This window comes from Nesoenas mayeri (genome assembly GCF_963082525.1).
Source record: "Nesoenas mayeri genome assembly, chromosome: 12".
Lineage (NCBI taxonomy): Eukaryota > Metazoa > Chordata > Aves > Columbiformes > Columbidae > Nesoenas > Nesoenas mayeri.
Window position 1 is genome coordinate 6989133 of NC_137547.1, and position 72089 is coordinate 7061221.

The window sequence follows — 72089 nt, forward strand, 5'->3', positions numbered from 1 at the left end:
GCTGTGCCTCTGGAGAGTGTGCAGGAGGGGCAGACAGAGGAGCAGGTGTGTGCAGCCAGACGATGGGGTGAGGCTGAAGTCCTGGAGGAGAAACACGTCATAAAATAGGTAACAGAGTAAAAGCATGTCACACCTTTTAAAAAGAAAGACCCACAATCCATCATGAAATCTTTCATACCTTGATATATTTTTTCTACAAACACCATTAACAACTCTTCGTTTTTGTTTTTCCCCCTCCAAACTTTGTTTGAATGTAAAAATGATGAAAATGTGTTTTCATGAACTATCAGTGTCTCTCAATGTCTTCCAGGCTAAGTCTACTCAATTGACAAAGCAAGTGGTTTTCTTTTCTCCTTTTTTTTCCATGCTGCCAGCTCTACCAAATGCAACCTGGAATCAGAAGTGTGATCCTGAGGGCTCAAGTATCATCACCAATAATAAAAATCGGGTAATAGAAATTTATCCAAGAGTAGTGCTGTTAATGTGCCAGACAGAGCAGAAGACCAGCTTACTTTTCCACAACTATATTGTCTCTTAATTGCTTACAATAGTAAAAGCCCATTTCCGTTAGGTAAGCAGATACATCAGACACATGGGCAGCAGGTCTATAGGGCAAGCGCCATTGTTTTATAGTCATTTCCCTCACTGTATCAGCATTTAAGAAAAAGTTACTTGCAGCATGTAAACTGGAAGTAGGATATGCATGTGGGTATTGTGTGAGAGACAGCTGGAGTAAGAAAAGCATCTGGATTCTATACAATAGAAATCTGAAAGCAATTAAAGGTCTTTAAAGTAAGGGACCCTGTCCTGTTTCCCAGTGAAGTGCATGGCCAACCTTCTGAGGTCTGTGAGAGGAGGAGCCCACCAGAAAAACTTTCAGGAGTGGAACACCAGCTATTTCTTTTACTACACTTGAAAAACTCTTGGTCAAAACACAAAGGTTCTTGTTGTAAAGAAGTCATAATGTTAGGGTTCTTAGCTATGCAATTTTCCTTAGGATCTAGACATTTCAGTTTACTACATAAGGGAACAAAATTTTTTTAGCAGTGTATTCTACACAGAAAGAACTGTGAAAAATCCATTCTCATGACTCACAATGGGAAGAGAGGAGAGGCAGCACCTTGAGCCCACAGGGGCTGGAAGAGAGGGAAGCATTGCTGGGTTGTATGATAAAAGGTTCTGCCCATACTTCAGGGGACTACATACACATCTTCTAACTATACACCGCTGTATAGCTCTCAGAGTGAGAAGCAAGTAACAGACTTCACAACTCGTATTATATGCCAGTAAGAGGGGAATGATTTTTCCATATAGCCTTGCCTATTCACACTTTTATTATAGTAGTGTACTAACACTGCACAAGTTGACTTGGCCAGCCCAAACTTACTGTTTGGCGGAAGTTAGAAGCAGAATGAATGCAGTAAAAATGAAATTCAAAGCTTGATATCATGGGAGAGAAAAGGGAAAACTTCTTATAAAAGGAATTTGGAGAATGGCGAGTAAAAGCTGTACTGAAATCATATTTTAAAATTATTTTTATCCAGCTGAATGACAGAGCTTGTCAGTTCTGTGTAGTATAAATGACTGAATAGCTGGGATGAGCAATAATACCATGGCAGATTGAGCCAAGTCAAGATTTGATTCTTAGCTCTGCTACCAATTCATGCAGATAAATCATTCAAAGTCTTTGTGCTTTGACTTTCCCATCTGAGAAAGGAGATATTCAGCTTAGTTCACAGAGGTGTTGAAATGTTGATCATTTTTATGCACACAGCCATGTGAACTCATTGGGTAAAAGGTGATTTAGAGGTATTAAATATTCTTCTTGCTATAATGTCTGCTTTCCTCTTCGCACTGTTTATGAGCAGTGCTATTCTTTTGACTGAACTTCAGCCCATTAGAACTTGACAGTATAGAATTTACATTCTTTGCAATGATAAATGCATTTCATTTTCTTCAAGCAAATACATTCCAATTCAGCATTTAAGCATAAAACTAATCTCTTCTGTTTCACGTGACTGTTGACTAAAAACAACTGCTCAAGCATTTTGTCAAAATTAGGCTGTAAGACTTTTTGCAAGAATAAGCAGCAATTGGAAGTTGAAGCCTTTAATTTGAAATAAGTTCTCTTCCAAATCTTGAAGAAACTATCAATAATTTTGTTGCCATCTCACCAAAGTCAACATGATGCAATATTTGTATACATAGATTTAAAAAAACAACAATAAAGAGATACAAATTTCCCATCATAGTTTTGCCTCTTCCTCTGATAACAAACACTTGGTATGAATCAGTTCTCATGCTATCTGCAATAAACCAGAAAGTAATACAAACCCTGCCCACTCAGACTGGTTTTCCTGAGATATTGTATTAGGACAGAGACACTGTGGCAAGAGCTGCAGATTGTAATTTCCATTATTACAGATTATTAGGATTTATCTTACTTCAATAAAAATAGGTTTCCTTATTCAGAATTAAATGCAGAAGGCTGAGTATGATCTTTGGGGTTGGTTTGTTTGTTTGCTTCCGTATCAAAACTTGAAAATCTTGAGATGTGACCAGCCAAGCAATGACAGCTCCAGCCCCACACACAGTATTGGGGAACCTTACAGAGCCTGACGGACATTCTACAGGTAAGTCATAGTAAGATTAAATTAATGAGCAACATACACACCAATATTCCTTCAAAATGTGAATTCTGGGTGGGAAATCTGGGCCTGTTCTGCCTGGAACAGAAAACCAGGAGAACTAATGTGTAACAGTCTCCACTGGACACATGATGCAAAACCCAAGCAAGCATTTGAGTAGCTGGGACACCTAAAGAGCCCTCCTTCCCCAAACTCAGGTATTGTTAAGGTAAGCAAAAAATAAATTCTGTCATCAGGAAACATACTGGGTCAGTTCTCATAGAAATGTGAAGATTAATTTAAACACAACTGGCAGCAGCAAATGCTGCGTATCGCTATGTTCAGAAAGAGCTGGTGAAGAGAGAGGACTGGGTCTTGGACCAAGAGTGTAAAAAAGCTTCTTTTCTTAATTTATGAGATCTCTGTGGGCCATAATAAATGGTGAATCACTTATTTCATTTCCCAAAGAAGCCTGAAAGTCCTGCCTCCCTCCCGGGAACACAGAAAGTTGGATTTTTAAGGTTACAGATGTGTGATTCACGAATTACTTGAGAGAGATTTGTAGACTGCAGGCACAAGCACCAGAGGAGTGGACCAAAGCTCCCTATTGTCCAGAATGTAACCAGTGGTCTGGGTAAAATATCATGTCTTGTCTCAGGTGACATGTCAACTGCCATTCCCAAAGCTACTCAAGAGATAAAGCCAAGAAGGACAATTAACTCTGACTGTTGAGGTTTCAAAACCCCTGAATGTGAAGAGCTGAAAGCAAGAGAACTTGTTGCATTTTAAGGTATATCCCTTCCCGGAACAGGAAGATTGCTCCATCACAGATGGAAATGCTAAAAAAGGGGGCAAAAGGAAACCCAGAAATAAAACCAAACTAAATCTCCATTTAGATTTCAGAGTAAAACCTTAAGCACTTTATTCTTTGAAACAGAGAAAAAATATGTGATCAGGATTTTGTGTGCACCAGTAGTAATATTGCTTAATTTCATCTCATAATCAGGAACAAAAACCAGTATAAAAACCTGTGCAATGGCCCTAGGATCAGTCTTCCTGACAGGAAAAAGCAGACAGGCTGTATGGCCCATCAAGTTACCTCTGGAAGTAGTTTAGCCATTTATTTGCCCTGTACGAACAACGGTCAGGTATGAAAGAAATTAAAGGCTCACAAAAAGCACAGGAGGAGTAATAAAAATGTTGCAAGACAACAAGTTGGAATTTAATCTCTTTATAGAAGTGCTCTCAGTGACCATTAAAACGCTGCCTTTCTGCAGTCATCCCATTACCAAGGAGCACAGAGGGTACGGGACAGGCAGGTGGGGCCGCTGGGGCAGGTTTTCACATTAAGGGAGGTTTTGCTTTGAGCTCAATTCCCCGTCCAGCCCTGCAGGGCTGGCAGACCCTCCCTCCTTTCCCCTTTGGGCTTCCCACGGTGCCCTTAGATTTTTCTCCTTTTTGGCATCTTTGAGGTTGTGCTTCTGTTCCTGAGATCTCTGTGATGGACCAGTGACCTCGTACGTCTTGTTAAAGGAAAAGCAGCTGACCTGGACAGCTAATTATACAAGAAAGGAAGTCACTAAATGGAAGCCGTGAGATTTACCGAAGCCTGCTCAAACAGAGCTGGTAACTGTCTGAACAATCTTTGTATAGACACGGAATGTACGTCTGTACATCTGAGCTTAAAAATAATCCACAACTTTTCCAGTGTGATGCCCCAAATACTGCTCAGCCAGAGGAGAGGCTGCAATTAGGTGACATTCACTTGGATTTAATGTTCTGAAGGTGACCCCAGCCCAGCCCTAACAGTGCTAGGAAGACTCACACACAAATGTATCTGCCAACCAAACAGCCTTAAATAATCAAACAGGACGAACAGTTTACTATAGCAAATTGACAATAAAAATGAAAGAAAAAACTCCAGATAAAACTCCTCCATGACTGCACCCAGGAATAAAACTTCAACAGGTTACAAATTGTCATTTTAGCAGTTGGTCAAAATACTATGTGAAAAGTTAGTAATATAAAACCGACAAACTTTTTGTAACATTACCAAGAGCAACCACTGAAGAAATCCAGCAATGTCTCATCTCCAGGGAAGTTATTTTATATTTTTAAGACATATTTATATTTTTACATCTATAACTGTGAAATTATTTCTGCTGTAAAGGTAAAGATGGTAACTACAAATGGTTGAATGATGTTCAAGATTTATCAAACACATTTTTCAGCAACTGCTGAAAAATTGTGAATCATATTTTCCTACTGTTAAAGCATTTCTATAGCTAGTAAATAAGATATTTCTGAACTTTTGTCAGCTTGCAGTGACTTATTTATTCAAATGCAATTTTTTCCACTATTCATTTCCCTCTCAAGGCAATTTTTTTGAAAGATCTTGATGTGACTTATTGACCAATTTCCCTTAGCTATATTAAATTGTAAATTTCATTTAATTTATTAGCTTTTGTATATATAGCAGGTAGTTATTCTTGTTCATTGGTTTTTATTTGTTCGTTTGTTGTTTCTGATGGTAAAATCATAGATTGTCCTTCATATACAAGATGGGAAAACTTAGCAACCCCAAGCAACCAAATAATCCCACAGAAAGGAAGACCCATCCCTTAGTAGACCAGACCAGATGATAAACCTTAAAATTCAGCACACAACTGTAAAATCAAAGGCACTACTGTCCTCTGAAATTTTACCCTGAAAAGGCAGAGTAACCAGCAAGACTATGAAGTCCATTCAAAGAACTTCGTGGAAGCAACTGCAGTAATGGGATAGCAATACAAGTCCCCTTGATAAAAAACATGTTTGATAAGAAATTCAGGTGAATTAAGGTATTCGGCAAGACCGATTAAACTGAAACAAATTCAGCAGTCATAAGAAAACCATGTTCCCTGGCACAACAGACTTAATCTACAGCAATATATTCTGCTACATAATTGCTTAAGTCTGGTTACCATAAGACAGGCCAGAAAGAGATGTGACTGAAGGTGCACCAGGGTGAACTCTTCAAAAATCCATGGATTTCCCCTATGTTGTCTGAGTGAAACACTGCCTCAGTTTCCCTTTATGTGAAATCAGAATTTTCCTACTGCCTTGACAAGAATCCTGGAGTATCTGAGCCACACACAGCATTTTAAGATGCTGTCTCTACAAATAATAAATGAATATAAAAGCATCATACTAATCTATGTATTTTTTTTTCCCCTATTAATACAGACATTTAAAATACATGATGATTTTAGAAGGAGAAGAGAGGGAACAGAAGGGCAAATCAAATGACTGCAGGCCCCTTGGCTTTACCATTTTTCCAGAGTCTACAACAACAGGGACCTCTCTGCTTCAAAAAAGCCCATTCTGTTCTCCGAATGTGCAGTAATGAAATGGAATTTGCATTCAGCATACAGCACTAGTGGTCAGAGGGAAGCGTTGTCTCCATCAAAGATTGTGCACTTTAAATCCTTTGCTAGTTCAACTGCTATATATTTGATTTTAATTAAAGCTCTGTCATGAATTATAAAAGACCAGATCTTCAAAGTCATTAATTAAGGCCCCTCAGTGTCTGAATACTAACGTTATAATGACAAGTGAGATGTACAGTGCCTATCAACAAGCAGCTGCACGGCAGCAGCAGCAAAGCAAGCAGAACTATTATTCTGACATGTTCAGGATGGCACTTGCAGATTGTTACAGCACAGGGATCTCCCATGAATACAAACAGAATAGCGGTGGGGAACATTCAAGCTTTGGCATGGCACTAAGTAATGTGCCTCTTCCCAGAACTTGAGAAATGGGTCACTCAGTGACATGCTTCTTAGGGTCTGTCTCTGAAATTTGAAAAGCAGAAATTCTCTAGCTCTGCACTGGGCTTAGGAGCTGATCACACGATCACAATGATCACATCAACTGAGCTCTTGCTCTTACTATGTGTGTAATAGTGGCTGCCTCACCAGCTAAGGGCTGGATCCCACCAAACTTGCTCACATCTTTCACTGCTAGGTGCCTCATTACGATCAACAGGCTCACAGACAAAATACAACACAAGCCAACGCCAGTGTGGATGGCAGGGTCTGTCCCCAGTGCTGCTGCTGATCATGCTGAGTTTACCAAACCTAAGTGAATACAGAAGCACCAAGACTTCATTCTTCTGCTGAGCCAGCAGTGATCTGGAGTTCCTTTTAAAGGCAAATTAGTTCTGCACATTTTATCCACAAGGTCCAGTTCATTTTCAAATACAGAAGCCATTGGCCAGATGACAATTCACAAAATGAAATATGAATGAAGACAAAATATATAGGTGTCAACCTCATTTGTAAATCACCGTGGAACTGGATGCTTAAAAATAAGTGGAAGAGTTAACATGTAAAAAGGGAGAAAAAGGAGAAGTATAAAATCAGATACTACTAGTCATGATGTTTTCCTTTGAAACAATGCACAAACTGATGCACTTTATATCTTAAGCAGGTGTTCAGGTTTACACTGTAACCAACTCAGGTTTTCTGTGCCCTTTACAGACGTACCGCCCGCAGAGAATACTGGTAACTCAAAACCAAAAAATCCTTACCCAAAATCAGCTAGACTCATTTTCCAAAGTAAAGGTTTTCTCTTACTCTCTGCAGCTGAAAGTCTGACACTAAAACCTTTTTCTGACCTCAGTGCAGAGGAGCAGCTCGAGCTGTTCTCTCTCCCCAGTCGCAGGAGGTGTGGGCAGATCAGACAAGGTCCCGAGGAAGCCAGCACCAACTCCTCACTCGCACTTTGCTTTCCTTGGGCAGCTTGTGTGACCAACAGACCAACCCCATTTCCTTTAAATTCGACAGCCCTATAAGCTAGAATGGAGTTCTTCAGACTCATTCTGAAAAATTTTATCAATATAAACTTTCAGAATACTCCACACTAGCCGTTCGATTTATGATGTCCATTATTAATTAATTGTTCTTGTATAGGAATTATTTCTCTGAGTATTTTCTCATTTTCACCATAAGGAATTGCCTTATACTGTGCTCCATTTATGGCATTTAGGAATATTTCCCCATTCACATCCCTCGCATTATTAAACTACATCATTTTTAGTGAAAGCACTATACTTTCCACTTTACTAGCATAATTTTCATTGAAGACATATTTCAATTTGTGACCTTAACAGTTAACAGGTCAGACATACGCTACTTACCATAATAAGTTGCTAAATGGACACACCTAAGATACTTTTTTATTTTACCTATTTTCTGTCTGAAATTCAGGGGTGACAAGTAGGCAATGACCAACTTCAAACAGAATGTTTGAATTTAGTTTCTAACCAAAGTTTAGTTTCTCAAAGGTTTTATGATTTCTGAACTAACGAGCTAGCAGAATGATCACTAGCAGAGAGTAATCAGAACGCCCCAAATTCAAGCTACAAGAACTCACCAGATGTCACTTCATCCTACCAGATACTTGAAAATAAAATAGTTTAAACAGGTAAGAAGTACATTGGGAAAATCTGTAGGGACCAGAGAGAAATTCATCAAAGGAGTCTGCATTTTAAACCACCTTTAGACTATCTGGTGCTGTTAATAAGGCACAAATAAGTTTGTCCTGGTGACACATGTAAACTTGACCTGAGGTTTTGCCCACTGTAGTCCAGCATATTTCCACCAAACTAATTCACCCAACAGAAGCTTTGCAATGCCCATTAACACCAGCTGAGGACAGAAGCAGGAATATCTTGTTTAGACAAACAAATGTAATGAAAAATGCTTTGTTGGAAGTAATAGATCTACTTAAAATTAATTTCTAATTTAGTAGCAAGTTAACAAATGAAATCCATGTGTCAACAGAACTTCACATCCTTACACCCTACCTTCCAAAACAGAAGGGATGAGAGAAACACAAGCAAAAATAGAACTGTTTCCTTAAATGCTGAAAATCACATCTGGTACCAGTTGACCCTTCATACGTTGTCCTGCTCTCACCTCTGCGTGCACACACACACACACACACACGCTGATTTCCAACAGTTTAAAGACTCCCTCATGTGGTGGTCAGATATCTTGAATTAGATCACTGGAGTCTGCGCCAGTCGCTGGACCCGCACAGAGTGTATCCTGATAGTAAATGATGTGGATGTTTCAGGCTTACGTTCTGCTGGGTTCAGTCCTTCAACATATGTGTCTTAGATGAGCTCACTTGCCTGCAATATAAATGAGTTATTAATCCTTTTAAACTCAAGTGGGGACTGCTGTGACTAGTCATTGTGTCCTGGAGACAACTTCACCAAAACTGCTAATATTACAGGTCAGACATGGGGCAAAATGCACCAGAATCCCTCCTTTAGCTCAGCCAAGTTCCACGCTTTCTTCTGTAACTCTTTGGTTTCCTGGTCCTTAAAAACTCCTCTTCCTCAGGCAGGAAGAAAGGAGGCACTGGAATGATGATCCAGGAGAAATTACAGACCAGGATCCGTGCAAAGGAGAATGAGTCACGAGGAAACCCAGGAAACCGAGCAGAAGCCAAAGGGCTGGTTACCCTGGACCTGGGACAGTCCCATGGGCATCTTCCTTGCAGCCCAGGCAAACTGCTGCACCACCTGAGCTTCAGGTTCTCCAGTGCCTTAGAAGTTCTGAATGAAACACTCTGACAACACCACATTAGCTCTGACAATTTTAATTGGTTATTTATTTTTCATGAATCCTGCTAAAATCAATGCAAGTTCATCTGCATTAATCAAACTTTTGTTCTGCTTCCTAAACTGGAAGCTATAAACTGACAGCACAGATGCTGGAAGTAACAAATACAAGAGTTTACGCAGACATACTGCAATAGTTCACCTGGAGACACACATCCCACTGTGCTCAGTTGCAGCCAGATGACTCTGCAATCAGATGACCAGCACCCTTCTTGAGAATCTAATTGTCCTGATGATTATTTCTTCAGCCTAGCAACAGGTTTCATGAAACCCCACCAAGAATGAATCTGTCATTCTCCCATGGACTGTGCTTACTGACACTCTGCCTAATGTATTCCTCTGGAATCACCAGGAAATCATCAGCTTCTGATAGAATTTTGGAATTAGTGACAGTAGGCATCGCTGCAGAGCATTTCTGGAGGGATGACTACTCTGTCAGCAAATTACCCAGGACATCATCTGAAGTCTAATCCTGGAACCGCTGACTGCTCCTGAATCATTTCAAAAATAACTTTCTGAAACAGAAAAATCCTTTGATAAAACCAGCATGTTAATACATTCTTATGTGTCTCTAACCGCAGCCAAATCTACTTAGATGTGTAGCTTACAGCTCACAAGACATCATTCCCTTTTTACTGTTATTACTGAAGTATGTCCTCAAAAGAGGCATTTGCCACCTCAGACATTGTGGTTTCTGCCATACAGTTCCTATTAATACATGAAAGTAGGCATTTAAAAAGTAAATCTGGCATCTTATTTATAAAGTAGATGGTTTAAAATTTTCAATATGGAGTGGTTCTAACCTGAAACAAACACAGTAACTAGAGAAGAGCATTTTATGACTCAGGAGAGATAAATTCCCAGCCAGAAAGAGCAGCACCTGTAAAGCACACTGAGAAAAGGATGATCCCATGGAGCTTAAACAGAAGTATAAGGAGATAAACATTTCAGCCCAAATTTAGTTGTAATACAGTAGAACTTCTACTCTCACAAGAATGTGTCACCAGCATTCATTTTGCTTTGGGTATCCGAAAGAGGGCACCTCAGCTAGGATCTCATAAACTGCTCCTGATCTCAGATTCTACTGGCAGAGAATGCCTTTTGCTGAATGGTCAGAAACTCAATATATGGGTTCACCCCGCACCCATAAATCCCATTTTCCATTATGCATTATGTTTCCTAATTGAACATAACCTGCTTAACTGCTCACTAGCTGAAGCAGTGCCAGCAAAGCAGTTTACCAGCAAAACTGCAAAGGTAAGAAGCAATGCTTCACTGCAGCTCTGTATGGTTTCTGTTAATTTTGGCAATTTTTTTGAGGAAATGTATTTAGAAGGTGACTTCCACCGACTCTCACCACCAGCAGAGATAAGAAACAAAATCAAGTGAGATTTTTAAACTGCATGGACCTCACAGCCCGTTCAAAAGTTCCCTCATCCATTTCTGATTCAGCGTTCGTTAGGACACATTGAGAATTGAGCATTCATTAGATTTCAATGAGGCTTAAGAGTGCAACAGGAATGTGCCAGGACACGTTTGGCTTTAAATGGCTTCCCTGCAGTACCCTTCTAAATGAAAGCTACTAAGCCACCATAAATTACATTAAAATTCTTATGAAAATTATGTGGTTCTTATGCTTTAAGATTTACAGCAGCCCTTGACCTACTGCAGAGCACAGTGATAACTGCAGAATTTTGCAACACAACACGTCATATTTTCACTTGCTTAATTAAGGATAAGTTAAGAGTAATTTGGCATATGTAGTGAAGGCTTTCTTAGCCTTTGTTCTGTTACAGTTTCACGTGGCTGGACACAAATATGAGCTGTCATCACAAACAAAGCAGGAGAGTGCCAAGTGCAGGGCTGTGGAAAAACAGGATCATATTTTCAGAACTGCTATTTATTAAGGCAACTCTTAGAAATGATTGTGGGTCTTTTGCTGATGGGGAAAAGCTAAAAAAGAAGATGTAATTTCAAAGTCAAACCATTAGGGGAAAGTTGTTCACTGTAACTCAAGCGCCATACATGAAAGGATATAAGGGTATCAATACAAAACTACTTGCTTACAAAGAAAGCACCACTCATGTGTGAAGTTCCTGTAACTCCTCTTTCTCTCTTGAGCATTAAGTGCTGCTTCCCATGGCTGATTCACCCAGCGGCCGCGCGTACAGCTGCTGCGCTGGGTTGTCAATGGAACTGGATGGGCACAAAAGCTCCTGCTAATGCTTCTCTCTGAACCCCTCAGCCCTGTGCCTTTATAGGAGACTGTTCAGTTCATGGATGATGAGATGCAGTTAACAAAATAGCTTGATATTAGCATAAATCACAGAACTGTCAATATTGACTATTTACTATCAAATATCAAAATATTATTAATAAGTACCAAACACCAGCAAAGTATTTCCTTTTCATTAACAGCCCCATTTGGCAACAAGACTCATATCAAGAAAACTTTCATTTAACATTTAGTGGAAAGCCATGACAACCTTTATGCTCAAAGGAACCATGATGGCTGGACCCACATTTAACAGAAATTGTTCTGTGACGCTTGGCTGGCCAGAACACAGTTCACATTCATGCACAATTGCCAGCCTCCTGTCTTAAAAAGTCATGAGCCAAGCCCCTAGACTAAGAATATTCAACTTTTTTATTCTGCTTGTATTAACATCTTGAGGCTGGCAACATTATGAATGACACAATAAAGATTCAATGAACAATGGCCATACTTAAACCAGCATTTCAGACTAAGGCAGCTGCACCAGCGGACCAAGGACTCAGTGTAAGCAAACCCTGAATTTTGTACAATTCCCCTGATGTCAGTTAGTGAGGATAGTTTCTATTGCTGAATCTGCCTGATGATCTCTTACCCCACAGATTAAGGTGACACACCGTGCCTGTTCGTGGCAAAGCTTCAGACTGGTTCCAAACCCAAACAAGCCACAAGAATCTTATTCAGAGCTGTGCATGTTCTGCACAGACCCCAGCGGGAGCGACGCTTACACCAGGCATACGGGAGCCCGGTGTACACAGACCTACAGTCTGTGCAGCTGGAGAGGGATAAGAAGCCCGTGCGGGCTCTGCCGCAAAACCCGTCAACAAAATATTTACTCTAAGGCACTGTGTAGGAGTGTGACCACATGTGACCAAAGCAGAATGTGGCAAAAAAGATAGGTTAAAAAATAACAAAAATACTTAGCCAGGAAAACAATGTTTAGACTTTTTTTTTTTTTTAATCTAAAATATATGTGGGCCACTTCAAGATTAAGTTGGATTTTGCTTTTTTCTGCTCTCTGGCATAACTAAACTGTTTCATACACGTAAACAAGGAGAAAATGTAGCCTCTTTCAGCAGTAATAAGTATTTGCCTGTTGCTACCTTAAAATCACAGCAATCACATCTGGTAACTGCCCTTTTCTCATGTTTCCACTAGTTTTCAGACTTCCTCTTGTGGTAGCTTGAGACTGCGCATCTGGATGTTTTAAACATACAAAGGAATTGCTAGAGCAAGCAAAAGAGAAAACGGTGCAGAGAGTCAAGATGTGCAGATAAGCAACTGGTGCACTGTGCAGCTAAAAGAACTGACAGGCAGGCGGGGAAAACCTTTTTCCAAAGAGGAGAGCACCAGTTTAGGCAGAATGAAGACTCATATTGTCTGTGGCTTCGTTTTTAAAGTCCTATTAATCCAAGTATATCTATTGAACAAAACTTTAGCTGCACCGTCACCAATCATTAAGTTTCCTGGAGACAGCACTCCCAAAACAGACAAAGAACTAGCAGTGGTAAGTGTTGGTTTCATCTTTGCTTCAGATTTATATTGTTGTTTCATAAGCAGATGTTTCTTTCTTGTTTCGGCTGAGGAATGTCTGTAGCATTCTCTCTCTAGAGTTTCTGGAAGTGCTAGCTAGCTAACAAAGGTATCAGCTTTCAAAAGTTAAAACCAGAGCCAAGTAATGTTTCCTCTCTTTAAATTTTTAAAGCCAGCAAAGTTGGGGTTTTTGTTTTTTGCTGGGTTTTTTTTGTAAGTCTGAACATGCAAAATAGTTTCATTAAATCATTGCAACTATAATCAAAAGATCGCAATGGTAAGAGGGGAGAAGGGCAAATAAGAGACATGTAATTTTTTTACTTAAGTCAGGTAGGAGCGAGGGCTGTTTAGACTCACTCAATGCACGTCTCACAGCTTTCAGAAGTTTGTTTTCTAGATTGTTTACCGTGAGTTGCATAAACACAGCTTTAAAGGACAATTATAATCAAAAGCTGGCTTGAGTTTCAGAAGCCATTGTGACGAGTTTTGACTTTGAAAAAAAAAAAAATCTCATCAGAGGTTTAAAGAAATATTTTTTCCAAATTCAATCTGGAAAAAAAAAAGGTGGGGGGAGTTTGGATTTCTGTGACATTAGCAAATTATAGCCAAAACTCTACAGCATTTTATTCTAACCTTATTTAATGTTCTGAAGTTTCATAAAAATGACATTATGAGAAAGACCATTTAAGGGGAGATTGAGATGGATTATCCTTATTTTAGCATGTAAATTATAGACATTTCTCTTCCTCAGCAGTAAGTCCATTTTAAGGAAGAGTGAGATAAATTATTCTTATTTTAGGACACAGAGGTTTGAAAGTTGTCCACTTTTCTTTAGGAGTTGGTGTGCATCTTGGGAAAGCTTGCCAGGCTAGAGAACGTCTAGGGGAGGGTCGCGAGAGAATTTCCAGATGGCAGCTGTGGTGGAAAGTTTAGGAAAAGCAGAGAAACTGACCCAAAAAGGGCACTCCTCAGCCTTCAGCAAAACAAACTCACCCAAGGTTTTGCCTTAGCACATCAGCCAGGGGATGGGGGGTCAGTGCATGTGGGAGAGGAGAGTGGGGTCCCACATGCCTAATGGTTATTTAACCACTCTTAAATAATCTATTTTCCTGGACACAGTCAGGCTTTTATTCAATAACAGCAATCCACATCTCCCCATATCTCTGTTTATTTCAAACAATCTATTTATTACGTGTACTCAGAGGAAAATTACTAGCATTCTTCTTTGTCTTTCTTGGAGTATTCTTGGGTAATGCTAACTGGCCGCCTTTGCCTCACACTCTCCATCGGAACAGCCCCAACACTGCAGCAGAACACAAATTGCTATGTTGCAGCTGGACCCTGTTTCATTAACGGGCTGGATGAAAATTCCAGATCACCACAGCTCCCTGCTGACTCTGGGGAAACTGAATTTCACAGCCTAGGCCAAGATGTGGTTTACATAGACACTACATTTTCTTCAGGATTCTCTCTCATAGAACAGCTGGTTATGTTCATTTCTCATCTTCAGTAAAATCTCCATTTTAGGAAAAACTGAGAGGGGTTAGCTTTTTATTTAGAATCCTAGCAAGCAAAATTCTTTACCATGCCTCATTTTATATTTTTGGTTGCATATCTTACTCCCAAACCTAAAATAGCAAGAACAGCATCCTGCTTCTTCAGTAAACATCAGTTCTGCTGTACAGTCTGTATTATATCATGGTACCTCACTGGGAGATGGAAACAGGAGCATAAGAAAGTCTATAACCTCATTAAAATGAAAATTGGGATAAGAACAGATCCTCCAAGCTGGCCTGTTTGATTACGTTCTTAATGCATTTCACATAATTCCCAGCAGGCCCCATTAACTATGAGGAGACAGAAGCTTGGTGGTAGCAAAGGTGAAGCCATTGCGTGTCCAATATTTCCCAGTGCCGCAGTCTCCACTGGAGAAATACCACATCAAAGCTACAAACATGACAAAAAACAGGCACAGTCTGTGCTTAGTCAGTAGGTAGACGGAGGACCCTCTGAAAGAAATGGTGTAACATCTTGATTAAATCCTTTTTCTGAGTAAGCTGTGAACCATTTCCTATGCTGGTAGCTCAGACTTAGTGAGGGGGTGGTGAAATCCAGGCTTGACCAACTGTAGTCATCAAATATCCTCTGCTATGTTTTGCTGATGTAGTGATCTTATCCCCAGTCTCCTGGGTGAACTTCAGTCAATTAATTAGATACACAAAGTACGGTTTCCCTCAGGAATACCGCTTGGCACAAGAACTGCAATGTGCAATCACTTTGCCAAGCTTCTTGTAATCCTCAGTTAGAAATCATTCTCTCTGATACAATTTTGGTGTTTTCATACCTTGGATTTGTAGTTAATATTTTCAATAAAATACCTGAAGGATGCTTCTTCCTCTGCTACAGACAGTTTAAATGGAAAGATCAGCAACTTGCAGTTTTCCTGTCTAACAGCATCACTGGTAAGGGCTCTGGGCCATGCCAAGCACCAGTTTGGGTGGCCCATGCATCAGTTTGGGTACACCTGCCATTTGGCACAGCTGTAGCATTTTTTTTAGAGCTACGTATAAAATATTGGAAACTCAGACTTGAGTGCAGAGTTTCTGAAATCTTTGTGCAAGAGTAGGATTCACTTTACTGGATGACACCTACAACTCCAGACAGTACAGCCAAGCCATTTAGAACCCATGAATGAAAATAATGATCCATTTATCTACTGCTCAATGAGGATATGGGTTGGCCCTACTCCAAGCAGCTCACAGTTATTCTGCCAGTGAACAATGAACTTAAGGGAAAAAATAATAATATATACTAAATTGTTTGTGTGATCCCACTTGTGTATTGCACAGAAAGCAGGGACCACATATAGATAAGGAGGACCACAGCTGTTTATCTACAGGTCAGTTTAACATAAATACGCAACTTATCAACACACATCTGAAAGACATAGCTGCTTAACTGGAACAATTGCCAGGGAAGAGACTAACCTGCTGCTTCTCCAGGACTAGAGACTGCAGAAAATAACAGATAGATTTTATTTACTTTGGTTGTTTTTTAACTGCACTACACCTGCTAATTAGGTCATACTGATAAAAAAGGACAGTGGCTGAGACTTAGGTGGGTATTATTTTAGATAAGAAATGAAAATAACGAGATTCCTGCCACCTTTTTGATCCTTTATGACCACGGATTTCTAAGGAGAGAGAATTTTGTGACCTGCTGCCATGGCTGTATCAGAAAGACCAGTCTGGCGATAATCTGTGGGACCGTTCAATGGACTTTTAAACAGATATTGATTGGCTGGAGTGTCCAGGCAACTGAGATGTTACCAAAGATATTCTTCCTCAGATCTTTGCAATGTTTGACTCTAAAGCAAACACACACAACATTCAAATAGCTCTGTGCAGTTTGAATAAGCAATGGTTTGTTTTTCTCTTCAATTAATGTGGTCTCATTTGTGTGGTTGCTTTGATAACTTGACAAGTTTCTCAATAATCCATAGAGTCTTCCAAGAAAAAAACTGCACAAAATCAAAAACTGTAAGCAGATTTATACATCATAAAGAAACCAGAAAGCATAAACCCATTTTTACTCTGTAGTTCTACATTAAAGCTCTGTGCTCTACTTACTAATAAAGCAATTCATTAAGTAAAGGTGATAGCTAATAGTGGAAATGATTGCTTAATTAGCAATGTTGTGTGATCAAGGATGGTCTGTGTCAATTAAGGAGATTCTGCTGGTCTCTCAGTTACTAATAATAGCAATTTTGAAAAGAAACTTGCAAATTACAGATGGAAAGCTAACATGGAGTTATAGTATTTATTTGTAACGGTTAACTATTTCTTTTATGAGTTTCAAAGTCTTTGTTCTGTGTTTTTTTCCCAAGCAATACCTGAATAAATACTATGGGTGTCCAAAAGACAACTGCAATTTATTTGTCCTGAAAGATACTTTGAAGAAAATGCAAAAATTTTTTGGCCTGCCTGAAACAGGAGATTTGGATCAAAACACTATTGAGACAATGAAGAAACCCCGCTGTGGTAACCCAGATGTAGCCAATTACAACTTCTTTCCAAGAAAGCCAAAATGGGAAAAGAATCATATAACATACAGGTACTGGGTGGTGATGTTGGGTTTTGCTCACATGTAACCACAGTGTTTTTAAGAAGCGATCAACCAAGACACTTAGAAGTGGAGTGGCTGCTAAGAGGTCTAGACAGGAGTTCTTGAATTAGAATCTCTCCTTGGATAACTACCAGATGCTTTAGCAAACACCTCTGAAATTTCAAATTGTAACATTTCAGGAACAATCATCTAAAGCTCAATTTTGTGGTTCCAGCTGAGACTAAAGAGATGTTGTTTTTTATCATTTGTTCTGCTACAAGCATGCCAAGGGAAGTGGAGCAGGAGTATCTCACCTGCCCACCTGCTCAGCAGGGGCCATGCAGAGGACAAACTCCTCTGCATTCACAGCCATAAAAATGGAGGTCATCAATTAGATTTTAAAATACAACAACCATATTCCAGATATATACAGACACAGTTCATAACAAACCCATTGCAATAGGTTTGGCATGTTTTAATTTCTTACTCCTACTCTGAAGAGTTAGGGGCAAATATAGCTCTCAAAGTCAGTAATTTAAAAAAATCTAGAAATAAACTTTTAGCCCCAATGAGAACAAACAGCAGATTTGTCTTCACTGCTTTACTTGGTCTGCTGCTTCCCCACAAGTTATGACCCCCTTGTTGCGTGACTAATAAACACTGAAAAAACCTGTGACAGCTCTGGCAGCCCCCACTTACTGACGTCCTTCTTACTCTTCCTCACGCTCCTCAGGTACAAAGTAGTTTCCCTCACTATTCCCAGCCCCAGCAGCAAAGAACTAGAAACTTGTCTTTACATGGAGGTCAGCTGGTTATAACGTAATGCACTAAGAAGACCAATTAAAACATACAAAGAAGATGAAAGCGATGCACTTAAGAGTTTGTCCCTTTCTCATGTCAGGCCTGTGGCTCTATCTGACACACTTTTACTGCCCCTTTCCCTATATATCCCATTGCCAACACACTAGTAAAGGGTGAGCAATCAACTAGGGTGAAACAATATACAGCCAACTACAAAGGGGAGGGAGAAGGGCTGGGTTTAGCTCTTATTAAACAGCAAAACAATCCACACTTTAAACTTTCAGAACATTATTGAGCTCTTTTTCTGGTAAATACATCTTACATCTCAAGATGTGCTTTTATGTTCATGTCTAAAGTGACAGCCTAACTGGCAAGCTAGGTGGTCTACCAAAAATGTAATGGAGCAAAAGAACAGAAGGTGTTGTGTTGCCAGCATCTCAACACTGACACAAAACCCTGAATATTTGGTGCAAGGCCCACTGCCATGCAAGCTTTACAGCCTCTGGCTATAGGATTTTATTCATGCTGCTGCATCAGTTTCAAAGGAAAATAAAGAGTAAGCACCACACCTGAACACATTTCTGAATCAAAGGTGGGTGTCTAGATCTCAGGTGCAGCAGTGTTACCTCTTAACCGGTTTCACTACTGAGTCCACTCAGAATTTTGATCAGTAAACAACAGATACTGTTGGGAGGGGGTTTATGTGTTATTTAACTCTTTCTTTTACCTCTAAGGATTATAGGCTATACCCCAGATTTGGATCCTGAGACAGTCGATGATGCCTTTGCTCGAGCCTTTCAAGTCTGGAGTGACGTCACACCACTGAGATTTAATCGAATAAACGATGGAGAAGCTGACATTATGATTAATTTTGGACGATGGGGTATATTTTTTTTACTTTTACATATGTTTTTCATTTTCTTTTCATTAATCCTTAGTATTGGAACGATCTACCCTCAATACATAGTACCCGTGAGCCTTTCTGGAAAACCTTGTCCTAGTTTGCACTTGGTTTAAACAAGCTAAGATCTAATTTCACTAAGATATTTTTCTTCTTTCTTATACATGAGAGAGTGAGAAGTATTTATACAATATCCTTATACTATATTTATCTTTCCAAAAGAGAATCACCAGGGGCAACATTTTATTTTTAAATTTACAAAACAGAAATAGAACTGGGAAATATTGGTACAGATCTTCAGATGATGTGAGCTGGCCTCCTGCCATGGAAAAGAATGGAATGCCACCATAATACTGTTCAGTTATAGCTCCGTACTTAGTTTTCCAGCAAGAGAAGTGGAGGTCCTAACATAATGGAGTTTAAAAATGCATTTGTGACTTTCAGTTTTGAGCCTGGAGCTGGTCTCTGTTCCTCAGCATAGCAGAATGCGGGCTTTCAATGCATTCTTTGGTCGTGAGGAACTTAAAAATATGGATCATAAGCTGAATTATGGTCTGAGTCTAGCTGATGATAGGTGACTTGGTTCATTTTTGTTGTACATGCCTTCTCCATTAATGCTGCTTTCCCCTGAAAGAATGTTTATAGCTTTTCAGTGTAAACCTGGGGCATTTTTAACTTTCTATGTACAGTCACAGAATTTTTAATACTAATGAAGATAACTTGTGCAGCCAATCACTTGGGAGGTAGACTTTGGAAGTGATCAGTTCAAAGAATAACGGAGCTCTTTGTAAGAGCCTTCATTTCAAGCTGGTTTGCTTTGCTTTAGCTACTGATGAGTCGACCTCAAAAGCTTCAGAGATTCTGTACAGAACCCAAAACTTCAGATCCTCATCCAGGCTGGCTTGGTTCACAAAAAAAAAAAAAAAGTCTTACAAAAGCAGAAGTGTTTCTGCTGGTTTCAGTACTTGCTGCTTATAGGCAGCTCAGAAACAGTGGGAGAAGAGCTTCTTCCACATTCATTCATTCTTATCACTTTACTGCATGTCAGATTCACAGAACATCCACAAGGTTTTTAATTTTTACACTTTTTCTTAAGCAAACTTTAAAATAAGTAGGACTAAAGCATCTAATACATGCCAAAATCTTCTCGTTGACAACTGACATACTAGTCTACTGAAAGGAAAGAACTGAAGCTAGTGTTAAGAGAGTGACACCAGCATGAAATTAGTGTAACAGAGTACAGAATCAGGCCTGTGTGTTTAGGGCTTCTGTTAAATGGCAAGACATCAGACCAAAAGGCCTGAATTGATGCAACTGGAGATGCTGGCAGCCAGCTTTGATGCACAGGTCAGTGTGGTAGGAAAGCTATGAATACCAGGGTTATGCCCTTGCCAGCCTGCCTTACCCACACACGGTGTACTTCCAAGAAAAGCCTACAGTGTAATAACAGGAAAGCTACTTAACCTGGTGTTGCCCTGTGAGCTGCCCGAGACTCGAGTGCCTGATGTGGAGGGGGAATAGGCTCATTCACGGGACTCAGAGCACTCAGTAAGAGTTTGCTTTCCAGGGGCTCACTGCTGAAACACTCGGCTGGTTTGCTTTCCTGCATGAAGCAGTTATTATCCTGCACAAAGAGCACAGCAGTCTGAGGGGCAGCAGAAAAGAGTAGCCTGCAAAAAGAAACCCATCTTTACTTTCCAGTCTCTGTGTTGGGGACTGACACAAGTTATCTGGAAATACCTACAATGTTTATTTTGCTGCTCCTACCAGTCTCCATTGAGAAACAGCAGTGTGTGTGCAGTCACACATCTAATGTGTATTGCAGTGCTCTGCACTGTCTCCGATTCCTTTCCACAGTACTTATGAGATATAAAATAACATACTGTGACAACTGCGGTACTGACAGTTAACGTTCTTTGTAAGAACTGGCTGCTTCTCTTCTGGTTCAGTCTTGCCAGCACAACCCGTACCAGTAAACCCACTCACTGGACTATTCTGGTGCTGGGACAATACACATGATAGTCATCATTCACGTATGGATTCTGATGGAGCTGAGGTCATTAGAAACTGCTCTTTTTTGTCTGCTTCCCCCCGCAGAACATGGTGACGGCTATCCATTTGATGGCAAAGATGGTCTCCTGGCTCATGCCTTTGCACCAGGGCCAGGAATTGGAGGAGACTCCCATTTTGATGATGATGAACTGTGGACTCTTGGAGAGGGGCAAGGTACCAGACTCTTTAATGTTTTGGAACATGTGGCCTGCTGGCCACTATGTTTTAATGCTGTTTCAGGCACTGCACTAAATATTTTCATTCACATGTCAATAAATGTTAGGGGGTGAAAATTACTGTATACAAACTACAACATTCTCAAGTTCATTTGTAAGAGGCAGACTGGCCAGTGCTTTTCTGCTGACATACCCCTTTTAAGATGACTTAAATTGTGGCTCCAGCTGTATAAAATGGAACAATCCAACAGAGTAAGTTTTGTATGCTCATGTTCTCTGTCAAAAACAAATGGAATATAAATCCCTCATGCTGATGACTGAAACAAAATTGACATCAAACAGTGGATTAAGAACATCTCCAAGAATCTTTAGCAGGCAATTTGCCATACTCTTTAGAAGAAAGTAACTGAAGTCTAGATAATACCACCTGAACTGGACAAACAGGACCAAGTATCAGTAGTCTGGAACCTCTTTTTTCAGCTTGAACTTTGCCACAATCATACAATACTCATTACAGTTCTTCTACCGTAGTATAATTTGGAAATCTTAGAATAAGAACGCAAATTCACGTTTGCCTTTCACTTCAAATTCTAGTTTTCTCAGCTGTCCTCCCATTGAAAAGGCAATTGGGCTTTATTATCAGTCAAATTCCTTCTGTTTGGCTTGCTTTTAACTTCAGCAGAGCACTGACCGGTGGCTATACTGACTGGACTGGATCCCTGCCTCAGACTGACAACAGGAGGGAACTGTTTCTCATATTAGTGCAAATGCTGCACAAGCACCCAGTTAATTACTGCTAAAATGAATGCTATGGATAAGTAACTGATGTACACAGTACCATACATTACACAACAGGTACTGTAGACTTAAGACTACACGTGACAAACTGAAACAAACCTCAGAATCTGGATGTGTTTGCATTACCACCCTGTCCCCAACTGCCACAGCAGATCTCATTGATGTCCAATTGGAAATACCAAAGTGGTTTATGAGGCATGAGCCATGTTCGGCTCATGTTCAACTGCTGCCTGGAACCTTTCAAACCATGCTGAACATTTTAGTTGTTACCAAAGAAACTAAATTATTAAATGTATTAACAGCATGTTTATAAAGTTTGCATTGCCATAGTAACAACAACATATATATTTTTCTGGGTTGATTTTAAAGGACTGTTCATTTGCCATGAGTAATATCCATGTAACTCCTTCAAAATTACCAGTTATTTTTTCAGCTATGATCATCTTGCCAATAGAGAGACCAGCAGCATATTGCATTTCAAAGTGGAAATTCAGACTGCATTTTTATACTGGTATCCTCCAGGAAAAGGTGTCCAGAAACTGGGTTTATTTGTTTGTTCATTTTTTAATATCAGTTGGTGGCTAATTTCACCACTGCATTTGTTCTCTTTATAGTGGTTAGAGTGAAATATGGAAATGCAGATGGTGAATACTGCAAATTTCCCTTCTGGTTCAATGGCAAGGAATACAACAGCTGCACAGATGCAGGACGCAGCGATGGATTCCTCTGGTGTTCCACAACCAAAGACTTTGATGCAGATGGCAAATACGGCTTTTGTCCCCATGAGTGTAAGTAGATCACTGTTTCTACTGTTTTTTCTCCTGGTAGTCTATTCCCTACTTATTTGCCCATCCAAGTCTCCTCGTACTTTTTCCATTTCCCTTATGGCAGATTTAGATTTATGGCTGTTTAATATCTCCGCAGTATCTAAGCAGGCAAAACTCCCTAAAGGCTCCCCTTGGTGTAGGAGAGTTTGTAACTGATGGTGACCCAGGCCAAGGCCTTTCTCTAAAACAAGAACACACTGAAGATATGTCTGAAGAAATGTTGGCCCCAGATATCCACCAAAGACTCTACAGGGCGAGTTTCACAATCCAAGAAAGACAACTTTCAGAGTAAGGACAGGGCCAAATTTGGAGCTGGAGCACACTAAATGACAGAAACCTCTCCCTAACTTGCAAGCCATTCCATTAACAATTGCATCTCCTTCAAGAGCTGTAACTGACAAAAAATAGCAGTTAAGGATGAAACTCGTTAGACCAAACCTCTGAAACTTTGCATACCAGTTTTACCAACTGGTGCTCTGAGTCTAGGAGACCTTTTAGTGCAACGTGACACTACTACTGTCACAAATCACCCTTTAAATGACATTATACTGCTGTTCAAAATAAAAAGGATTGAATTTCAAGTGAGTATCCATACTGGTACAAAGCTATTTATATGTTAGTACAGTGCAAATTGCTAGCCAGGAGAGCACTTACATTTTCAGAATTCAGGTTTTTATTTTTACCACAGGTCTTAGGACTCTTATTCACAAAGCAGTGCCAACAGCTCACTTTAGATACAGGAATAACACTGTATTTCAGAAATCATAACTCCACGTTAGTGTCTGTACAAAACTTTAGAGGGCCTAGGAAATCTAAGATTGTACCAAACTTCTGACTTTTTGGAACGTGCACAGAATCCTCTATTTCATAAGCAATTTATTTCATATTTGGAAACACTCCTTTACAAATTAAACAATTAGTATAACGCTTTCATGTAGCCATAATCTTTAAAAAATATACACATTATTATTATCTTTCAAATGAAGTTATGGCAATATCTTTCCTGTTAAACACTGGGAACTCATATTTATATGCTTGAAAATATTGATGAGTCTACTAGATATAAGATTTCTGATAATTTAGTATTATATGAGTGTTAATTTGATTTCCTGTGTATCACACAGCAGGAAACCTTCAGAGAAACAATTAAGTATAATTGACTGTAGCCTACTGTGCTAATTTATCAGCAGAGAGCAGAGCAGAGAGGGTGTGGGGCTTTTAGCCACAGGTTCCATCTCCTGTTTGCCAGCTCCAGTGCTGGCACCTGTACTCACAGACATTCCCAGGACTGCACTTTCCCACATTCACTTTTTTCCCCTTCATATATAACCAATTGCTCTAAGCTTTTGGCAGGAGGGAGTGTTTAACCCCTATTGTTATCTTACGTCCTGAGCAATGGATCCACTGGGTCACTCAAACTCCTGTCTGCTAGTGCTGTGTCATAACAAATAGTAAGGGAGTTATGAATGAGAATGAAACAGAAAACAACAGAGCTTTTGTTGGACTCATGCTAATCCTGCTTGGAGCAATAGTACTAAACTTATTTATAATATTAGGGCTACATTAGTGATGCTTAAGATGCAAAGCTAAAAAAAACAAGACATGTTGGGGTTTTGCCAGACCAAGAATGCACAAGCACAGCCTGACACGGCCCAGACAAGCCTCAACTAGTACTGTACAAACACGTGTATGCGTTAATATGGATGTGTCAGGTAAGAATGCGCAATCTTTTGAAAGGCCACAGATATGTGTATGCAGAAGAAGCGCAGATATCCTGTCTTCAAAACTTCTCTGCTATCCTATTATAGCCAAACACTGAAAGGATTCCTGCTTGATAAATTTGGGGAATTTCTCAAGTTCATTGGCAAGACCATACAGTTTCCAATATAAGATTACAAACCTTCTGCATCAGGATGCTAGCTGTTTACACAGATAATCTGTTATAGAACATATAGCTGTCTTCTAGTCCTAATGTGATAAAAAATATTCTTAGATTTCCAAAACCCTATTTGCCCATTATAGATCACATCTAGAGCTGTGATCTGTCATGGCGACAGCTATTTATACAACTGTTGGGGATGAACAAACAAGAGTGTGAACTTCTAACAGATTTCAGTTAATTTAAAAAAAAAAAAAAGTTATCATTAGTTACATGACTTTCAGAACTAGCTGCTTTAGCCTAACAATTACTTCAGGAGATTATAGGCACGCACATACCCATACAAACATTTTTTCCTAAAACTTTGCCCTCTTCTTATACCCCCACCTTTCTCCCAAGTTAATCCTTCCAACTGGAAAAGAGCAAAATTTGGCTTATTTCTTTAAAATATTCCAAATGCTCAGATATGGTCAGAACGAAGCTCAGATCATAAGCAGCTGGACAAACTGAGATCCACATATCCTGACTGATACCTTTGTAAAATCCCAGTCATAAAGGACCGAAAATGTAAGCAGTGAAGAACTCTCAGGGAAAATCAGTTCTGGAAGTTGATGTTCCTGGAAATGCTTGTGACGAGGTTTCTGAAATGGAACAGAGGGTTTCACCCTTTTGTTTCTGATGTAATTGTTTCACAAGATCCTTGTACAGTTATGCACAGATGTTTCTTATTAAATTCAGAGCGGCATTGTTCACTCATTATTCCAAGACACCATTTGCTAAAACCCAGTTAATAAATTCGGATAGGGCAGGATTTACATCACAGAGTCTGTGCTGGGGGCAACACTCCTAGATATTGGTGTTTGTTTCTCACCTGTTTATTTCAGTGTAGTTAGTTTCAATTATTCTCCTTATAGAGCCACACTATGGATTTGGAAGCATTTTTAAAGCTATGGTACTGCAAGAGATTAGTCATGTCCAGGCTGATTCTGCTCTCACATCAGCATAGCTTTACTGGTTTTTAAATTGCTGAGCTCACCACGATGCAGAACAAGAGTCAGGTCCTTTAAGACCCCTTGACAACTAAATAAAGCTTTTGGTTTGTTTTGGGGCAAACTGGACTAGTCTCTGTCTTTAACCTTCATTTATATTAAAATGAAGATTTTTCTAGTTAGAGTAGGGAGGAGGATTTGAAAACTTAATAAACTGTTGTTATTACCATCACATGATGTTACCTCAAGCAAAACGAAAAACTGCATTTTGACTGTGACTCAGACTTCAGCAGTAAGAGACTGACTTTCCATAAGGTTTTGGCAACATAGCCACATTTAAATGAATAAAAAAAGGCTATTAATATAGGGAGTTCGCCAGATCTAGAGCTGGAAGGAGCTCATGTGGTAAATGAGTCATCTAAACAATTCTGTTTAATTTTGCCTTCCAATTCTATCATTTCTTTATAAAAAAATAAAGTCTTTCTCCAATCACAATACCCACAGTTCCAGTTAATTCACGTTTCCTAACTTATTACAGCATCTGAGACAAACACAAACATTTGCAGCTTGCTCTTTTGGGAAGGCACAGTGCGTGTAGCACTTGATGAGCACCTTTGGCCCAGAGACAGGACCCTGTGTGGCTGCTTCTGTGTCCCTGATGCAGAATGATACAGATGAGAAGTTCACAAACTCATGCCTGTGAGCCAGGCCTGCAAAGTTCCAAGTTCTCTCCTTCATGGGACTGGAACTGACCCCAGTAACTTACTGTTTTGTGCCTCTCATGCTGTGGCCAATTACTGATTTAAGTTGAAAAAGCAAAATGAATCACCTGTGTCACAATAGCCCATTGTCAGCAGCCTTCCCAGTCACCCTTCAGACAGAAAAGGTCTTTGGTTTTTATTTATTACTACTCTAAAAAGTGAAGCACACTCATAAAAAAAAAAAGTCTCTTTCCACTGATATATAAGACTAAGGAAAGGCAAAACCCTTCAAATCCTACACCAAGACAGAGGTTACAACAGCTTTTTGGTCATCAAAAATGATGACAGTGAAGTTAGAAATAACCTACCAAGCCTTCCCACATACACATTTAGGTTTAAGCTGTAGCTTTAAACTGGGAGAAGGAGCGGGAGAAAGGTGTCCCCTTGGGAACCTTATAAAAGGCCAAATCATGCATACTGCACACTGGGAATTCACACAGACATGTTTCATTCTGAGGCATTGTTCTTAAATCTCAAGAGGAATTAGCACAAGGCTGCATGAAGGATTTTTGGTGTCTGTTCAGTGCAAGGCCAAGCCCATTTTTGCCCTCGTGCTTTCCTGTCCCCAGCACATGGCACTCAGGGACACTGTCCCACCATTGAGGATTCCCACTGATAGAGCAGCCAGAAGTCACAGACAGACTCACAAGACGTCAGATGCTCCAGGCCAGTTGCATTTTCATGCAACTCAATTTGGAAATACTTTTTTTAAAATAGCAGCATGAGACATTTCTCTAGATATTCCAGAAAGTTTACTAAAATCCTAAACCAGATCTCAGAACATTTGACTCAGTTTAATCTGTACTCTTCCATCCATAAGAGATATTTCTGGTTCTCAGGGCTGAGCTACATGGCCTTGTGTATGTGGATGGACAATAAATAGCCCCTAGAAGACCAATACACTATGTGCAGGAACATTAATGAAACAAAAGACAGGTGAAGCCTCTCGTGTTATGCTTTGTCGGAGGACTCGTATTTGTCTTCTCTTGTTTACCTGCTGAGTGCCTGAGCCCAGCTGCAGGGATCCTCAAAAATGTGAAGCAAAGCCTAGAGGAAAAGCCTCTGCGTGTTCTCTGACTTTACTGTACACTGGCATCTTAAAGAAACTGAAAATGTACAGGATGCCGTTAGGAAAAACCCATCTGGCTTGTCCATGGCTCTGTACAAAGTCTGCCATCCCAGCTAACATTTTTGATGCAAGACAAATGAACCAGCAGAGCATTAAACATGAGTGACCTTTCCAGCATCCACTTTCTAAATGTTGCTTCAAGAAGGGATATTCATTTATGTTATGGGGTAGGCTATAAAGGGTATACACAATTCAAACCACGTCCAAACAGCTTGGTGGAATTTTCTTCATTCCCAGTCAGTCATCCCTTTCTATACATTTGAGGGACTGTAGCACCTCTTGTCTATCTTGCCAAAACACTTCATAGCTGATGTAAAGTAATGATTCTAAGTATGACCTGCACCATGCACAACGGCTGTCTGATCTCTGTCAAGACCTTTGCATGTTACCATAGGCACACTGTGATTCCTTGTTGGTGCTGAGCGTCGCGTACTGATGTTTTTCATTCTCCCTACAGCACTCTTTACCATGGGCGGCAATGGGGAGGGGCAGCCGTGCAAATTTCCCTTCAAATTCCAAGGGCAATCCTACGACCAGTGCACAACAGAAGGCAGGACGGACGGTTACCGATGGTGTGGAACCACAGAAGACTATGACAGAGATAAGAAATATGGATTCTGTCCAGAGACTGGTACGAGAAACATTGTTTTCAAAGCAATGACAAATTAGGCTCTGTTATAAGTAAAAAAAGTCTCCTGTTTTGCCCCTTCAGCAGAGCACACACAAGTTGATGAGTTAGGCACAATTTCAGCACAGGTGGCCAAGGAAGTAACTAGAACAGGAGCGATCTGTGCAAGTGACACTGCATGCCGTAGCACACCACATTTATCAGGGGTACACAAATGTCACTGATCCACAGGACTCAATGTCTACCACTGCAGGATAATTAAGAATAGATTATAGTTTGTTAATGGCCCTGGAAGAGGTGTCTCACTCTATGTGACACAAGAAAGCATGAATAATTTTTTAGCTTAGTACTTACCAATTACACTTGAAAAAAAAAAAAAAAAATCTTGTTTGGTATGTTAAGCTTGAGTTAATAGATCTTTTAAGCAATTCAAGAGTGAAATGGTTTAGCCAGGAAAATAGATTTCTGCTTTCTTCAGAGTTTTTCATGCTTTTTGAGTTTTATTACATAAAGTAGGAGGGAAAAAAAAAATCATCTCTAGCCCTGTGTAGCTTGGCAGGTGTTCAATTCTAGGATGCAGTTTAGAGCAATAACATTTAGACTGCATAAGTCAGCTATGGCAGCTCTAAGACCTCAGGCTGAGGTGCAGCTGCATTCAAACCAACACACACCCTCGTTTGGGAGTCTTTTGAAAATGCACTAACCATATGCAACAGGAATTTGATGTATTGGTATTTGGCTTCCTGTTATTTTTGATATTCAGGTATAACCTTTCAATTTTACCTTAAATATGGGGGGAAGGGGGAAAGAATCAAATTCATTATAACTTGCTACAGAGTTAGAAAGAGAAAAATTTAAATGCTAGTTCAACAATCGAAGAGCCAATATACCTAGTATCAATCTATCCAAGATCCTAGGTAACAGTGTCCATCACTTGAACAAAGAAATATACTTAGTTTAAGGAGTTTTTCAGCATAAAAAGTTACTGCTTGAGGTAGTTGTGATTTAAAAAAAAAAAAAAAAACACAACCAGTTTATTAATTAATAATAATGAATGAGAAAAAATAATAAATAATAAAGGACACAACCAGCTTTGCCTCTGTGTTGCTCTGCTGTACCCTCCCAGAAGACAAACCATAATTTGAATGGAACTGTAAATGCAAGGTAGCAGTGTCAATGAATTCCAATTAGTTTTATATTATTTTCATATTATGTTTACGATATCTATTTTAAAGCGTAATTCCCCCCTAGAAAACACTTGTACATGCATATACAAATGCTATTTCTTATATATTACTGCCATATACTACATAGATGACAGCACAGGAAAAAATTACAAGTTTTTGCCTAAATAGTAGTTAAGTCATCCATATTTGATAACCTTTTCTTTAGAAACCATATGCTTTTAAACTGCACCCTTCTGTCAGCATAAAACAATTCCTCCATTTATTTTATTTTAATAAGACTCCTCTTCTGGACTTTTTTTTTTTACTTCAAAGTAAAAAAGCTTATAATTCAGTGGGACATCTACTAACCAGCTGGATACGCAATAGCCCTATAGCCCTTTAACCTTTCTGACACTAAACCTGTTTTTGAACAATTTGAGACACACTTTAAAACATCACCAGGAAGGAGGATCAAAACGATCACACTGCTGCTTTCCCCAGCTGGGAACACAACTCTGGGGCTCCTTTTTACTCCCACCAAAACTAATGGCAAATTGATGGCGATACCTAGACTTTTTCCTCTTTTTTCCCCCATGTCAGACAATTTTCTTTTCAAACATTACTTCTAATCTTACTCCTCATGTTCTTAAGAGGATCGCAGATTTTCTGCTCGCTTTCTATTTTTAATGCACAGTCTGGGAGAAGATGCATCAGCTTAATCTCACAGAAGGGATTCCCTTCTCACTGTGTTTTTCTGTCATTTTCCACAGCCATGTCAACTGTTGGTGGAAATTCAGAGGGAGCCCCTTGCGTATTCCCCTTCATCTTCCTTGGGAATAAATACGAGTCGTGCACGAGTGCGGGTCGCAATGACGGCAAGCTCTGGTGTGCTTCCACCAGCAGCTACGACGATGACCGCAAATGGGGCTTTTGTCCAGATCAAGGTAACACACTTTGTCAAAGCGATGCAATGGGAACAGCATGTTGAGCACACCGATAACAGGATCATTTCATCCCCATACTATTCACTCCTGTCTGGCTATAGTACTTCTCCACAACCCTAAATCTGAGCAAAAACCCTATGTTTAAATGTGAGACTAATGTCAAAGAGTCAATCACAGAGCCCATCTGCCTGAAACATTCAGATTTTTCTAAAATTATAATGATGAAGTAACTTTACAAAATATATTAAAAATTATAAAAGAAGAAATATTTTTCTCCTCACCAGTTTTTCCTTTGACAGCTAAAACCCACAACTACTACAGTATTTCATTAGTGCATAAGAACTATACTCTGATGTTGGCCAAGTTAGTAATAAATGCTAAATGTAAATTAAGAAATTTGTAACTGATATTGACAAAGATGAAAAACATGTTTTAAAAAAGAGACAGTATTAAGTTTTTACGGTCAACATCAGTATTGAAAAGTATTTTGGATAATCTTTACCATGGTTTGTAGCATGGGTAAAATTAAATAGAGCAAAAAGCTTTCTACACATTTACAAACAAGTTTTGGATTCCTGTTTTTCTTTTAGAAGGAAAATAACTGACAAATTTCAGAGACTGGACATAATTGATAAATTATGAGAAAATATTTTTTTTGCCCTAACAATATTTGGTACGTCAGTACTAATTAATGTTCTGTTCACAGACACACAGATTTACAGACCTGTTTACCACCTGCATGCCATTTACTGATGAAAAATATGATTTGAGGTCTGGATTGCAAGTTTAATTCTTCTTGCTTAAAAAAAAAAAGTTACACTTCCTGTTTTCACAGAAGTATTAAGACTGTGGTCAAAGTCACTTGCATGAGGACAGCAGCAAACATCAACTACAGAAGAGGTTTTAGAATCTCTGTAATGAAATGTCATTTCTGGCAATATGTTGACATGCACCATTGGAGGCTGTACATGCTAATTATGATGTTTATTATTGGGAGCTTTTTGATGGGTAGCAAGGAAAATAAAATTATGAGACTACGAATAAGCTGTACACTCCCATTGCAATGCAAGTGGCTGATATGTCTCTGTGTTATTCAGGATACAGTCTCTTCTTGGTTGCTGCCCATGAGTTTGGCCATGCTATGGGATTAGAGCACTCCGAGGACCCAGGAGCTCTTATGGCCCCAATCTACACCTACACCAAGAACTTCCGACTTTCACAGGATGACATTAAAGGGATCCAGGAGCTCTATGGTAAAGTTTTCCCTCACCAGCTGTATTTATCAGAAAAGCATGCAATACAGGTTGAAATCTGAGACTCGGAACTTGCAGTAAATAACATATCGCACAAGATCACAAATGTCAAAAACATCCTCTGTTCCTTTCCCTGCTTTCTTCATATTATTGTCAGGGCTTCTACTTCAAACAAATATAACAATTTAAGGATGAGGAGTCATTAAATTTACTGAACTAACAGGAGCACCAAAACTTCCTTGATAGCCGAACCTTTTGATGATAATTCCTAATGCCTGTACTGTGACAATGAAATGTCATGCTTTTCTCTAGCTTGAAATACCTGACGTGGGCGTTTTGGGGTGATTTTGTCTCCCACATTTTGAGCTTCCCAGACTGCAGCTCCCTGTGAGAGGGAAAGATTTTGTTTCCTGTCCCAGCTTGGAAACTGTTCACATTGCCTTCCCACAACAATTCCAGCTGAACCATCACAATAACATTTCCAGAGAGCACGTGGGAGCTGATATACTTCTGTGTAAATGTATTTGGCAAGCTCCTGAGGAAGGAGTGGGTTTAAGTATTTTTGTGTTAGTACATCTTAAAATTTTATTTTTTTCTCCAGACATACTCTTAGTAAAATACATAGAAATTATTCCTTCTACATACATATTTTCTATCTTATAGAGACACAAATATACTACAGTCAACTAAGGAGCTGAAGAAAATCTATACTATCTGTCTTTCTGTGCTTTTCACTTTTCTAGTGAGATTTCTTCCTAATTGTCAGTGACTAAATTCTACAGTATTCAACACCTTACAAATTGTAATAAGAATATACCAAAATGATTACCACAAAACACCTTTTTATCAAAAATCTGATTTGAATCTTCATTATTACCTTGCCCTTAGCTGCTTTAATTAAGACTGGGAATTGAAACAAGGGCAAGGGTAAGTGAATTTTCTAAGCTTGCAAAGCATATCTTTGAAAGACTTCAGAATATAACGCAGTTCTCTCAAGACACGCTTCAAAACCTGAGACAAAACTCTTTCTTGGCTCTTTATAACTGATATAATCCTTTACAAAATGCTTTCTATGTACAGCAAGTATTCAAAACCACTTTTGTTTTCTTCCATCATTATTATGTCAAATCAGCTACACTCACTTTGTTTCATGCAGTAAATCGACCTGATATCTAAGAAAAAAGGCAAATGCCTCATAAGGCAGCAGCCAAATGAGAAAACAAAATAAAACAAACCAGATGGCACATTTTGGTTATTGATAAGGGCAGTGAGATCATACAAATGGCTCAAAATGCATCTTTGTAATTTGCAAAATATTTGCACTTGTAGAAAGAAGAGAAATCCACTTTGATTTATTTTTCTCTTAGTGGAGTGGCAGATAATTTTGAATAGAAGGACTACAAAATGCATTTCTTTTCTTTTTATAAGGCAGTAAAATTAAAAGAAAAATGTTAATTTTAGTTAATGTTAACATTAGAACCCCAAATAAAGACTTCTGATTTTATAAGTTTCCCCCTTCCAGCACTGCCTCCAAATTTTTCTCCTTCTATAACATGAAGGACGACAGTTCATGTTCCCTGTGTTACCTATGCAGCACTGTATTTCAGTGTAACAGAACATCTCTGTTCACCTTTGCAGAAGTATCACCCGACGTTGAACCCGGGCCAGGACCAGGGCCAGGCCCACGTCCAACCCTTGGACCTGTCACACCAGAGCTCTGCAAGCACGACATTGTATTTGATGGAGTTGCACAAATTAGAGGAGAAACATTTTTCTTCAAAGATAGGTAAGTGAGATAAACTACTTACCAATGGGCTCAAGTGAAGGAATCTATCAGACCTATTCATCAAAATCCAGAAATTAATTATTAGGCACAAAGCACAATCTCTGCCTTTTCTTCTGTGTGTTCAGAGATAGCAACTCCTAAGGGAAAGTGATGGCAAATTCTGGTTTTACGGTTAAATAATATAGCCTTCTTTGTCATGGGGTACACTGCTGGCTCATGGTCAACCTGGTTTCCATCAGGCCCCCTAGGTCCATCTTCACAAAGCTACTTTCCAGTATGTTGGTTCCCAGTATATGCTGGTATTTGGGGTTGTTCCTCCCCAGGTGCAGGACCTTGAACTGGCCTTTGCTGAACTGTGTAAGGTTCCTGTCCTCCCATTTGTCCTGGGGTCAGGTCCCTTTGGGATGGCAGCACAACCCTCTGGTGTATCAGCCATTCCTCCCAGTGCTGGGCTGTTGCCAAATTGCCGAGGGTGCACTCTGCCCCATTATCAAGATTGTTACTGAAGATGTTAAACAGTCTTCTACCCAGCCCTGACACCTGGCTGTATCACTGGTTACTGGATCCAGCCAGACCTCCTACCACGCACCCCACACTCGGCCTGGCTGTGCAGCCAGCTTTCAGTCCACCTCCGATCACCTCACCCATACTCGAACAGCATCTCTAGGAGACTCTTATTGGAAACAGGGTCAAAAACCTTTCTGACCTGCTCTCCCCTCATTTACCAAGCCAGTCATTTCATCATAGAAGGTTATCAGGTTGGTCAAGCATGACTTCTCATCTCACCATCTGACTACTCCCAGCCATCTTCATGTCCAAAAGATTGCCTGTAATTAGAGACAGGTGACATGATTATGCCATAAATTCACCAACTCACAAACTTCTTTGAGAGTCTGGAATTTCCACCTTCAATGATTATTTTAGGCAGTTTGGTGGTGGTTTTTAGCTTCTGGTTTCTGCCCTACACTGGGACTGCGTATGCTATGACAACAACTGGGTTGGTGGTAGTTCTAGCTAAAATCAGAGCAAGGAAATGACAGAAACCCCACCAAAAAAAGCCTGTTATATTATCTGCCCATTTTAGAGACTGAAGCACTAAAATTGACGTTGGTGTCAAACTCTGCTGGCTTCTGAAGAGTCACAGGGGTTTGCTCAAAAGGGTGAAGTAACTGGGAGATGCATCCAAACTTCTAAAGGCTTACACAAACCAGATATGACCTCAAAAAGCTTAAGAGATTTACCCATCTGTAATGTTAATCACAAAATTAGCAAGAGAAGAGATACATTAGTGAGTCTATTGCCTGCCAAAGAAGGATTCATTCCCTATAAAATATTTCTGAATGCTTGCCTTTTGTAGCAAAAACTACAAGGACTGTAATTCAGCAATGGAAATCCCATTACTTTCAGTGGAGCAGAGCTCTGGGGGCTCTACTCTTCCTGATTCCATCCCACAGAGTCTGCCTCTGGGGGAAAGCTTCAAATTTGATTGCAGGAAAATTTCCAATCTCAGCTTGTAAAAACACCCCTCCAAAAAAGTAGTTCATCCAAAGTTAGTAGCAATAATCTCAAATGCCTCTTCCATCATAGTGACACTGTTTAAGCAAATCTTCAGCGTTAGCATAACTTCCATTATGAAGGTCTGGTCTGAAGGAGATCTGTTCCTATCCCATGTTCATAAAGATGCAATTATGGAAATCTGTGAGCAAAATCTTGTGATTAAACTCCGAGTGGTTTAATCCAGGTTGAGTCTAAAATCATTAAATAACAGTATTATGTGACTCACGGCTGTTGTAATAACAAATCAAGGACACTGGTGATTGGGATAGGCTCCCTGTGTGCCAGGGCTCCAACACAGAAGACACAAAAGGCATTTTTAATGCAAGAGCAGAGACATTCCTGATAAAATGAAGTGGCTGCACAGCTGCAGCTCCCATTGCCTTTGCCAGGGCCTGCATTACCCAGCTGCTCAGCAATGAAGAGCATCTCCTAAGGAGTAGGGGACGTGGCAGCACCATGGGGAGAGACACTAATGCTCTTTTTTCCTGACATAGATCAAGGCCCAATTTGAAATCATTTATGCTCAGTTGCCCTGAACATTCTCCCAAAGCCATTTAAGATCTGGGCCCACGTATATTCATTGCATGTACCCAAATCAAGCACTGTCTCCTATCATACAGGAACATACACAAGCATGTGAAGCTGCCACAACTATTACAACTCACCTGTTCACTGCTCCTTGCTAGATGTCACAGCTGAAATTTAAAAGGGAGCAGGATCTGACAAACAAGGTTCCCCTCTCAAAACACAATTTAATAGTTATTTGTGTCTGCCGTCGGTTCAAAGTCCAGCCACCTTCTCCAGATTTACATTTTCAGCAAGAGTATGTGAAGGGTTTATTACTGTGATGCACAGTTTAACTCTACTCACCGGTTTCTCATAACAAAAAAATCAGGGGCAATTGGGTAATTTTATAGTCTGTGGTATGCAGTAATTCCTTCTGTGCATTTCCTTCTAGTTCCCATCTACATGACACCCAGATAGTGGTGCTTTGGGTTTGAAGTTTGACTTAATCTTTATTACAAGCTTTGTGTTTTAGCAATGCAGAAACTGGGATTAAAAACTCCTGCCTGTAAGAACATACTGTCCCCCATTTCTACTACAGCTGCTATGGGCAAATTCAACATGTTTGTGGGGACACGTGTGATACCTTTTGTACTATTCCTCTTGGCCCTGTCAGTGGCAGGCTGAGGTTCCTTACAATCCAGTGACCCCCAATGACAAGAGCAAACCCTTTCTCAGGCACAAAATGCCCCCACAGTACCAGCAGATCAGCCTCAGCAAGGCAGCACTGGCCCCTTCCACCAATGAGCTGCACAGAGCTGGCCCCACTGCCCTGACCTGACATGTTTGCCAAAACTGGTGTCCACTTTAACCAACAGTTATCAGAGAGCTAACGTGTTCACCTCAGCTCAGGGTCTTCACGCGGAAAAACTTTGCAAGTTCTGCAGTATTCACAACACACTCATTGTTTTTGCTCACTTGTGGGCCTTGGTTTTCAGCCAGACCTCCACCTTGCCTCTGCTTTTGTAAACTAGTAATCACACAAGGCTTGATTCAATAAGGAACAATTTTAAATCTCTTCCTAAATCAGCAAAGCGATTCGGTATTCTACACAATCTGAACAAAACAGAAGCATTTTGCATTCAGATACAGCTGGTCACAGAACCATGCAAATAGCAAACCAATCTGTTCAAATGGACTCGTGCTTTATCTAACACACAGCAAGAGCTGACAACTGTGGAATTGTTTTGCTGTGGAATGGCTCTGCCTGTCAGTCTTGCAGCTTTCCAAATATCAGGCAAGCAGCATTATGACTCAGTTTTGGAATTCAAAAAACAAATGTCTGTCGTGTGTCGTGTGACTTTTATGATTCATGAAAACAAACGCAGCATCCAACTATCATATTACACAGGCAGAAAGAGTAAATAGCAAAAATGAGGTCAGATCGAATCAATTCTTTCAAAAAATGTGGTTCTCCCCTTCCCCTCCCATCACGTCCCAAACCAAGGAACTCAATGGTAATTACTGGAAGTGATGTTGGCCATACGGAGCAGTCGAGCCTTTCACTGGGCACAGAATCCTCCAAGCAACCAGAATGCCCAAGTACAACATTTACACAGATGTTTTTCTTTTGAAAGTGAACAAAACTTCTGAAGTTCCCCAAGACATTAAAAGAGATGCACTGCTTTAGTCCCTTCACATAACTGCATGTAATAATAACAATGGCTAATGTCGATTATGTTAAAATATAATGTAAAATACTTACTATAACAAAGTTTTAAATCTCTCTATATACGTAATATTAAAATTTAACCTGAATGAGTTAAAACATTTTCACATATCCAAAGCAAAATGAGAAAGTGAAATAATTAATTTCACTGTTTCCTTGATAAGTAAAAATAAAAATACCTCCTATCCAATTCAAAATGAAAAGAAAATTCAGCTTTGATAAAGATTTCCTTTCCACGAGAAAGCCTCACCATTTTAATAAGTCCCTTGAAATGTTTGCTTTAATAAAAACCCAGTGTTCAAGTCTCCGTTGGGTCTGGAAAGTTTGGAATTCATGCAGATAGTAATTATTAGTGCTGACTCAGCCATAAATCAGGTCCAAATTTGATTGAGAATTCTGTAACTTGGATTTTTAAAGGAACTACTTCTATGAATGCAGCGTTAGAAATATTTGCTATAGGGATTTCCATTTCATATCATATTGGATCTGCTTTTCTGTCTAGAAAAAGATGCACAAAACAAATGTTATTACATTTTATAGCGTTTTATATGTGTTTAAACACTGTCATGAGCAAGAGTAATTAGCTAAATGCCTTATCCCTTGTCTCTTTTTTTAAATGAAAATTGTGATGAGTTATGCTCAGAGATATTTTTGTCCGTGCTACAAATACATATATGTATGCAAAATGAGAGTAAGTTAACATATTACTATCCTAATTATTAGTACCATATGTCAGGTTAAATTAATATGTATTTTTAATTAAGAGACAAAAAATTATGCATTTGCCAGTTACACTCTTCCTCATATCAAACACTATAGATTATCATAATTCAGTATGCAGCAACTAATTGTACTTGCAAATGCATTTCAAAATGTTTTAGTTGTCCTAGCTAGCTCTATTCGCAAACTTCTCGTGGTAAAAATCCAGCAGTGTATCAAGTGAATTTAGGACTCTTCCTCCAAGTTTTAATCAATACCAAAATTCCGATTCAGATCATGGGCTTCTCAAAGATGTCATTATTCTAGGTAGGAACGGGTAATGACTATTTATAGTCTGCAAAAAATAAGATGCCAGTAGCATCCTGAGCTTCAGCAACATCATAACAGCACAAGTTGTTTGACCGGAGAATTTCATAGTTATAGCGTGGTGCAAAAGCAATTTCACTAGCCTGCTGATATTTCATTTTATGACCGTGGCAAAACTTTTGTTCTGTTGGGGGAAGAAGTTGTTCATTCTATGAAGGAGGTAATAGCAGTATCATTCTTAATACCAAAAGCCCTCAGCACAAAGCTCTGCCATTTAAAGATAATTACAGCTTTTTAAAGCTTAAATCAAATTATGATACTACTTAAACATAAAATAGCCAATAAATTATCCTTCGCATTTGTCTAATGAACATTTTTAGTGCCAGCAGTTTCTTTTGCAGCCAAGCACACTTCTGAGCAGTTTGATATACCGTTACTAAATTTGAACTTTTAGTCACTACAATAGTAATTGCAAGAGCAAATCAGGGAATACAAATCCCTGGTTTTGTCAAATGTTCATCCATCTGTTCCACACACAACAGCAGGAGAGCTCTATTAGTTTAAATGCCTTGTATAAATGAATGTATTTGTAAACTCAAAGCACAGAATACATTTTGCCCTGATGCAAAAAGCAACCAGTGCAATCAGCATAAGCAATTTCACCTGCAGTCCAGCGTGCAGCCTATTGTGCAACTGTTTCATCAACATGCTTTTAGATGAATGGTTTTCTTTTCAGTCACTGCAGGAAAAGAGTTGCAAGCATGTGTTTCTGCTAACGTGTGTGTGTGTGCGCATGTGTGTATGTGCAATGCTTATGTGGCCTTTGCCAGAACTGACGAGAAACAGATGTGCTGGTGAATTAGTTCATTGTAAACCTCGTACCATTTTCTGTTCTGCACAGATTCATGTGGAGGACTGTAAACCCCCGAGCAAAACCCACGGGTCCTCTTCTTGTTGCTACATTCTGGCCTGATCTGCCAGAGAAAATCGATGCTGTCTATGAGGCCCCTCAGGACGAGAAGGCTGTGTTTTTTTCAGGTATTAGCTTTAAGTTTTAAAATGTAAGTAGCCATTTGCATAAATGTTGCATTGGAGCTCAGTTTCCTCTGGGCTGTAACAGGGCCAGGGAATGGCCTGCCCCAGAGCCAGTATAGCCCATGGGGATGGGTGACAGATCTCAGACATCCCATGCTGAGGATTTTAGGACAAAGGCTGGATTGGAAGGACTTTGAACAGCATTCAGCCTTCATTACAGCAAAGGGGAGCTATGAGCACCTGGAAAGATACATTTAACAGTGAGCAAGACTGAACAAGAGTCAATATTTAACATAATATGCAACAACAGTGTGAGCTGTTTCCTCAGTCTCTGTTTTATCTGCCTTGGTGGCTCATGAGGCAGCAGGTACAGGCGGCCAGGTGAGTGGCCTCCACAGGAGAGGAGGGCAAGTGAAGCCCTGCTCTGTCCATCCCAAATCACACACATGGCTCAGCTGTACTGGCCACAACAGTGGGGCTTGAAGGCTGTTTTCAACATGAAAAACTGAGCCAGCAAAAACTGGGCTCCAGTATCTACTAAAATATGACTAAACACCTCCAATCATGTAAAAACCATATGGCAGATGCTGCTGTACATTTTCTGTACAGAAGGGAAAAAAGTAATTATAATCTATTCCATATGTCTCAAAGGCCATTTGCTGTAGTTTATGCGGAAGGGAAAAAGAAAGAAGTTTTAAAAAGTTTTATTTCAGTCAAGCCAAAACAGTTTAAATCTTGCATATACTATATATAAGCCTATTACATCTACACCTCTCTCCCTCTCTCTATAATTCCCAGGAAAATGTAACTAAACTGCTTTTAAAAAAATAAATACATAAGAACTATCAACAAACAAAGATTGATTTGAAAGTGACCTGTAACCCAACTATCTTAAAATACTTGCTACTGATACCCCCCTTTTCTCCTGAACTTCTCAGGAACTCAAATGTTATACCTTATACTTACATTAATGCTTTACTTTCTTTCTCTCTAGCACAAAATCAAACAAATGTCCTTTCATAAAAGAATATTTCCACAGCTTTCAGTGAATCCAGTGAGGGTATTTACTAAGTAAATTCTAATTCCGTGTAAGGAATAAAGAATACCAGAACATCTTCCAAAAGTACATATTTGGAGAGACATTAGAAAATGCTGTATGACAGAAGACCATAGAAACAGGAAGCCTGGGCAAAAACTTGCTGTTAATCACTCAATAAAATTACTCAACAAAACAAATGAAGGGTGACCATGAGTTTCTGCATTGACCTTCAGGTGCCCATGCTTGGTTTCAGACCATCTTCATCATACAAGAAAATCTACTAAGTTGTTTTAACATAACCCCAGCTGTACTAAACTGAGACAGCTAAGAAGAAAGGAAGCAAGAGCACAATGAGGTGATGTCTTTTGCGGAGAGGCAGAAGTAGAAACTGTAATCACAGTACACCTGCTCTCTAACTAGTGCTCCACAGAGGGTAAAATACTATAAAGAGTAGTAGTAGAGTTAGTGCAATAAAAAGCCCCATAACAAAGCATAAATGAAGAAATATTCCTCTGTATCTGATTAATAAACAGTGTGTGTTTGCTCTGCTTTCTCTCCTATTTAGGCAATGAGTACTGGGTTTATTCCGCCAGTACCTTGGAGAGGGGATATCCAAAGAAACTCACCGCCTTGGGACTACCCCCTGACGTACAGCGTGTTGATGCAGCTTTCAACTGGGGCAGAAACAAGAGGACGTACATTTTTGCTGGAGACAGATACTGGAAGTAAGATACGTTGAAGCGGTGGTGGTGTGCTGTTAGCCACACTGTGCCTCTAGGGCTGAGTGCACAAGGAGGTTCAGGAGGCAGGAACCAAACCCAGGGGGTTCATCCTTTGAGAATACAAAATAAGAGCTGCCGGGACAGCGCTGACAGCAGCTATGAGCAAGGGTACCAAACCAGGGAGTGTGGCTAGGAAAGGGCTTCGGTACAGCAGCAGGACACTGGTAGGTATTTGAGAAAACAGCTTGCAATGGAAGAAGATACCTGTGAGTCTCACTAACAACCCATCCCTCCACCCCTACATACCAGCAGCTGCCTGGGGCAGCCTCAGGGTCTGAAGTGAGGGAAGTTGTCCCCTGCTGTTGGTTCATAGATCCCGCAAGAAAACTCGGACAGGAATTCCTAAAACATGGGCTGATCTCCAATCACTTGAAGCCAAAGACTGACCAGATTGTCTCTGAAATGCTTTCACTAAGCCACCAAGTTCAGAGGCACTGGATGTAAAAGAAGCAGCCACATGACTAGCAAAGCACACTGGGGATGGCTGTAAATCCCTCCAGCAGCTGATGTACCAGCCACTAGCACATTTGCTCTACTAACAGAGTTGGCACTGAGGAGATCTGAACAAACCACATGAAGTGTATCTGTTAGTGCTTTGGCAAAAATCTTGGCTTCAATTCATTCTGACAGTCTCTACAATCCTTACTCATGTTTCCAGTCCACACTCAGAGAAGTTTTTGTTGCAAAGAACACCACAAATGTGTTACTCCACAAATATCCACAAATGTGTGTAACTGTATTTGCACTAAGGTTTCTCTTGGAAAGACTGTATGAAAAACAAAATATGATGCAAGATAAGCAACCAAACTCAGGTGACCTGCTACTAATACTCTTTCCAGAAGAGATCCTGGACTCCTAGATGAAGAAGGAATGTCTTTAAAATGCCTGAAGTCTCTTACAGTGGTAGAAATAGAGATCCTACATTGCACCTAAAGAAGAGTCTACTAATAGTATTTGATAGAATTTCATGGTCATAACTTGCAGGAAGATTTGGCACAAAAGATCATCTGAAAAAGCAGACACACCTTGGTGCTTTGAGGAATTTTGTGGGTTAGCTCTGTGCTGCCTGTCAGAATGGCACAAAACTAAACCAGAGACACTAACTCTTGCTTTCACCTTCAGAGGTCTTTTCCAAGAACAGGACCTGAAGTTGGGAATGCAGACATTAAACAACAGGCTGAAAGTTGAACCACTCATGAACTGACAATTTAGAGAAAAGTTAAACATCAGAAGTACCCACCAGCTTCTCCAGGCTATAGGGATCCTTTCTGAGAGATGCTCTATATAAAATATCAAAGGAGGTGTCACAATAATTGAGTTCATTTTATATGAACATTAATTTCATGTTATGATCAAACTGGATGAGTATCTTTTTTTATCCTAATGGCTGTCGATTCCTGTAAGCAAATAAAATATCCTTTCAGAATTGCCATTTGATCATAACTTTCAATTACTTTTAGGACAGCACTCTTCTCCATTATCTAAAGAAAAAAAAAAAAGAACAACCTTAAAAGCTAAAGAATGCTATTCATTTTTTACTATCATACTGCAGAGACCATCTTAAACATTTGCAAACAGTTCTAATACAGCCATCTGCAATAATTCTGATTCCTAGCAACAACTACAGATGATGAGTTCGCAAAGCTGCTTGTCTCCTCTGTACCAACCATTGTTTTGATTAACTGCACTCCAGGGCCTCTGAGTAATTCATCACTCTAATCACAGACAGTATTTCTATCAAAGGACCTTATCAATTGCAGTCACTGCAAAATGCATAATTTATTGTTAAGAAATCAAAATAAGCTTAAGTGATTTCTAGCTGTGCAAAGAAGAAAGCAAGCAGTTGACAAATACTTCAGAAAAGCATGCATCTGTTTAACACAGACACCACAACCCTGAAGTATGCAGCTGGTTTGTTTTATACAAGGACTCTGCCCCATGGAATCAAAGCAGTTACATACCATAGTCCTTCCTGTGCCATTATCACACTTACTTTAAGTGGATTTTTTGGAAGCCTTCTCCTCTCCCTCCCCAAGCTATTTTAGTGTTATTACAACAAGATTGTTAAGCAAAGTGAAGTTTTGCAAGGGAGAAGAGGAGCTGGGTCAGATTTCACAGATGAAGTTTTAAAGCTACCCAGGCAATCTACTAGACTTCCTTTAAATATCAAAGTTAAAAATAGTAAGTAATTTAAATTAATCATTTAAATTGACTTTGACCAAGCTACTGCTCATCTGCACTGGTGTAACTTTGGATACAATCTAAGTAGTTCCATACAGCAACAAGGGAAAGGTGACACATATACAGACACGAATAAATAAAAATCAAGAATATACATGCTTCCCTCCCTCCATTACCAGTCACAGACAACCTCTCTGAGGGCCACTGCTCCTGAAGAGCTGCTGGGGTGACTGAGGCCTCATATCAAAAGCCTGGTTCAAACTCTGTCTCGTGTCACTGCTCCACAGGACGTCCCCACTCTTCCCGCTCAGCACTGGCTCCCATCCATAAAGCAGAAAAATGGGGAAACCAGGACACAGGTTTGCTCCTTCCACCTTCACTCTCAAGGAGTCTGCACCCCTGACACTTTTATTCCCTATATATGGAAAGGGAGGTCCTGGATTACTTGCTTGTGGGAAGGTAAAACTGGCTTTGCACAGATATGTCTTTGTGTACTCCAGTGGGAAGCAGACAGGGTGATGAAACAACTGGCCATCTGCAGATGTGGGTACAGGCAGAGCCATCGCTTCTGAAGGACACTGCAAACCAGATGCCATTTCCATGCAATTCAGCACATCTACACCAGCTGGGTTTTTCCTCTTTAAAGCACAGATCATGAAACCCATTGTGGTTTGGGTTGGTTTGTTGTTTGTTTTCTCCCAGCTTGCCATTTATCTGTTGATCATCACCAAGAGATAGGACTGGGTGAAAATAACAGGTTTTTAAAATGAAATGTTAGGGAAAGTAATTAGTAATTTAATAACATACTATCAATTACATAGACTATAAAGCATATTTCGTGTAAGATTTTTTAAAGATAGCCATTTCACATTAAAATCTGATACCTTCAGATGCTGGCCACTGCCAGAAAAAAATTACCTTTCCTAAAATCATGTTTTAAAATGTAAAGCTATGTTTCTGAAAAGGGTTTTTCTTAGAAAGTATGTTTTCAATTCAGCAAGAACTGCATTTCCAAAAGGAAAAATGTAAAATTTCACAGGGTTTTAAAGGATTCGGGACTAATAATGAAACAGAAACAATGTTACAATCTCAGTTATTACATTTCTGTTTGACTGTTTTCTGTAGTCACATTTGCTGAGGACTCCCTGAAAAATTCCAGTAAATTTTAAGTACAGGATTTTAATGCATGTATATAATTTTCTTTAGGTACAATGAAGAAAAGAAGAAAATGGAGATTGCATCCCCTAAATTCATTGCCGACTCTTGGAATGGAGTTCCAGATAACCTCGATGCTGTCCTGGGCCTTGGTGACAGTGGTAAGCTGCAATTCTGACTTAAATGTCTACCAAGCTCTCCTATTCGTCTGCTGTTAAACTTACTGGAGACTTGAATTTCTTGTGGCTCACGAGTAGCAACCAAATTCCCATTCAAATTTGCAAACTACTGTTTCAAAGAAACTTTGTTTCATCTCTTTATTTTCCCATTAAATATCAGTTGCTAAATACCCTACTAGTAACAGTTTAAACTTTTTAAATGAAGCATTTCGGGAATATGACCTCTCCTGAATATTTTTAACCAAGCAAATAATAATAATTATGCAAATTTCCCTTTTCATGAAGCTTATTTACTTTCAATCTGCTACTAGTCTTTATCATTTACTTCCTTGATGCTGAACACTTTGCCAAGCTTAACAAGGCAAGAAACAGCTTTTATTAGCATCTTCCCTCTTTTCTTCCTTGCCTTTTGTGGGTTTTTTTTGGTTGGTTTGTTGGTTTTCTAGTTTTGTTTTTGTTTGTTTGTTTTTAATGCCTTAAGTATCTTGAAGCATCCTACTGCTTTCCATTATGAGGATGTTCAGGTCTAGAAACCTGCTACACAAGCGTCCCTCAGGCTATGGAGAAAAGCAATCCATGATGCAGTCCCTTGTATGTCAAGGTCTCCCTGAGGGCTGGATCCAGGTCCATGTTGGTTTTCCAGTTTGGGCATGGGGAAAATTAGCTCTGAGGATTCTCCTTCTAGTGTAGTTTGAGACAGAGACTAAAGCGACTCCTGCCACCCAAGGCCTGATGCACAGGGTGTCCTCACACCAGTGCCGTGACTGGGCCAGTCCCCATGGCTCAGAAATTTACTTCTGACAGCCCCATAGGTTCCTCAGCCCCAGCACCACCCTGCTCTAGCACAGCCAGAACCCAAATGTGATAATCTCCTTGATCACAGGCACAAATGGGTTATTTTGCTTTTCTTTTTTTAACCTCCTATCAACTGCAGCTGAGAGTCTGGCCCATGGTTTTAAGTGGCCTCATATTTTACACCAATACGTGTAAATGCCTGGAAGCATTGCTGATATCACTAGTCTCTAGTTGATTTTCAACATCTATTTTGTCAGTAAGCATTTCTTCCCAGAAAATTCTGGCTCACAAAATGGTAACCTGACTTCAGGCTCCCTTTAACAAGACTGTTCTTCTCCAGGATAGGAATTTTTATGTATTTTAAAAATAAATCTTTTTATTGTGTATAAATATTTCAGGAAATAAGTTCATTACGCTTCATGAAATCAAACAGACTAAAAAACTTTGATCAAGAATTATGTGCTCTATAATCCGAATATGCTTTTTTATTTACCTTGACAGGATACACCTACTTTTTCAAAGATCAGTACTATCTACAAATGGAAGACAAGAGTTTGAAGATTGTTAAAATTGGCAAGATAAATTCTGACTGGTTGGGTTGCTGAACTGTATGAGATATTAATAACCAAATATTTACTTTTTTGTTATATGCCTTATCTGTAATTAGAAATAGAACTGAACGCTAATTACTGGACCAGTCTGGTACTGGCACCAAAACTTTAAGTACCAGTACTGTACACATCTGATAATTTAAGAGTGTTTGCCTCCTCAGTATATAAAAGATGTTTACGTATATATTCTGGTACAATTTTTCAGTTTTCATGCTAGTCATAGTTATGCCGGTGACAGAACATCCATCTTTATCCATCATTCTTTATTCCCCTGGTGCTTAAACAAAGCGTTGAAACCATTGGAGACTGGATCACCCCCTGTGTTGGACACATCCCAAATAGGCTCAGATGAGATGTACCAGCAGTGCACTTTGATTTTTTTTTTTTTTTTTTAAATACAACTCTGTTATAAATAGACGGTTTGTCTTGATGTTTTTCACCCTTTTGCGAGTCTGATCATTACTTCCATTTATTTACATAATAATACAGAAAGACTGTCAAAGGCACAGGTTGCCTCGGGATTTGATTTGTGTTGATGCATGATGGAATCATGGCAAGAAAGTGTAAAGTATTGTTTTAAAGTACTTTTTATTTTAATACCTTAGTTAAATTTAGCAATTTGCTTCATGCACTTTGTTACTACTATATAACTTGTTTATATGGATGGAATGACTCAGATTTTTGAAGTCAATGCGTTATACATAAAAGTCAAGTATTATTGTTTAACTCTATTTTCTGTTCTTTATAATATTGGGGTTTTCTTCGGTTAGGTTTTTTGCTTACGCATTGTGCAACAGAAAAATGTTCTTTTCACAGTCTGATGGAATGTTTCTCATTAAAAAAAATAAAACAGAAAAGAATGTCCCACACATGAAGTGCCAACGATACAAATAAAATCAAATTACACTGTCAACACTTCTCATGGCCAGGCTTCCTTTTATCATTTGAAATTAGAAATTCAGTAGCAAGCTACAGTAAAATGCCTGTCAAAGGAAAGACAATATTACCCCAATATGTAACTGCATACAGGATTTATTTAGAAACCTAGATTATTTTCTGTTAGTTCTAAGACATAACTGCAGCAATTCCCATTACTGAGCTGATATGGTCCCACAGCTCCATGATGCCCACTGCCTCCTCAGGACAGTCACCGTGTCTGTCTGTCATCCGAGCTCCTCCTCCTTATCAGCAAACTGCCTCACCACAACCCAGACAGGAGAGTCAGCATACACACTAGCAAACGCATCCTATAGCGAAGGTAAGCTTGAGAAACAGAGATGTAAAACCTTACTCCTGACTATGAGATCAGACACCATTTGGCCAAGGATCTTGTCCAGCGTCATGAACGTGAAATGTTTAGTGAGACTCTATGGGCTGCACCACACCAGTGGTCAGCCTATCCTCCACAACACCTCTCACTATGAGTCCATGATTCACAGAACTGGCTGGTAACCAACTAACACCTGAACCAATGATTAGTTCTTACATCCCCTACAACTTCATGTTTACACTTAGTGCTTTCCTGTTCTAAGTACAGGGGTTTTGCTGTAGTTTTCTGAAAAGATGCCACTTCTACAGCAGCTGCATTTGCCAAATCATCTTCCCACTGCACACAAGCCAGACGTAACTCCCACTTTGAGAAGCTTTTGATTACCACAGACAATTCTTAACTGGATAAGCCAGTACTATTTTCACATATACCAAAAGAAAAGATGGCTTATCTCCTTCTGAGCATCCACATTCTCTTCAGAAATCATTAGTCACCTTCCCAATTAGTCTTGCACAACAAACAACAAAATAAGGCACAAAACAAATAAGTTGTAATTGCAAAATGTTAGCGTTGCTGCTTTAGAGACACCTGGCAACCTTCTCAGGATAGCAGGAGCTGTTGAGCCATTGCAGAGATGTATGGCCTGTCCTGACCAAAAATATCTTCCTATACTAGCGCTGAAAATATTCTGTAGCTTTAATGACTGCCGGGAGCTCCTTTTGAGTGTTGCAATAATTTCTCCCTAGAGAATTTGCACTGTTTTAAGAATCCTCAACAAACATCCCCTCAAGACTTTTATGTTCTTGTGTCAATACTGCCCCAAACTGCACGCTCTAGCATCTGTATTTAATATGGGAGGGTTTTGAAACATAGATATACTAGATGAACATCTGCAGTGAGTCTTTTCAGTTCTGAACTTGTGAAATCACATTGCTACTCCTGACTGAAATAGTTTCCTTTTTGTCTACAACTTACATATATGTTTTGCAACACTGGCAAATCTACCAGCTTACTTTCTGTAATAATAAGATCACAATCCTACAAAACTCTGCACATCTGCTGGGTTTAAGGAGTTCTGCTCAGCATCTTGTTTTGTTCTTGCCTGTGTAAATCTATTCCCCAACGACTACATGACTGACAGAAAACCACAAATACATTTTCTGTCCTTAAACCAACTCACTCTTCTTTGTGCTCAGTTTCAGACCAGCAACCTTAAGCTTATCGCAGGTCATTTGTAAACACATCTGTCTCTGTTCATGAACTATAACATTTGCCAGGTTATCACCTATGTATATCAGACCAGCTGGAGGAGTGTACCGACCCTTCTCATTAACCTTTCACATTTGACCCATGAAATGTCAAAAGTCACAAAATGTGTCCTGAAAAAGTCTTTGGCTCTAATTCTACTTGCTGGCAGCCACTTTCAAAACTTCATTGTTGGAACCTGCTTTACCTCCAGGATATCACTTAGTCATGATAATGGAGAAGAAACTCTAAAGTTACTTTGATGCATTTTCTGCAGTTAGGGATGCTTTTTTGTCTGATGGTCGAAACTTGAGAAATTGTCCATTTCTTCAATGATTTTGTAGCTCTTATTTTCTGTTTGTAATGAGTTAACCATGAGATGGAAGGTCCCTTCTCAGGCAGCACTGCAGCTCTGCCTGGACCTGGCCATGTCCCATGCCCGTCTGTCCCACTGACCTGCTTCTCTGTTTGACTTTGGATCTGCTCCAGCACTATGGACTTTTCTGGTGACCCCGGTACTCCTGGCTGACTGGATTACCCTCCCCAGGCCTGCTCTTTTCACCTTCCTTTGGCACTACGAGACTGTGCCCTTGCCTCTCCTGTCCACAACAGGTTTCTCCTAAGACATTTTCAGAACTGAATCAAGATTTTTACCTACCTTCGTTACAGGATTAAAAAAAAAAGTGCAAAAGCATAAATGTTTACATCAAAGCCATATGAAAACCAGCACAAAACTCTATCACGCCCTTATCTAACTTGCTCTACTCCTACAGTGTTATTAAATTTAAGTAAGGTTCACTTAAGACTTCTTGGTGCCAGGGTACAGCTGCACACGTGCTGCACGGGCGCTTGTTGCAACATGGACAGAGCTCAGTCTCTCTTGCCTCTGGAGCTGAAGGAAATGTTCCATCAGGTAGGAGCAGGAGAGGCCACACACACCCAGCAGGGCAACTCCAATCCAATGGAGTAAAGGGCAGCAGTTTGGTAACTGCTCTGTCACAATACACAAAAGGCAGCCAAGGCTATAATGAAATACCATAGTTTAAATACTTAAACACAGCAGCCTGAACTGTGAATCAGGCTTAACAGTTTATGTCTCCCTAACACTCCGTATTTGCTAAAAACACATTTTCTTCCTTCTATTCTGTCATGATTTTACAAAGCAGAAGTTACCAATAATTTAGGCAATTGACTGTAACTGTGCTGCTCTAACTCAAGAGGAAGTAGGTCCTTTGGGTCTATTTTGGACAAACTTTTTATTTTTGAACCCAGACATGCATGTTTTTAGCAGCAAAGACTAGGTGAATGAACATTCTTCTGCTCTTGGAAGAGATGAAGCCAAGAAATAAGCAGGCATCGGGCTCTGTGGGACCACTGCAAACACAGAGATTTATACCTGCAAGGGGAAACAGACTTGTTCCAGACTGGTTATGTAAAACACTCATAGGTACTAAGGTATTTCAACGTAGGAAACTGTAGCAAGGACAAAATCATAAAACCAGAACAAACCCCCCCAAACAACAAAACTAACAACTCTGAGACTCAGTCAGAGAAATGGCACAGTCAGGCACAACTGGGGGTGTCTCCAGAGCTTCCAGCAAGGTGTCTGCACCCCCAGCCAGTCAGAGCCACGTGCTGTTCCTTGGAATGCAGCTCCTCCTGGCTCTGCCTTTTCAAACAGAAGCAAGAGCAAAATGGCATCTCAGGGTAAACTGTCCAGTTCTGAGATTTACACTTGTGCACACACAGCCACGATTTCACATACAACCAGCCAGGAAGGACTGGGTACATCACTTCCCCACCTCAACTGCGACAGCAAGTCTCTACCTGCAGAAATAAATGGGCTCAAATTTTCCGAGTATATGATATTCAGTATAAACAAGACAATTCAACAACATTCAATCATTCTCATCATCACATTAAAATATTTTCTAATAAGATCTCCAATTGGTCTTTTCGTAATTGAGACAGATATTAGGAAACCCTGTTATTGTCTCAGAACTCTTTAATCTAATGGAGAAAGATATGACATGAACCATTGCCTAGAAAATAACAGAATTTGAAAAAAAAATACAGAATTTATTAGTGGTAAAAATAACAGACCTGTGTACCAGGCTGTCAAAAGAAGTGAGAGACTTTTTTTTTGTTGTAGTTTTGTTTGTTTCTTTTGGGGTTCTTTATGTCTTTAGGTCAAGACATTGTCTTTTCAGAGAATATCTTTCAGATATATTATTTCTGGTGTCAGTATAGCCTATTGGGGAAAAAAATCCTGGCCTGGACCAAGTCAGGATTGGATTATGTAAAGCAATAGCCTCCTCTAGCCTTGGACTGCCTTAGGCTATGGAATTTATTTATATCATTTTAAGTATATACAATAGCTTTAAAAATATATGTATTAAATATAAGCCTGCATGTATACATGCATATACACACAGACAGATATCTCATGGCCAGATTACAATATTTTATTTAGTATTAAGGATTTAACATGAATGTTAGAATATTTCAGTTTGAAGGGACCTACAACGATCACCTAGTCCAACTGCCTGAATGCTAATCAACCTTAACCTGCTTAGTGCATCACACTAGTTTTTCCCTTCTCCATAAAATACATCACATTCTGAGCAACAGACAACATGGTGAGATAGAAATACAAGTATTCAGTCTGCACAGGTGTTCTTCCTTGGTGGCACTAGTGGAGATAACAGTCAAGAATTTCAAAATAATCAGTAGTTTATTGGTTTTACTGCTGAAACAACAAGTAATTTCTCCATAGCTGCAATAGCTGAACAAGTGACCATTCAACAGGTCATAGCAGCTTCTACCAACACCATCAGGTTGATCAGCCTGACCAATGCTGTATCTGCACTGCCTGCCACTGTTATATCTGGATAATTCTTTCACCTCTTTTTGCAAATCCCCAAACTCCTCGTATACTTCTAAAGTTCAGCTTCAGCCAGCTTCACCACATACATGCTCAGACTTTACCAGACTACCCACAAGCCACTCTGGAAAAGGGAGATAAGAATAAAAGACTCCAGGTCACCACATGTCCCTTGCTAACCCAGCTGCAGACTCTGCACAATGAACCAGAGGGTGACAAAACAGAAAACTGTTGAGCTTTCAGCTGTCTGTTATTCCCAGTACTTTCCTCTGGGACTTCTCAGAACTTCTCCCGAATGACTAACTCACTTCACTATTAAGAATTTGCTCGCATTGCCAAAATAAACTTAAAATTGTAAGAGCATAATTGTTTTAATTTACATTAGCCTGGAGCTTGGCAGTCTGTCCCTGGAATTACTTGGAGGTGGTCCCCCCTTCCTAAAAGACAGCAATTCACAATATTAAGCTATCCATGTGACCTTATTTTTTGGGTCTCTGACCACTGCTTTAACCTTGGACAGCTTTATTCTGCCTTCCCTGTGCCTATTACAGCAGCCATAATACTGCTGCCAAAAAGGCTGAAGCTAGAGAGCAGCTTCCCATTCTGCAGTTGGGTGCCAGGCAGTGACGAAGATCCAGCACCTCCCCTGCACAAAGTATCTAATCACCACCAGCCAAGGAATCAGGAAATTCAGCCACAGGTCTCCCAGCCAGTGTCACACCACACAGTTAGTTAAGCCACGGAGACAATATTTCTTCTGTGGTTGTGCTTTATTAGACAGTTCTGGCCACTGTCTCTCTCCATTGCTCTATTTTGCAAGTCCATTAACTTGACTTACGCAGAATCCCACCACAGTAGAGTTCATGGCTACAGGATGGCAGCTGACTCTCATATTAGAAAAAACAAGTTGAAGCAATTTACCAAGAGGCAAGTCTTGCATGCAAAAGCCTGCATTCTCTCTGTGGTCAATGCACTAACTGTTGAACCCAGTCCTCTGAAGGGAGAGAGTGATTTCTCACTATTTGAAGGCTTGGCAAGGCTCATTACATTTTCATGCTTTTCTTTCCCATGTATTTTTCAAGGCCACTGACAATTCTCTTGTTCAACGGCTCAAAAGTATGAAGTAGGAGGACCTACCCTGAAAATCCTTTTTCTGTTGTTTCCCATGGGGTGAAAGAGGCTTCTATTTATGCCTTTCAAAAATCCTCATTTGTAGGACTTTGTAGAACTCCTTTCCTTGTGAATAATGCCTTTCATGCATTCTTACATCTAGATGCCTCCCTATATAGTACTGTGTAGCACCATCTCAGTCTTCTTGCTCTTCTCTTGTATCACTGGTTATGTGTGTACCATTATGGCTTGATTCTATGCTCAAATAGGTAAATTCCAGTTCCTCTCACTTTCATGCTGTATTTTTTTAATCTAGGAATAAGTTCTCAACCCAAAAGGTAGGGCACCTGTCTAAGGGATCTTCAGCTTTCAGGTTTTGCTTTGGCTTTTGCTTCAAGCAAGTCCTTTGAGGAAATGCATAATATATCAAAGCACGCCCGGCCTTTACAGATTTTGTTTTGGTTTCACTGCCCTTTTATCACCTCTTTGCTCTTTTGTTCTTTCAGCTTTTTCATACATTAACAACTAGACACTGGGACCAGAAAGAGAAATTGTCAGAGAGGAGTTAGCCATTACCTGTAAATCATCAGTTTGAACCCACTCTAGGAAACAAGATCATGTCATCTTCAGATATTTTTGTATGCAAATTCTGTACTGTGGACAGAAATACTAGGAAATACCAGACAGTAGAAGTTGCAAGCAGATTCTGTGCTAGACTTGCTGTATTTTTTAGTGGAACCATGAGCTTAAATAGCACTTTTCCATTTGAATCTCAGCACCCCTATGAACGTTAATACATCTGCTATACAGACTCCTCTGATTTTGAGTTCAGAATAAGGTAGTTTCTTCTGTATGTATTCGAGCCAGAGAGGCCACCTATGAATTTTAATGCCAACTATCTTATTATGGATTTATCCTGATAAATATGTGTAGATATTTCTGTATAACTGTATTTGTGTAAAATATTGTATACCTGCAATACGCGGAAGTTCACAGTTGAGAGCGGACATTTGGTGTGCAATGTATGGCAAACTGACAGCAAGACATGTCCCTACATCATAGGTCCTAATGTCTAAAATGAACAAGACAAAAAGAAACCGGAGAACTGTGGCAGAAACTGGAGAAATGAGGTAGAATATGGTGAGATGCTTATGTAGATCTCACAGAAAACCTGTCACAGACATATGAAATCAATAGCACATCAGGGTTTAAGTCATATTTTAAAAAATATTTAGGAGCCAAGAAATTGCAGATGAGCCTGAACTACATGAAGGTAACCACCTCTTGCTTAACTCCCAAAAGCATTTTAAAGGCGGCCCAGTAGTTTTCAAGCCACGTCATTTGGCCATGTTGGTTTTGGCAAGTTTTATACATAATCACACACACTGAGATTGCATTACACTGAAGACTTCAAAACAAGATTACTTTACATCCTTTTTAAAACTATTTTCTCTTCAGGGTAAACCAATGCTTATCGCAATAGGGCACCCAGCAAGTACTCTTCACGTTGTCTACTATAAACACAGCCCCATCTTGCCATGTGGCAAACAAGCTTTTCTGAAAGGTAACCAAGCATTTAATTTAAAAAATTTAGCAAATATAACACCAGAAAATTTACAAAATCCTCACATTAAACTGCAAATAAATGAAGTTGGATTAAAAAAAGTAGTAACTCCAAAGCTTTACATTTCCTGTTCAGGATCTGAATCTGTATTTCTTCACACAAGAATTCCCACTGACATTTATGGGTGAGAAGGTAGTAAAGAGCTAATTCACCCCTCCCAATATTTTGGATCAAGGAGGCACACTTCCAAACAAAGATGATGGCATTAGGCACAAGCAGATTTTAACAGGAAAGTGAAGAATAAAATATCAAATTTAAAGCAGTATGAACATTTCATCATGAGCCACTTACCTGGTATCACTGCCATCACTGACATAACTATGCACTCATACACTAATTTGATTTGAAAGGCACCCACAGATGGCACTCATACCAGGTTACCTTCAGTACAATAAATACAATTGATTTTTCTACTGTGTTAGCAATTCTCCACATTAAATTATGGAAAGCCACACTCACCAAGACATCCAGAAAGCTATTAAATATGGATTGCTTACAATACTATGAGATCTTTAGTCTCCCCATGAAATACACACTGCAGTGGATTTTAGCCTGCTGAAAGCTTCCAGCATGCTAGAGCTAATAATCAAACCGTACAGGAGAACTTCATCAGTCTGCACAAGATACTGTGATAGGAAACACAACTAGACAGGCAGGGTAAAATGACCCTGGAGGTCTTGTCTATGCCACTATTCTTCCAACTGCTAGCTTTTTACTTAACATACTTCAGTAAAGGCAGCAGTAAGAGAAGTTCTGGGCACAAGATTTTACAATTGTGCAGTACTAACCTCCCACAACGTAAAATAAACATAATTTCCCTCACCGAGGCCAAATTTTCTACCAGGACAGGTCCCTGCATTTGACTGTATGTCATAAGCCCAGCTTCTGTACAACAGGAACAGAAAACCAGAACACTGACCACAAAGGTGGCCCAGAAATCTGGGCAAGAAGTGTCCATAGGCTGTTGATGCCAACAGCACTGTTGGTTTCCCAGGCTGCACATGGGCAAGGACCTCATCTTGGCAGATCTGCTGTTTCACTGAGAAGGAAGAAGATGATGAGGGGCCTAGAGCACTTTTCTTATGAAGAGAGACTGAGAGAGCTGGGTCTGTTCAGCCTGGAGAAGAGAAGGCTGAGAGGGGATCTCTTTAATGTTGATAAATATCTGAAGGGTGGATGTCAAAAGGATGGGTCCAGACTCCTTTCAGTGGTGCTCAGTGACAGGATGAGGGGCAATGGGCACAGACTGAAGCACAGGAGGTTCCATCTGAATATGAGGAAAAATTATGATCTCCAGAGGTCCCTTCCAACTCTAATCATTCTGTGATTCTGTGAAGGAAACCCACCATTTTTGAGAAAAGGATTCCACACACTTGTTCTCAATGCTCCCTAAGAGAATGACAGCTCAGTGACACAGCTCCCCCAAGCCACACAGATGTCTGCATGTAGGCTCAGAGTTATGGAGTACCCAGGACTGCGCTGGTGCAGCCAGGGCCTCCACCAGTGCTCCATGGACCTTAGGGAACCACAGCATGGGCATTCGCGAGACAGAAAAGCCCTGTAACTAATTCTGCTGCTGGACCACCAGCAGAAAAGCACCTTGAACACCAGCTGAGCAGAACTGCTGACTGGCACTGCACAATGAACCTTCCCAATGGGCAGCTTTTCTCCTCCAAACTTCTTGGAAACTTCAGAAGTATGAACATCCCAGTGTCTGTTGCATGAGTGTGACAAAATACACTGAAGAGACCATGCTACAGTGCTAAATAAAAACTATTTGTACTCACTAACTGACTTCAGAGAACTCATTTGTAGTAATTGACAGAATGTGTGACTCCAGCATTTAAGTCTGGATTAAATTAGGGGGAAAATCCCATAACTAGATCCAGGAATGTGAAAAGTTCCTGAAAACATGGGAAAGAATACTCCTAAAATTGAAAGCTGTGTGGATTCTGAAACCTCACAGGGCCTCTCTGTCAGTGAAAAATGAAAATATTTCTTTTAAAATAATTCTAGTCCTTGCAAAGTTCTGCTCCATAAATTCTAGCCATGCAAAGCTGAATGTGGTCTGTGAAAATTAAAACTAACATCATAATAAATATTGCTAAAATATATTATGTCTCTAGGGCACACTGGGAGCTTTTAGTGTGCCTGAGAAAACTGTGTCTATTTAAAGGCTGTTACACACAAGCAGTTAAGTCCTAAATTCACAGGGAATTTTTCTTTTATGAAGTTGAAGTGGTCTAGAATCAAGAGAATACATTCTTTCTTGCCTTTTAAAACTTTACAGGTAAACACCAAGCCTAATTCACCTTCCTTATCTCTCTTTGGAATACCTCATTCCTCCTCATTAGTATTTTAATCACTGCTGGCAAAGGCTACGTCTGTGGCACCTGAATGGCTTAAGAACACATGTGTTATAACATACATTTAAGCGATTATTTTTGAAATTAATCTCAGCTTTTTTCCATGTATTGAACTGGTCCTAGTTTCTCTCCTTAAAAAAAAATAAAGATAATGATTCACACTTTGTCTGTAAGTGTACCATGAATCCTAACTAAATACTTCGGTATATAAGTGCAAAGACCTCTCAAAGCCATAAAAGAATCCAGACTCCCAGCTCCATATCTGTTTCTCAGCACAATACAGCCCCACAGGAGAACCACCTTCCCACATTTCCTAATCAAAATTTTATAAGAGGCCCTCTTGGGTTTCACATCCTTTATGAGAATACATTCTAGTTTTTCAAAAGTGAAGTATCACCCCAAGTGGACCAACAGGAAACGCACTGTTGTTTTCAGGTACATCTGGAATGTCATGATTAGCAAATTATTCAAAATTTCTATTCCATTTTCTTGCTAAGGAGATACAGGAGTAAAATTAACTGCAGCAGGTCAAAAAGTAGAAACAAAGATGCTGCTTTAATACCTTTATCTTAATAGAAGATGTAGCTCCCTATTTAAATAACAGAGTATGACCCAAATAACTGTGGCGTGAGCTGACCTGCTGTAGACACCACAAGGCACACTGTTGAAAATGCCAAACAAACCTCTGCAGAAATTACGGTGGAAATAATATAACCAAAATTCATGACACACAGTCCTAGGTTCTCCCAATGTTCAATCACAAGGCAGGCAGCTTATTCAGAAGGGCATTTGTGAAATGTGGATGTAAACTAGAAGTGTTCCTTAAGTTCAAGGAGAGAAAAGCCTCTGCAATGTGAAGAAGTGGCTTTACAGTAATTGACGAGTTTAGAGCAAACCAAGGGAGAGTTATTGCAGTTGACACAGCACCACTTCTAGTTTGATTTTATTTCCAGAGTCAGCAAACAGGCTGTCATAGACAAACATTTGAAAAGGAAGAGCGATTCTGAAATACTTCCCTTTGGGTAGACTCTTGAATCCCCGGTAACTGGACAAACAATGCCACTTGCAGGCTAAACCGAATCACTGCACCAGCCGCCCCATGGAGCTCGTCCAGTCCGAGCTCATGAAAAGTGTCTTCATCCAGCCCAAACCCACTCGGTCCCGCACAGCCAAATCTCGGCCCCAGAACAAGCCTGTGTACCAGAGGCAGCATAGAAAACAGCTCCATCCCTCCGAGTCCTCCATGCAGAGCAAAAGACTGCCAAGCAGGAGGTTTGCAGGATTTCATTCTTTTTGTGTCAGTTATTTTGGGGTAATACCAAGCTATTCAGAAAGATAAAGGGTATTTAAAACATCAAAAGCAAAGCATATTTTGTTGGGAATAAGTGTGAAAATCTATTTACAAATGCTTTTCTTTAAAGAGAGGGAGAACTGTTGTACTATCTCCCACAACTCTCCTATATACTTGCCTGATATATGTACTCCAAAGCTTTAGGAGAAGCTTTTCCCTTAAGTTTGTCTGTCCCCTCCTCCCCATGTCCCTCAGGCTCTGCATTTTAGTGATCATCCCTTCCAGGCAAATGAGGGAAGTCATGCGGAGCTGCACAGCCTTCAGCCAGGAGAGGGTGGGGAGGGATTGAGCCGGCTTCAAGGCATTTCCTCGTGGTAGGAGGTACGTCCCCCACAGCAGTTCCTGCCAGTCTGAGGAGCAGAGATGGTCTTTAGAGCAGCACAGTGTGCTGCCAGTAAACCTCTGCCCTGGCCCACGTCTCAACAGTATCTCAGCCATGCACTGTTTCTATTCCAACACATTAACTGTATTTTTTCCAGACATGCATATTGTTAAATTCTTTGTTCTCTAAACTGATACTACCTGAATGTGATCTTAATGGGTCACCTTACTACAATTCTCTCGTATAATTCCACACAGACAACTGTTTATTTAAACAAATAAAGTGATTTGTTATATATTTTGGCACGTGATTAGCATGCCAACCTCCCAGCCCGGAGAATGGGAAATTAGGCAGGCCTTGCCACTACAAATAGAAGGTATGGCACAACTATGGCATCACAGTGGAAATATAGTCTGAAATACCTTTGTGTACTTGAGAATATAGCAGGTACAGTGAGAAATCCTGCTAATTAGGAGCGATGATTGTTGCACACTCGCACTCCTAACACACATCTTCACAGAATGACAGCGCAACCAAGTCTAGGATTAAAAGTGAAACTCCAGAGCTACCAGTCAGTAACTTCACAGAACTAACCAAAATACAGAGAGACCATAAGTGAGAACAACCATAGAAAAAGAGCAAGGGAAGTGTTAGAGTAAAGGGATAGTGGAGCTAAGCAGCCATGTGGCTCATCTCCACAGCGTTTACGGCTGTTTCGCCCTTGGGAAACCAGCACTGGTCTCGTCACCCCCACCACCCGCCCACCTGTCGGATCCTGAAGAGCAGTGACATAAAGCTACACTTTTGGTCAAGAGGAATAATCATAAACAAGGTAACAGATAAATTGCTACTACAGACAGAACCACTGAATTCCATTCTAGCACTTGGGTATGTTTCACACAAATATGGAGAGTTGTCAGGATATAAAATCAATTCAAAACATAGACCATGCTCCTGGCAGGCTCTTTACTGCAGCAGATGTTTGTCAATAAACAGAAATATAACTGTGTCTCGATGGCATTTCATTATCTGGAGCTGAAGAGTACCACTAAATACTTCGCATTTATATAGATTAATCTGTTCTCCCTTACTGTCAAGTATCTATCACAATCTCATCTATATTGGCAAGACCCCTCCATTTCCCTGGTGGGATGGGCACATACTATTAACGTTAACTGGTTTTATCTGTATTGCAGTGCTGGTGGCTATTCACTTTTCGTTTATCAAAATGCAAGATTCTCTTGTTTATTGGCGGGGTGGGGGAGAAACAACAACATTGACCTAGAATCAAACACAACAGCATTGCATTATGGATAAAGGAGGGATGTTATTTTCTTCATTCCTATTTGCACAGCACTGTAAAATAACCCAGTCTTTCTGCAGATTTGGGGAAAGGAGGGTTAAAGTGAAGGTCCCCTTCTCCTCCTCCCCCCTCAAAGTGCTTTAGAACAGAAGATACCTATTTCCACATAAATGTGGTACATAAAATTCTGGTTGTGCATATGTTCAGTATTGCTTTTGTAGCTTTTACTCTTGAAGGAACGCTGTGATAATTTAGCTTGATCTCCTTAAATGTCCCCTCAAATTTCAGCCACTGATTACTACATCTATCACAGTCACTTTTAGATAGGCAACAACCATTGATTTAAAGGCTATAAACAACAGAAAATTTACCACATCCAATGACTGTCTTTTTAAGTAGTTCTGTTTCCACAATGCCATAAACGACAGCTTATTTTTCATCCAACATGAAGGATATGAGGAAACCACAGGACATGACTGGGTTCCAAATCATGCTGTTTACGAACTATGTGCAAACATACAAAGCCTGGCAGCTGAGTGTCTATCCAAAGCCCTCTATCATCCTCCAGAGCCCAAGAATTATGCTGTTCATACATGTGCACAAGAATTTCATATTCAATATAGAACATACTTTCAATGAATTTGTCCATAATGGTCTTTACTCTTCAAGATTGACTGCAGATGTGTTTCTTAAAATGTGCTTCACGTTAGTTTGTTGACAGCCACTTTGTTTTACAGTATTCACTAACTCAGGCTAACCCTGGTACCCTAAGCAGAAGTTAGAACTACTTGGTCTTCCTAGAACTGAAGCATTAACAAGGATAACTTCACCTTTTCACAAGTTAAATTGCAGTAACACAACTATTAATATCTAATCATTGTGTCCATCTTTTCAGGCAAAGACATGTATGAGGTCTGGACTTCTCAGCCTCTGGTGAGACTCAGTCAAGGAAACAATTCCTCATTACAACAAGAAGTAAAAATAAGCTCTTGCTTTCATCAGCTTGCAGTACTACATGTGATCAACAGGTAGTGGAATAAATAACTCTAAAACAGATGGACTGTCAACTACTCCATATTAATCCATGTTCATTTTATCAGTTACATCATTTGCCCACAGCAAAACCTACTTCTAATCTTTCCAAGGCTTCTGACGCAAAGGAAAACAATGAATGGGAAATAATGCAGCTTACACACAAATTGATTTACACTTTTTTTTCTTATAATTATTTGGGAAGTCAGCAGCATTTTCTTTCCAAAGCCTCTACATCAGATTTACTCTAAAAAACAACAACAAAAAGCTGGTTTCATTAAGTGCATTATAGCCACAGACAAGCAATTTCCTGAAGAGCTGAGCCCAAATACAAATACAGCATACCGGCGTGGGTTTTGTCAGTCTAAATATTTTCAATCAAAGCAGTTCTTTATGCAATTAAAAATAAAATCAGAATAAATCTAAATACTTTAACATCAAGTAACTTCGATTCTAAATAAAAAAGTAAAAATATCACATGTTCTTAAAAGTCAACTGAATGGCAACAGGAAACCACAAAGAAAAATTCACTGGAATTCAGACAATGGGATTGTGTTTCTCAGCATACATATTTTTTGTAATTAAAACCTATTACTCTTGCATCGCTATACCAAGAAGTAGTTCAAGAGCCTTCCATAATAAGAGCACTTTCTACATCAAGGCACATTATAAACATGAATGAATTAATCCATGGAGCACTTGTGAGCACTGGGGAGTTTGCTGGGGAGTCTGGGCTGCCACGGGAAGAGGCACCAGATCCAGAACAGCTCCTTTTCTGAAGAACTGCAGGGCAACCACAGGCATCCACTCATCCCTCACCCGTGAACACTTGGATGGCAAGCAATAGGCAGGGCAGGGCAGAAGCAACCATGTCCATATTCATAATTATGGAGCATCTTGATTTTGGCACAATTATGGGCAGCTAGTGGTAGACTACCAGTGCTAGCCCAAGAGCCAGCAGCTTTCCAGCCCAGCAGCACTAAAGAATACAGCTGGTGTCATGACTCTGCCTTTGCAGAATGTGTAGAAACAACAGAATGCAGTCTCCCTTTCAGAAAGTCAAGGGCAGAGTACACAGCTTTCAGAGTTATTGATAGAAATTGCACAATTATTTATTAGACTTCTCCCCAGACAACATGATATGAAGTTCTGTACCTGCGGCAGTGTGTTCTAGCTTATTACGTTAGACATTCCCAAATGGATAAGACAATTGACCCAGCATGCAACAGTGCAGCCCAAAATAGCAATTAGCTTTTTCTTTATTTCAATAAGGCTTCAACCCATCCTGTACCTAGGATCTGCTCAGTGGCATCTGATTAGACCACTGTGTCACAGGACATTTGTAGTTCTTCACACTGCTTTTTGTCTCTAATGAAGCACAAGCTGGAATGCTGTTGCACAACTGTGTGTGCTAAAATCCTTTGCCTTTTATCTCAAAGTTCCTTAAACATGTTTATTCTCCTTTCAGAAGCATTTAAACTCAGCCACGCCGTAACATAGCCTCTTCACTGTAAACCACCCAAGCGCATTCAGAGGTTTTGACGTACAGTGCAACTTACGCAAGGACAGGATATTTACTTTGAGACAGAGAACAGGAAGATGAAATCTCAAAAAAACAAAAAAAACCAAAACAAAACAAAAAAATAAAAAAAAATAAAAAAAATAAATTTAAAAAAAAAAAAAAACAAACAGGAAATTGTTCAATGTTTCTATTCTTCCTTCATTAAACTACTTTCTTCTATGACTTTATCTCCAAGGAGATGTACCCTAACTCTGAGTAAAAGCAAGTTCACTTTTGCAGATAAGCCCTGGGATTGCCTATTTTCACCACAGTGACACAGATCTTCTAAACCAGCCTGAGAACCAATCCAACCTCAGCGAATAAACCACCAGCAGCCCTAAGAACACTACAACTCTAGCCTTCATCTAGTCCATGCAAAACTAAGCAATCACCACAGCACTCAATGTAATACAGGCAGCAATATTATTATTGTTATTATACTCCCTCACAACATTCCTCTTTGGAAAGAAGGAGGAGAACAAGAGAAAGCCCTTCATGACAGATAACTGTTCTCTCACCTGAAAAACTGCACAAAAGCTCTTACACGTTATGTGGAAGAGAGGAGTACAAAAGCATAAGCAGAATATAAAACTGAAGTGGAGGATCTACCTTTCATTCTAAAAATATTATTCAAGTGAAACTTCTGCAAAGGATGAAGTCACAAACTGGGCCTGTTACACTCTACCCTTCTTACTTGTCTTCCCAATTGGTTCCTAAATTGGCCCTCAAGACATGCAAATGAAACATGTTGAAATTAACACCAAGGAAAATCAGCCGTATTTACAAACATTTGTAAAAACAATTACAGATACATTTTGAAACTTTCAAGGCTCTAAGTCTTGCAAAACAAAAAGTGGCAATGGGGAGCGTTAGGAGAACTACTGGGGAAGATAAGGACAACACTGGACTTGCGTTTAGGACAGGCAGTCCTCAACAGCAGAGACAGCTGGCACTGCAGTCCAAGGGGCAGCAGAGCATTAACACCTCCAGCAGCCAACTCCAACGCGTTAATGGTTACACTGACCCTTGCCAACCCCTGAGCAGCGTTCCAAGTGAGACCTCAGGGTAAAGTTAAGTGGATAGAAATGCTATAAAGGAAGAGGTGAACAGAAAGCATTCTTATGGAAAAATTTAAATGCTTTCTACTAAGGAGTGATAAGCACACAGAAATAAATCTTGTGCCATACCATAGCTGCTAAAAGTGAAGCTATAAAATCTGGAGCAAGACATGAAACAAGAAAGAGGCAAATGAGCCTATTAGCACCCTTCTGAAGGTTTGGGCTTCCTCCGTTCTCTCTTATTTTTGAACCTTGAACATATGGAAAAACACTGTGAAAATCAGTTCTCTGAGGCATTCTTGCTCTATGGCCACAAACAGTAATCCAACAAGCACAGAGATATTTTATTCCATATCTCATGGCCTAAACTGTGTTTTAGCTTGCTTGTAGGATTTACCACTGTGGCGAGAATACATTTTTTAAAGAAAAGGCAAACACCGCTATTTACATAGAAAACACATTTCCCTGCCTACTGAAACATAAGCTCTTAAGAAAAGTGTTTATTGAAATTTAAGTATAATAAAGCAGTGGTTCAGTAGATTTCAGATATTCATGGCAGCACATTTTTGTTCAGAGGTTCTTTGTTTTGCTTTATCATTCTTGACATTTCATATAGCATGTTATGAGCTTTTGCAGAGGAACAGCACTTTTACCAGAGCAGAAAATTGCAGGGCTGGGAAAGGTTGATGCTAAACATTATTAAAAGATCTTCCTTTCCAAAATAAGAAATGAATGCAAACGCATAAAATCATCTGGAAGCACAAATCCTTTAGAAAAACATCAGAAAAAAATGAGGGATATTCTGATTTTTAATAAGAAAGTCACCTCTGCACCCATCTGTTAGCTCTACTTACTATACAGGTCTTCAATGGTCAGATGAAACAGCGCACTGTGATTTAACAAGACAGTACATATAGTTTAGAAAACTTTCCAGATTTCTGTCATTTTTATGTCAACAGACTCCAGCTGACATGGCTAGAGCACAGTTTTCCAAGACCAATTCCAAGGAGTTCTATGCCCCCATACCAAAATCAAAATCAGATTTTACTTAAAATACAGACATTAATATTCACTTTTGTAGCAACACTGAGATTAACATTACTTTTAAATCCTGATAATGGCAGTTTCTGGAAGTGATTTGCTGTTCTGCCTCTCCAGCCCATTTGGTGACGGCTTTGATATATAAATTGTTAGCAGATCTATACACTCTGAAATTCTTCAGAGTAAAACCCATGCTTCTTGGTTGACTTCAAAACTGTCAGAGGCATCTCCCAAATATCAATACATTTTAAACTAGATTTATGCTGAGGTAAATCTCCACAAGGCCTTTTTTGGTTTGGGTTTTTTTGTGGAGTTTTTTCTATCTTTCTTTCTATTGGTTTCTCCCCATCTATTCTCTTATTTTGATTTCCACAAGAGTAGTGCACTGCATTTATTTGTGACTTCTTTCATGGATCATACGATCCATTTTAATAGCATACATCCTTTCAAATTACCTTCATTTAATTAACATACTTTATCTTACATTCACTTTCTGCCAAAATCCCTAGGCTATTCAAATGTTTTTCACTCTGTTTCATTTGTAGACAGCAATGAAGCCATCCTTAAAATTTCCAGTTAATAAATCCCTGAGTAATTAGTTGACATAAAGTGTCTATACGGAGCTATTGGACTGCTGGGATGAGGACTGGCACTGCCTGATTTAGCCTTCTAAAAATCCCAGATCCTTAGTTTTTGAAGTCTTGTATTTACTTAATGCTAACTGATAAAGTGGCCTGATCCTCCTCCTGCTGAAATCAGTGATGGAATTGCCACTGACCTCAGTAAGAACAAGGTTCCAACACCACTAACCCAAGGCTTTATAATTTCCACTTGTTTTGGCACAAATCGCAGGCATTAGGAAATGTGTCTCCACCTCAAAATTAAATCCTTTGGGTGTGCAGCAGCAGATAAAACCACTTTGCACTGAGATAGCACTTTCTGTTTCAATGCGTTTTACAATTGATTTTGCCTTTCAATCCCTTCAGTAAGACAATCACATCGTTCCAAAGGCTGGAAAACCAGCACAGAGTTGCTGTCATTCGCCCAGATAAGCACGGGTGAAATTCCAACACCCGGCCCCTGCAGGTCTGTGCCAGTCTGTTGCTGGGGTAAAGTCAGCTCACAAGTCTCTGTAACTAATCACTGTTTCTCTTGATGAGAACTGAGCTACAGCTCCACAATCCATCATTAACATCTACATCTGTGATCTGATTCCACAGGAAAAAAAAAAAAAAGAGGTTATTGTTCTACTGTTCAAAGCCCAATCCCAGTTTCCTGAGCCTGCCTCACATATTAATGTCCAAAAGCTTCTCCAAGACAGCCAGGTAAAGCTTAGGCAGTGTTTCTAATCCTAAAGAACGTTTCGAAGCTCAAACCTTCTTTGAAATAAGAAGTTTCAACATATGGGCAAAGCACCTGTAACCAGCATCTGAAATGTCCCGGTTACATGCTCTTCAGAGCTTCTCCTGCCTTTTGGCTTGGCACCAACTCTGGCTACCCTCAGCAGAAAAAGCAGAATGTTCATTCTTAATGCACTACTAGCAGCAGGTCCCTGAAAAACACCAAGTCACAGCAGGCCTTTCCCCTAGCATTCACTCCTTTTTTGCAATACTGTCAATTTCCACTCTTCCTACCCTTTTCCTCTAAAAAAATATTTTATTTAATTGGTACTCCAATGCTCACAATACATCTCTGCTATGTACTTCATAGCAAAAGTCTAGGCTGATCCCTATTCCATAGCAACCTTACCTGTGAGCACCTGCATAGAAGAGACACTGCTGTGGTCTTCATGAGTTCCGACTGCCAAACCACACAAATACTTGGTCTTGCTTTAAATTAGTTAGCTTCTCATCATCAACAACAAATCTGCAGCACTTGAAAAGGTAGTGTGGTTCAGGGCAGATTCCATTAGCATTAATTGAGCTCACACACCTGACTTTTGTTGCTCTCCTTACAGTCTTGCAGCCACAACTGTCTTATTAATGGCATTAGGATGGTTTCAGTGTTAGCACTTTAAAATGCATCCAGAAACTTATTTGAGCAAAGCAGCTGTTAACACTACAGAAAGATAGTCTTTGGTCATGTCCAGGCTTATTTCAACACACAGGGTGAAGCTGACTTAATGGTTTGACACAACCCATGCTGTGTCCCTGGCTTCCCACTGGTTTTGCTCAGTCAGTGATACTACTCAATCTTCAGCTTTCTACTGCTAAAGCAAGTTCTTGATGATTTTCTCATCCCACTCACTGTAAGAAGCCCACAGACTCCAATAAAATTATCTAAAGGTGGAGGACATCTTCCTACAGTTGCTACAATAAATATATTTATTGCATGCCTTCTTTTCCCTCCTTAATTGTAGTCACCAGTGTCTTACCTTCCTCAGATAAATAAGCTCAGTCACAGTTAAGTGAGTTGATTGGAAATGCTGCATTTGGTCTTGCTTTTTCTGCTCAATTCTTCTTTATTTCTTGCAAATATATAAAAATAATTGGCCCATCTGCATACTTACTCTCTTACTATTGTGGTATACTTAAAACTTTAAATAATATGACTCAAGTATCTTTCTGACATATGGATAGAGTTCTGGAAGGCGCATAGTTGTGGTAAAGAGGGTTTGTTTTCCTTAGCTGGAAACACATGAGTTACATATTACTGTGAGGCATATCATATTTACAATTGAATTTGCCCTATTAAGACTTTCATACCCTCGAACACATAGCAGAACTGAGGCTGCATCTGCCACATAAGTTAGGAGACGTTGATGAAGCACACAGAACTCTGCTGCTGTCCCGAGGAAAGCTGAGGGTAAACCAACAGACACAGTCACATGGGTTTATTATATAATTTTGGTCAACTAAAATAGCCAAAATGCCTGACTGTACTGAGAGAATCTCTGTGAAGGAGCTTGTGTTTGAAGGGGAGCTCCCAACCAAGGAACTACTGATGGTGGCAAGACACCCATTAAAACTCTTGGGCTTTGCAGTTGACAAAAACCAGTGAAGAGGTCGTAGACCATCTCTGGTGATTAGGCAAGGGGTAGACTCTCATCTCACTTTGACTAAGCAAGATATAGCTTTTCTCCCCAAAACTCCAACCTGTATCTCTCCCAAGCTCCACCTGTTGTCCAGTCACGCTCCTGTTTGCATTACAGCTGCCAGCAGCGCAGGAGAACAAGGACAACTCTGCCCCTGCAGACACCAGTAGTGAGGAGGGGGTGGAGGTGAATTGTGAAGGTTCTTACAGGCAGGATAATATCAAAATAAATAAGCTAAGGGCAGCCCTGCTTTCCAACAGCTCTCTCTGACCACAAGCCTGAGGTTACCAGAGACTGGGCAAGGGGCCAGGCAAGACAACCTCTATGGCGAAAGACTGCTGAAGTCGTTGAAAGACAATATAAAGGTGGTTTTGTCTCAGCTCTCTGAGACAGCCCCAGAACTCCATTCAGATTGTAGAAAGAGACTTGAGAGTCATGGTCTTGTCTTATTATTTAAGGGATATATTGGAAGTTACATCATTTGAGGCTCTTAAATGCAGCTGAACACTGTACTAACACCTTGAGCAAATGCCTCAGTACACTACTAGAGACTTTGGGCATCTATTTTTCATATTAAGACACAGATTGAAAAAATTCTTCAGAGACCATACCAGACCATAAACTATTAAGAATTTGTTCTAATACCAACAGCTTAAAAATTGCATGGGCTGAGTTGGTGGAGCTTTAAAGTTAGAAGGAATCCAGCTCCTTCATATGCAGGACCTGAAATTAATTCATATAACATCAACAAAGGCACAAGATACCTTGGTATACCCAACCAGCTGTTCTTTTTTCTTTCCCTTATTCCTTATTCCATGTAAAACTCCTGAAATTATTCTTACTACACAAGGTAAACCAGAAACTACTTAAGAGAGACAATGGATGTAAAAGTGAATAAATCTGAATATTTTAAAATATAATAATAAACTATAAAATTGTCTACACAAACAGAGAGATTACAGTGCTAAGGGCAGCTTCCCATAATGATAATCTCACCACAAAAAGGCTTAAAGTTGTGGTCCTTGTATTTAGATGAAATAACATTGCATTTAAAAGGGAGGTTCAAGAGAAGAGATACTTTAACTGAAGAAAAGGATTAAAGTTAAGAAATGGAAAATTCTGATTACCAAGGAAACAGTTTCACTATGAGGAAGAAATAACTATACGCAACAACCTTTAGGCTATGGGAAATTCTCCCAAAGAGTATGCTGAAAATCACATTATTTGAAGCACTTGACATTCATCTGAATTTAATACTTGTAAGTGTATCATGAAGAAAACACTTGCACTTGCAGCGGGAGGGAATGTTATAAATAACTTTTCCACACCTAGTTTCTGCCAACAATAGGATCTACAGTGGCATGAAACGAACAGAGCCTGGCCTAAACTTCCCATAAAACAAAAGAAAAGGAGTCACAATACTTTACACAGATCAGTGTATGTATGTTATTTGACAGCAAGCTGCTTTTCATGTCATTTTGCAGTAAGGTACTGATCACTTAATAACGGCTGGGTAAAGATGACTAGGGATTTATCGCCCTCTTGTGAATAGCAGAAAAGTTGCAATCCTTCAGAAAATGAACGTGCAGCTGTTGCTGCTACTGTACACTTAATAAACATAAATTGGGATTACTAAAGGTAGAACTACTGGCCACTGTAATAATCTAGAATATTTTAATCAGAAAAGTATAAATTGCCAAATTCAAGTCAGCGTGAACAAGGTATTTTTTCCCATTTAAGCAGGAAGACAGCAATCTAAATTCCACAAAATCGCTGCCTACAGCACTGATGTCAAATGGCTCAGGCTAGCTCAGAGGTGCGCTAACCCTCCCTGACTGCAGTCCCAAAGTATCCTTATTTTCAAAAGGAGCAGGAGGATGAAAACATCTATTTTTGCCATGCAGGAGAAGAGGTGGCCTTTCAGCTGCAATGAATAATCACGGGTCTAAATCTAACTTTGTTTGCAGATCCCAGTGAAGCTCCCAGAGTCAGGACTAGGTGTGTCTAGGCCCAGCACTCCACAGCAGCTCCAGAAGAAAACTGGCTAACTCGACACTGGGAAACCATCAGAACTCTACTGAGTTATTTTTAAGGAGCTTCTGCTCTGTGGCACTTCTTTCTTCCCTGCTGCTCTGCACATGCTCAGGGTATTGCTGCTCCTTTCCTTCTCCCTCTCCTGTCCCTCTCCTTTCCCAAGAGGCCATTGAAATAATGGTAAAAGCCATAAAACATTCAGGCAAAGCCACCACCCCTCATCTCACCGAACTCCAAAGATGAGAGAAAGCAAGGGCCAGCACCAGCTGTTGGACATCAGGGTTTCCATTTCCCACCTTGCCCTAAGCCTCTGGCTGGCTACGTCATCCCTTCCCTCTGCTTTGCCCTTCTTCACGCACCCTTTACTAACATTTAGGGGGGCTGGACTAAATGATCTTCAGAGAGTCCGTCCAACCTAAACAACTCTGTGATTGCTTACCCCGACTCGCTTCTCTACATAGGCCACCATCCCCTACCAGTTTCCTCTTAGGCTCAGACTGTAGGCTGAGGCTTCCCAGGCGCAGCACATCCACTGGGTCAACACAAATTACTTCTGCTCTTCTATCACCACACCTAATAACAAGATGGCTTTCTCCTGTACCTCTTCAACAAAAAAACATTGCAAGTCTCTCTCCTGAAATTATTGTCAGGCCATAATATCAAGAAGCCAAGTGCCATTTGACCATGAATAATGGAGGACTCTCATTTTGAGAAACAAAAATAACACTGTCTTAGAGTAATCTGAAAGCTTCTGTCTTGGTTGTGCTGCCTTCCCTGATTTGTAATAAACAAAGCATAAACCCTATCCAAATGAAGGCACCACTGAATCCTACTAGCACAACATAATAACCATTTCCACAAAAAACTATGTATTAATACCACTTAGCATAATAAATATTTAAAAGGATACTGCAGTAAAGAATACAAATTCACCTATGTATTTCCTGTTCTTAGTAGCAACACTAAATAAACAGCTACTATATTTAAATGTAATTAGTTCCATACATTTCCAGCTTAATAAGAAGTAATACATATTCATTCCTGCTCATTAACAGTCAGTATATAACTCTTAGCTAATGAACATTCAATTATGTTCCCTGAATACATTGTGGGATAAATTCTCTTTTTTGTTGCTCATATCAGTTCACTTCAATTCAGTTGCTTCTAATTAAAATTCTTTTGCCTCATGTAGACAAAACTGGGTTTTTTGGAGTCCCTGGAGACTTCTTTAAGAGTTCTGTTTTATCTTTATGTACAGTCAGCTCCCTAATTAATGCTTTAAATAGGGTAAACTTTACTGAGGCTCCTGGGTTCAGTTCAAAGGAAAACAAAACAAAACAAAAGTTAATTTTATATTTTAGTCTCACAGAATTCACTGGAGCCTCTCTTTTTCTTGTAAATCTACTTTTTTCTTTTATTTTAAAGTGAATTCAATAATCAGTGAAGGTGCCCGTTTGAGAGTATTGGGAGCGGGAGATCCCCCATCATCAGTCTAGAGCTTTCCTTACCTAGAGATACAACAGATAAATTCTTGTCAAGTTGCCCATTTCTGCAGCCAGCTCAGGTGAGGAAGGAAGGTTCTCCAAGGGGACATACCCGATGGATTCCCTGAGATAATACTACCTTTATTTTCACTCAGCATCAGCAAGACACAGTGCTCTTTTTTCCTAATTTGTTAACAGCGCCAGCTCAGCAATCTATCTGCCTGTCTAGGACCAAAAATCTAACACAAGTCCTATTTACTCCACTGGGACTAAGAACACACAAGCTAAGCATTTACTTAAGTGCCTCCCTTTGCAGTGGTCAGTATTGGGTACGATTTGCCAGCTGGAGCGACTAGGGTCCTGCTTCTGATTTTACTTCCCTTCTGTCTCTTAAGCAGTGCAAAAAGAAAGGAATCCAGCAGAAGGAGCTCCAGGGAACTCTTAGCATGAGGTTTCTCTCTTTGGTGCAGAATCCTAGGACGTATTCTTGGACTATTTTACCTACACCTATGGGTTGGATTTGTAAGAGACCCAGGACAGGCGTCCCTGCTCCAGCAGGGGGATTGGATCTTTTGAGGTCCCTTCCAATCCCAAACATACTGTGATACTGTGATACTGTGACACTGTGACAGCAACTTCCCTCTAATAAAACCAGCTAGAAACAACTGTCAAACGGAGCAAATAATTCGGAAACTTGCCAGGCAAACCCTGTGTGCACCAATATAAGGGATACAACACCAGCACAGAAAATCTAACATTTAGGCAAGAAGTGAGAGAGGCAGAGAAAGGAACTTCTGTAAAAGAAAACATCTAGGAATAGACAGGAGAAAGCTTAGCTTGAGCAGTGTTTCAGTCCTATTTAAGATTAAATAAAAACTCCAAGATATATATATCTGTGCAAACGCCTTAGAATAAAAGAGAAAGTGTGCCTGGGTTTGTGTACACACACCCATGCACACGTGTGTGCCTGCTTGGAGGGATACATGTATGCCAGTCAGCACATCCTCCAGTCCACAAGTACTGGAGCACTGACATAAACAGTCCATAACAGCTTTTCTTGTTTGAAGTCACACTAAAATAATAAATTGTACTGGGGGACATGCAGAGCTAGATTCCCAGCACACTGAAATTGATGGATGGAGCCCTAACAAATTACACCATGTGTTATCCGGCCCATTGAGCACTCTCATGGATCGCATTTTTTATTCAATGCTAAAAATATATTAGCTCTAAGGATTGTCAAATAATTCTTGTTTCAGTTACTTTCTATAAACAGATTTTTTTTTCTCAAGATCTGCCATTTGATTTGTCCTTTATCAGTACAGATCTTGAAAGAGTACAGGGCAAATGTAATTCCTCTTCTGCAGTAAGTATTTTGTCTACTATTGCAACTGATACTGTCTGCACAACAGATCACATTTATCCCTGTAGACCTCATCAAGGAGACAAGTATATCCACACTGCTTAGCGCTGCGCCT

General features: G+C 39.8%; 1 protein-coding gene across 1 annotated transcript; it reads left to right on the forward strand.

Moving 5' to 3' along the window:
* Positions 1 to 12935: 12935 nt before the first annotated feature.
* On the forward strand, positions 12936 to 45886 carry MMP2 (matrix metallopeptidase 2; the record flags this gene model as incomplete). The annotated part of the gene is made up of 13 exons (XM_080351876.1): positions 12936 to 13079; positions 16992 to 17218; positions 18745 to 18893; positions 21009 to 21137; positions 22552 to 22725; positions 27980 to 28153; positions 30087 to 30260; positions 31358 to 31513; positions 33152 to 33299; positions 39017 to 39153; positions 40755 to 40914; positions 44359 to 44468; positions 45783 to 45886. 13 exons carry the CDS (start codon positions 12936 to 12938, stop codon positions 45884 to 45886), a joined length of 1986 nt encoding a protein of 661 aa, XP_080208002.1.
* Between the last annotated feature and the right edge of the window lie 26203 nt (positions 45887 to 72089).